At 44.9% G+C, this 72,089-nt stretch overlaps 1 protein-coding gene across 1 annotated transcript; it reads left to right on the top strand.

The window, feature by feature from the left end:
- The first annotated feature begins 29,853 nt into the window (after positions 1 to 29,853).
- On the top strand, positions 29,854 to 63,871 carry LOC141047474 (uncharacterized). The gene is made up of 3 exons (XM_073542585.1): positions 29,854 to 31,706; positions 31,817 to 32,329; positions 63,694 to 63,871. Exons 1-3 carry the CDS (start codon positions 30,022 to 30,024, stop codon positions 63,869 to 63,871), a joined length of 2,376 nt encoding a protein of 791 aa, XP_073398686.1. The 5' UTR covers positions 29,854 to 30,021.
- The last annotated feature ends 8,218 nt before the right edge of the window (positions 63,872 to 72,089 follow it).

The raw sequence follows: 72,089 nt of genomic DNA, 5'->3' as shown, positions 1-72,089 counted from the left end.
TTTTGTTGAAAACCAGACACCATTCAATTTACCGCTTAAGCTCTTAATAACTGGTCTCATTATCGCTTTAAACTCCCCAAGTTTTTTGCTGCCATTAATTCTCTGCAAGTTTCCTTATTTTCGTTGCTCTTCATTCAACTTATGCCATTGATTAAAGTGGCCATAGTTGTAACAACTGCCTGGTTGTTAATTGTGTTTTATACTATTCGGCTACTTCCAGAGCCAAAGACCCAGCACAGTTGAGCATCTCCTGCCTAAATAACATGATATAACCAGGATCAGACTGGCCCAATGGCCAGCAGCTGCCTAGGGCCCCCACTGCCCTCCTGGTGCCAGTGGAGCAGCAACTGGAGACAGAAGCCTGTCCCCTCTGCTAAAGAGAAATGAATATTTAGGCTTTCACACGCCCCCATGGGCGTGGAGAGGAGTGAAAACTTACATTATTTTACTTTAATAGTGGGCAGTGTTAGCCGCAGGCTGAGGCTAACACTGCCTGCATGTAAAGCTGGTGGGGCTGCATTGGGGTCCCGGAGGTGGGCTCCTGTAGGGCAGCTAACCCTGAGGGCAATCGGCAGGTAGGGAGCCATCCCTGTAGCTTGGCAATGGAACGGAGCTGCAGGGATACAATGCCGTCCTGCTTCTTGCCCAGCGCTTCCTTCCTAACACAGCGCAGCTGAATGATGTCATCATTCAGCGTGCGGCTGTTTCAGAGAGAAAGCTGCAGGCAGCGAAGATGCTGCTGAGATGTGCTGCAGCTTCGGGTAACGTGCGGAGAGGTGAGGGGTGCTGTTGTGAGTTCATTCTCTGGTTCACCATTTGTGAGTTCTCCTTCCAGACTCCCTCTGGTGGTAACAGGAGGTTGTGAGGCTGATTTGATCAGTGGAAATCTGCCACCTGAGAATGAGGATGACGATTGGACCTCAGGAATCTCCGATTGGATTTAAGACAGCTGACGCCATATTCAGTTGATGGTGATTCCTTCTGGCTTGTCAGCTCTTGGTTTTCAGCTCTGTTCCAGTCATCTAAAGCTAAGTTTTTCTGCTAATGTTCACACTTGATTTTGTTGGTCTATTCAGTTTTTTGTGTGGTCAGCCAGCCCCGGCTGGGGGCTGTGCTGAATTTCCACTCTTATTTGTCTGTATTTGCCAATTTGCTTTTTGTCCCTTACTAGTTTGGCCTCTTTTTGCTCTGTCTCAGAATATTTCAGAGTGCTGATATAGTGGGAGAAGTCTAGTGACTTCAGGGTTAATTTTGCTTTCAGAAGTGTTGGACATTATTTTTGTAGGGTTTTTTGCAGGTTGCAGACAGTGTCTTTCCCTTTCCTTTCTAGTTAGTTTGGGCCCCATCATTTGCTCAGCCTATTTTCCTGCCTGTGTTTGTGCTTTCATCTTGTTTCACCGTCAATACATGTGTGGGGGCTGTCTTTCCTTTGGGGTTTGCTCTGGGGCAGTTAGTTTTCCCCTTTTCTTGCTTTAGGCTTATTTAGTCCTCCGGCCTTGACGAGGCGTCTAGGATCATCGTAGATACGCTCCACGGCTGTTGCTAGTTGTGTGGTAGGATTAGGGATCTGCAATCTGCATAGATACCAACCTCTCTGGTTTTCTGTGACTTAGCTTGTTTTGCTTTTTTCTCCTCGGTGACCCATTCATAACAGGGTGCTGTGTGTGTCTGTCTGCCTGCGTGCGTGCATGTGTATGTGGTGCAATGTAGTGTTTTGTGTGTGTGAGTGAGAGAGTGGTGCGGTGCTGTGTGTGGTGCTGCATGTGTGAGAGTGGTGCCATGTGTGTATTGGAGATGGGCAATGATGTGAGTGATGGAGAGAGCAGTGATGAGGTGGTGGGGGAGAAGGAAATTGGGGTGGTGGGGGAGAAGGCAATGGTGGTGGTGGAAAGGGTGATGGGGAGGAGGCAATGATGGAGGTGGTGGAAAGTACGATGGGGGTGGTGGGGAGGAGGCAATGATGGAGGTGGTGGAAATAGGCAATGATGGGGTGGTTGGGGAGAAGGCAATGATGATTGTGGTGGAAAGGACAATTATGGTATTGGGGAGATGCAATGATGGAGGTGTTGGAATGGGCAATGATGGGGTGGTGGGGGAGAATGCAATGATATTGGTGGTGGAAAGGACAGTGATGGTAGTGGTGGAAAGACAATGGTGGGGGGAGGAGGCAATGATGGAGGTGTTGGAATGGGCAATGATGGGGTGGTGGGAGAGAAAGCAATGATGGAGGTGGTGATGAGGACAATGATGGGGGAGGGGAGAACAATGAATGAGGTGGAGTGGGGCTGCATTATACCCTATGAAGGGGCTGCATTATACCCTATGAGGGGGCAGCATTATACCCTATGAGGGGGCTGTCTTTTTTCCTTGCATAATTGATTCTCTTCCTCAAATAATGACCCAGCTCCTCCTCCCCTCTGCCAGGGACTTGTGCAGTGACTTATGACTCATACAGGGAAATTTGATCACCTGTTTCTACATAGAACTTAGGAGGGTTCAGCTAGACAGTTTTAAATCATGTGATGTCATAGATCTAATGGAAAAGAGAAGAATTTGCTTTGTAGAATAGCAAAATTAGCAATTGTAAGTACACAGTGCTATATAATATAATTATTGCAATGTATTAGGGTATGTGCACACGTTGCGGATTTTAATACGTTTCTGCAGCGCTTTTGGACGTGCGGAATTGCCTCAAATCCAGAAAAGTCCAGAAAACCAGAGAATTTGTCAGCTATCGGATTGCAGACACCTGAACCAAACAACAACAACTAGCAGTAGCCGTGGGGGGTTCCTACGGTGCCCTAGACCCCTCGATCACAGCCGGAGAACTAAATAGCCTAAAGACAGAAAGGGAAATCAAAACTGCCCCAGAGCAGACCCCAAAGCAATAGGCAGCCCCCAACATATAATGACGGTGAAGCAAGATGAAAAAACACTCACACAGATAGAAAGATAGGCTGAGCAAATGATGGGGCCCAAGCTAACTAAATAGGACAGGATAGAAAAGCTGCTGTCTGCAATCCGCCAAAACCCTCTCAAAACAAGAGCCAACAGACTGATAGGGAAAAAAGCCCTGAAGATGCTAGGCTTCAAAAAGACTATATCAGTACTCAGGTATTTTCTGAAGACAGAGCAAAAAGGAATTCAGCTCACCCCAGCAGGGAATGGCAGAAATCAGAAAAACAAGGCAAAACAAAACCAAAACACAAATGCAAAAAGCAGAGCAGAAAACTTAGCTTTTGAAGAGCAGGAATCAGACTGGTCTCCTAAAATCCCTCAGAGAAATCACCCGCAAGGCAGAAGGGCGTCGGCTGCCTTATATCCAGTCAGCAATTCCAGTCACCCAGTCATCATCATTCTGCTCAGGTGCTTGGTAATCAGCCTCACTACCTTCCTTCACCAGAAGAGGGAGTTCATCAGACCTCAATGGTGAAGGGGAAAATGATCTCACAACAGTACCTCCCCCTTGAGGAGGGGTCACCGAACCCTCATCCACGCCACCAGGGCAATCAGGGTGAGCCTGATGAAAGGAACGCACCAATCTTTTGGCATGAATATCAGAGGCAGAGACCCAGGAATTATCCTCCTGACCATAACCCTTCCACTTAACCAAATACTGGAGTCTCCGTCTAGCCAGACGGGAATCCAGTATCTTCTCTACCTCATATTCCATGTTACCTTCAACCAATACAGGGTCCGGAGGTGCCACCCCAGGAACAACTGGTTCAAAAAACCTCTTCAACAAGGACTTATGAAACACATTATGGATTTTAAATGTGACAGGAAGAGCCAAACGAAAAGAGACCGGATTAATAATCTCCAAAATCTTGTAAGGTCCAATAAATCTAGGCTTAAACTTAGGAGAAGCCACCTTCATAGCGATATTTTTTGATGATAACCAAACCATATCACCAACCTTAAACTGGGGACCAATGGTCCTATGTCGGTTGGAAAACCGCTGGGCCTTTTCCTGGGAGAGAGACAACTTATCCACCACTTGGTCCCAGATCTGGTGCATTCTCTCCACCCCAGTGTCAACACCTGGGCAGGCAGAAGGCTCCACCTGCCCTGAAGAAAATCGAGGATGAAACCCAAAGTTACAAAAAAAAGTGACATCAAAGTGGCAGAACTAGCTCTATTATTTAAAGCAAATTCGGCCAAGGGCAAAAATGAAACCGAATCATCCTGATGAGCGGAAATAAAACATCTCAAATACGACTCCAAGGTCTGGTTTGTTCTCTCTGTCTGCCCATTGGTCTGAGGGAGAAAAGCAGAGGAGAAGGACAACTGAATTCCCAGCTTGGAACAGAAAGTCCTCCAAAATCTAGACACAAACTGAACACCTCTGTCAGATACAATGTTCTCAGGAATCCCGTGCAAGCGAACCACCTGTTGCAAAAACAGGGGCACCAACTCAGAGGAAGATGGCAACTTAGGGAGTGGTACAAGATGAACCATCTTAGAGAACCTATCACAAATCACCCAAATAACAGTCATTCTCTGAGAGACAGGCATATCAGAGATGAAATCCATTGAAATATGGGTCCATGGCCTCCTGGGGACCGGCAAAGGCATCAACAACCCACTAGAGCGAGCACAAGGTTTAGACCGGGAGCAAGTCCCACAGGACTGCACAAAATTCCTGACATCACGAGACAAGGCAGGCCACCAAAAAGACCGACTCACCAGATCTCTAGTACCAAAAATACCTGGATGACCAGCCAATGCAGAGCAATGAACTTCAGACATCACTCTCTTCTTCCACTGGTCAGGAACATACAACTTTCCACTGGGACAATGCTCAGGTTTGTCCTCCTGGAACTCTTCCAGAGCGTGTCTCAAATCGGGCGAGATGGCAGAAAGAACTACCCCTTCGCCTAAGATGGTAGCAGGCTTGGTCACCACCGGAGAATCAGCAAAGAAGCTCCTAGAGAGGGCGTCTGCCTTGACATTCTTAGTGCCAGGAAGAAAAGAGACCACAAAATCAAAACGTGTAAAAAACAAGGGCCACCTAGCCTGTCTAGGGTTCAAGCGTTTGGCCGACTCCAGGTAAATCAAATTCTTGTGGTCAGTGAGGACCACGACTTGATGTTTAGCTCCCTCCAACCAATGTCTCCACTCCTCAAATGCCCATTTCATGGCCAACAGTTCCCGATTCCCCACATCATAGTTACGTTCAGATAGAGAGAACTTTCGGGAAAAGAAAGCACAGGGATTCATTTTAGATGTTACAGGATCCTTTTGGGACAAAACAGCTCCTGCACCAATCTCAGAAGCGTCCACCTCTACCTGGAACGGGAGTGAGACATCAGGTTGCTATAAATTTCCTATAAAAATTAGCAAAACCCAAAAACTTCTGGAGGGCCTTCAAAGAAGTGGGCTGAACCCAATCATAAATGGCCTGTACCTTGGCCGGGTCCATTTCAATAGTTGACGGAGACAAAATAAATCCCAAAAATGAAATCCTCTGTACCCCAAAAAGGCATTTCGATCCTTTGACATACAGGGAATTCTCCCTCAAGATCCGGAACACAGTCCGAACATGTTCCACATGAGAATCCCAATCCTTGGAGAAGATCAAAATATCATCCAGATAGATTATAAAAAATTTATCCACAAAGTCTCGGAAAATGTCGTTCATGAAGCACTGGAAGACAGAAGAGGCATTAGTGAGCCCAAAAGGCATCACCAGGTACTCAAAATGTCCCTCCGGAGTATTAAACGCCGTCTTCCATTCATCCCCATGCTTAATGCGGATAAGATTATACGCCCCTCTAAGGTCAAGCTTGGTAAACCAGCAAGCACCTTTAACTCTGGAGAATAGATCCGAAATCAGGGGTAAAGCATACTGATATTTAATAGTAATTTTGTTGAGGGCACGATAATCAATACAAGGCCTTAATGAACCATACTTTTTGGCCACGGAAAAAAAAACGGCACCTAAGGGTGAAGAGGATGGTCTAATATGACCCTTCTCCAATGCCTCCTTAATATAGGATCGCATAGCCTCGTGCTCGGGTACAGATAAATTGAAGAGCCGACCATTGGGAAATTTACACCCCGGGCTCAGTTCAATTGCACAGTCATAACTCCTATGAGGAGGCAAAGACGCAGACTCATTCTCACTAAATACATCATAAAAGTCCGCCAAATAGTCAGGAACATCATGCGACTGAGGAGAGGTGGAAAAAACCGGAGCCTCACTAAGGGCACAGTGACAACCCCAACTCACCACAGACACAGATTTCCAATCCAAAACTGGATTATGAATTTGCAACCAGGGAAACCCCAGAACAATGGTATCATGCAAATTATGCAACACCAAAAATCTGCAATTTTCTTGATGGTCTGGGGCGACCCGCATTACCACCTGGGTCCAAAACTGAGGTTTATTTTTCTCCAAAGGAGTAGCATCAATACCCCTCAAAGGTATAGGCATCCGCAGAGGTGTCATCAGAAATCCACAACGTTTTAGCAAAATCCAAGTCCATTAGGTTCAGGGCTGCTCCCGAATCCACAAAAGCCTTGGCGGAAAAAGTGGACAGGGAGCAGATCAGAGTAACTGCCAGAAGAAACTTAGGTTGAACACCACCCACAGAAAACGTGTGTGCAAAACGTTTCTCTCGTTTAGGACAGACAGAAATAATATGCGAGGCATCTCCACAAAAAAACACAGCTTATTACGCCTTCTGAGCTCCTGACGTTGCTCCCTGGACAAAACTCTATCACATTGCATAGGTTCAGACACTTGTTCAACAGGTGGCAACACCTCTCGTGCAGTCCTGCGTTCACGTAAACGCCGATCAGCCTGAATGGCTAATGACATAGAATCGTCAAGACCAGAGAGAACAGGAAATCCCACCATAGCATCTTTTACAGCTTCTGACAAACCCTTCCGAAAGAGAGCTGCCAAGGCATTATCATTCCAGGTAGTAAGGACCGCCCACTTTCGGAATTTTTGACAGTACAATTCTGCAGAATCTCGACCCTGGCTCAATGCCAACAGGGTCTTTTCAGCCTGATCAATAGCATTAGGTTCGTCATACAACAACCCCAAGGCTTGAAAAAATGCATTCACATTAGTCAGAATAGGATCATCTGGTTTCAAAGAAAACGCCCAATCCTGGGGATCGCCACGCAGCAAAGAGATGACAATTTTAACCTGCTGCGCGGAGCTCCCTGACGAGTTAGGCTTCAAGGCAAAAAATAATTTACAATTACTTTTGAAATTCAAAAATTTAGACCGATCCCCAAAAAACACATCAGGAGTAGGGATCTTTGGTTCAGCAGCATGTGAATGAGCAAGGTAGGCGGAAATTCCCAGCACTTCCGCAGCGAGCTGCTCCACACGATCAGACAATAGCTTTATCTCCATTGAGAGAAAAAAAAATTCCCCCTACGGCCTCAGAGATATAGAGGAAAAAATATACACACTTTTTTTTTTTACAATTCTTTCCTGCTATTGAGTACCCTAGGATCTGCGGTATGGCGGGTGATTCGGTTATGAATGAGTCACCGTAGGAGGCAAAAACAGAAATACTAGCTAAGTCCAGAAAACCAGAGAAGTTGGCAGCTATCGGATTGCAGACCCCTGAACCTAACAACAACAACTAGCAGTAGCCATGGGGGGTTCCTACGGTGCCCTAGACCCCTCGATCACAGCCGGGAGAACTAAATAGCCTAAAGACAGAAAGGGAAATCAAAACTGCCCCATAGCAGACCCCAAAGCAATAGGCAGCCCCCAACATATAATGACGGTGAAGCAAGATGAAAAAACACTCACGCAGATAGAAAGATAGGCTGAGCAAATGATGGGGCCAAAGCTAACTAAATAGGACAGGATAGAAAAGCTGCTGTCTGCAATCCGCCAAAACCCTCTCAAAACAAGAGCCAACAGACTGATAGGGAAAAAAGCCCTGAAGACGCTAGGCTTCAAAAAGACTATATCAATACTCAGGTATTTTCTGAAGACAGAGCAAAAAGGAATTCAGCTCACCCCAGCAGGGAATTGCAGAAATCAGAAAAACAAGGCAAAACAAAACCAAAACACAAATGCAAAAAGCAGAGCAGAAAACTTAGCTTTTGAAGAGCAGGAATCAGACTGGTCTCCTAGAATCCCTCAGAGAAATCACCCGCAAGGCAGAAGGGCGTCGGCTGCCTTATATCCAGTCAGCAATTCCAGTCACCCAGTCATCATCATTCTGCTCAGGTGCTTGGTAATCAGCCTCACTACCTTCCTTCACCAGAAGAGGGAGTTCATCAGACCTCAATGGTGAAGGGGAAAATGAACTCACAACAGTTATTCCTATTGAGACTTTTTTGAGAAGCGGTGCTTGGGGGTGCTCTTTAGTGCCATTGAGATCAGTTTTTGCAGAAATTAAGACAAGTGTAACCTGTATGGTTACAAAAGCATGTATACAGTATTTCATCTCGTTTGTACTTAGTTGGTCCATCATTTTTTTTCAACTGGACTATGACCCAAAATCTACCTAATGGCTGTATAAGACCATATTTATAAAAAAGGAGACTAATAGAGTGCTATGTCGGGTGACCTATTCTCTACAGTCTCATGACTAGTGTTGAGCATTCCGATACCGCAAGTATCGGGTATCGGCCGATATTCACTGTATCGGAATTCCAATACTGAGTTCCGATACTTTTAGCATATCGAATACCGGAATCGGAAGTTCCCATAATGCTATGAGCCAGTTTGATTTGATTCAGCCAATGACAATCCTCAGAAATGTGGGCACATCCTGTTAGGCATGTAGGCATGTTAACTAATGGCATGGCTGTGATTGGCTGCTGAAATGATGTCATGATGCACTATAAAAGCCGCCGCTGCCATTTCGGGTTCACTCTGCTGTGAATTCAGTTAGGGACAGGCTGCTGTTCAAGACTGTGAGGGACAGTTAGAGATAGCGATTTTCACAATCATAGTGTGCTTTACCCAGGCTACATAATCTACCACTGTAGCTTTCTTTTGCCTTGCAGCAGTGTTCACAGCTGTCTGCAAGGCCAGTGTGAGTGCAGCTCACGCTGAGTAGTGTGTCCTGCAGCCACGTCTGGTTGTAGGCCGCTCAGCGTGTCACTGCCACATACATATTTTTTTTTTTTGCTGCTCATTTTTCTCCTATTAGTGTGCATCCATCCATATCCATATACGTTGGTTGCAAACACTAAACACTACCAACATACGTTGGTTGCAAACACTAAAATAGTGCAAACACTATAGGAGTAGACAGCAGAGCCTCTCTGCAGCCTTTCAGTACTAGTGCCCAGTTTGCTGCACTGTTCACGGCTAAACAAAATAAAGTTCACCAAACACTCAATTTGATAGTTGTGTAGGCCACATTAGCTCATATTAAAGTGTAGTCCACACACACAACCACACTTCATAAAATTAGTGTTTCTTATACCTGTTACCAGCTGTTCAGAAATAAGCACACTAAGCCCCCCCTTTGTACTTTTCTGCCTATCTTTATCAGTCTACCAAGATGAAGAAGGCAGGGAATAAGGCACGTGGGCGTGGGCGGTGAGTTTCAGCAGGGAGAGGACATGGGGATTCTGCAGGGAGAGGAGGTCGGGATTCTGTGCCTGCTGTGGGCACCAGTGAGTCAGCATCCCCCAGTTTTAGCAGGCAACAGTCCTTTATGTGAAAATAAATACCACTGATACACACTCATTACTCATATAGATAGATAAATCTTCATTGAGGATATATAAGTAACTACGGAAACTCCACTATAATATAGATCCTAAAAAAACCATGGAGATACGAACCGCAAATATAGTAAAAAAGTCACTTTATTGTAACAAACGCTTTAGACAAAATGTGCAAAAATACAGACAACAAACAAGTTGCTCAAACAGGGCTCATATATGGTAACCGCTACTAACACCCTATATATAACAGAATGGGTAATATAAAGTGAAGCAAAGAGTCTCAAAGAGAGCCATTAATTTCATAGTATACAGGCCCTCACTAAGAGAAAACAAAGCTATCACACTCCAAATAGAAAAATTCAAAATGAATGGATAAATATCCATCCAAATTAGTAACAACACAGTCCAAGGAGTCAAAAAACATACCCATAAGTATCTGCAGGTGAACACGGCACTAAAAAGAGCAGCCCCGACGCGCGTTTCGCGTGGGCTTCCTCGGGCTACCCCCACTGCTGCGGGAGGAACAAATTGAAGCCGTTGTCGGATGGATGGCAGCTAACGCATCGACTTCAATGACTTCCACATCCTCTCAGGGCCAGAGCACTGAAGAGCAACCATCTGTCTCTTCACCACCTGCCAAAGTGCCCAGGCAGTCAGAGAGCCCTGGACAGGAGCCATCACAGTCTCTACTTCTGTTCTCTGAATCTGTTGGCTTGGAAAGAGGGGGCCAGCCAAGCAGCATTCAAGAGTGTGAAGAAGAGGGAGTATGCAGTGATGCGCAACTTCTTTGTCCCTCTGAATCTGAAGAGGTGGGTGGGCCAGTGCCTATGGTCAGCACACCTCAGTATGCATCAGATGATGACGAGTCTCAGGTGCCACTTTCTGGTGCGTACGGTGCTGGCGAGACAACCCAGGAGAAGCAGGTGTTTGAAGAGGGGAGTGTAGATCATGAGGTCCTTGACCCATCATGGCATGACGACCAGGAAGGTGGTGGGAGCAGCTCTGAGGAAGAGATTCCCCGAACGGCCAAAACAGGAGGGAGAGGGAGGGGGCAGACTTGGTTGCCTGTAGCCTCCACTTCGGCACCCGTTAGGAGCATTCCTCTTCCAAAAGCCTAAACGGGCGCTCCCAAGACTTGCAGTGCGTGGTCCTTTTTTGACACAGTTGCAGATGACATTTGCTTTGTCAAATGCAAGCTGTGTCATCAGAAAGTCAAAAGAGGGAAAAATGTCAGCAACCTCAATACCACAAATATGTGGAAACATGTGCGGACCAAGCACGAGCTGGAGTTACACAGACACACTGAAGACGTAGGCCAACGTACAGCACCACCTACCACCTCTTCAGCTTGTGTTGGGGCCTCTTCCTCCAGCTCACACACAGCTGGTTCGGCTTCCTCACAGGATCACAAAGGAAGAACCTCTGGCACTGTTGTCCGGAGACCCAGTGACATTCCACCCACAGCACCACGTTCCCAGTCATCCTCACACTCCCAGGCCACTCTACAGCCATCCATAGCACAAGCATTGGAGAAAAGGCGGCCATACTTGGTAAACCATCCCCGAGCACAGGCTCTGAATGCTGGCATTGCCAAATTACTAGCCCTTGAAATGCTCTCTTTCAGGCTGGTGGAGACTGACACCTTCCGGAACTTCATGGCATTGGCAGTCCCACAATACACCGTGCCCAGTCGCTTTTATTTCAGCAGGCAAGCCGTCTCTGCCCTGCAAAAGCATGTGGAGGGAAAAATAAAACATGCGCTACTAAACGCCGTCAGTAGCAAGGTCCACCTGACCACCGATGCGTGGACCAGTAACCATGGACAGGGACGATACCTTTCCCTCACTGCCCATTGGGTCAATGTTGTGGAACCGGGTACACATCTGGAGTGTGGCACTGTACGTGTTCTGCCAACTCCACGGATTGCAGGAATACAGTCTGTACATATTGACTCCTCCTCCTACTCAAGTTCCTCAGAAACAGCGCTGCAGGAGCCTGTTACGACCGATATGAGCACAGCCGTGGCCAAACGTCAACAGGCCGTACTGAAATTAATTTTTTTGGGGAATTCCAAACCACACAGCTCAGGAGCTCTGGAATGCCATCAAGCAGGAGAGCGACGTGTGGTTTTTGCCAGCGAATCTCCAGCCAGGCTTGGTAGTGTGTGACAATGGCCGAAATCTGGTGGCAGCTCTGGGCCTAGGTAACCTCACTCACATCCCATGTCTGGCACATGTGCTTAACTTAGTCGTGCAGAGCTTTCTGAGGGACTATCCGGATCTTCTGCTGCACAAGGTCCGCATAGAGTGCGCTCACTTGCGGCGTTCCAGCACGGCAAGATCGCGCCTTGCTGCTCTGCAGCGCCGATTATCCCTTCCGGAACATCGCATCATATGTGACCTACCCACCAGGTGGAATTCAACGTTACATATGTTGGAGCGGTTGTGTGAGCAGCAGGCAGCAGTAATGGAGTACCAGCTGCATCAGACGCAAACAAGTCGCACTGTGTGCTGGTCACACTTCAGCACCACTGAGTGGGCCTCTGTGAAGGACATCTGCCTCGTTTTGCATGCCTTCGATGATTCCATGTGGATGGCGAGTGCAGATGATGCACTAGTCAGCATGACTGTCCCCCTTATCTGCCTGCTTCAAAAAACACTGCAAGCACTAAGGGAGGAGGTTTTGGAAGAGGTGGAGGATGAGGAGTCACTAATGCCATCTGCTTCTGGACAGTCTGTGCTACGTGGTTCCTCACAAAGGCCTAGGCAGGGGACACTTTGTGAGGAGGATGAGGAGGACTCAATGGAAGAGGAAGACATCTCTCCAGAGGAGGGAGGTACACAATGCTCTAGTCAGTATGTACAGCGAGGGTGGGGTGATGCAGAGCAGGCAGAGATGACTCCTCAAGCAGGGGACAGCGTTTATTTGGCAGTTGGGAGTCTGCAGCACATGGTTGATTTCATGCTGCAGTGCCTGAGAAACGACCGCCGCATCGCCCACATTCTCAACACGGCTGATTATTGGGTGTACACCCTCTTAGATTCTCGCTACCGGGACAACTTACAAAGCCTCATACCACTGTTGACCCGGGAGCATAAAATGCGGGAGTACCAAGACACACTGGTGCAGTCCATCATGTTCTCCATTCCACCCGACAGCAGTGCTGCTAGTGCTTTACAAAGCAGCTCTGTGCGTCGAGGCAGTGGAGGAAGCTCTGCACAAAGAGTGAGCAGAGGCAGCGCCTCAGCACAAGGCAAGACCAGTATGGCCCAAATGTGGCAAAGATTTGTTTATCCGCCACAAATGTCTACACCATCACAGACGGCTCCAGTCAGTTGGAGGCAACGTTTCCGTCAGATGGTGACAGACTACATGTCTTGCCCTGTCAGTGTACTCCCAGACGGCTCTTCACCCTTCAAGTTTTGGGTCTCTAAGCTGGATACATGGCCAGAGCTTAGCCAGTATGCATTGGAGGTGCTGGCTTGCCCTGCTGCCAGTGTATTATCGGAACGTGTCTTTAGTGCCGCAGGTGGTGTACTAACAGACCGTCGTACGCGACTATCCTCCGATAACGTTGACCGGCTTACTTTTCTAAAAATGAACAAGGCTTGGATCTCGCCAGAATTTGCCAGTCCTCTTCCAGAATAAATAATTGGATGGCAACATTATCCAGGTGTCCTGTTGTGTTCATGTTTCTACCACCTGAACTGTAATCCCTGGGCTTCAACACAGCCAGTTGTCGCTCAGAAGTGACATCTGCACAGAGAAAAACACTAGCTCCTGTGTTAGTGAGGTTCAGTAACGCCATCTGCTCCCCTGCTGTGTGGACGGCAAAGTCTCCTGCTCCCTCCACAATCAAACTACTACTGATTTTTAACACTAGGACTACTGGACTCGTGACCCCGCCTAGAACTACTGAAAGGAGTCATTTTGACTCCTTGCTTGTTTTCGTTTATTTTTAGAGTTTCATTTGTGGTTATTTATTAATAATTATATTTTTTGTAATGTATTATTATTGTGAGATCCAACAGTAATGCTTTTGATTGTTTTTTTTCTGCTTTTCTTATTTTTCTACAGAAAATAACAATAATTATAATAGACGTTTTTCAAACATTTTTTTTTATTCAAGTGCACACATATAAACAACAACTGAAGAACAAAAAGCAGAGAAAATGTAGGTGGAGGAGCATAAAAATGAAAATATGGCGCAGAATTCACCTTCTAAACATTTGGTGCTTCGCATTTTAGGCATTGCCTTTGATTTATGGCAGTACATTGCCCACACAAAGACTTACCACAAGTCTTACAATTGCCGACAGATCTATTTTTCTTGCACTTTTCTTTGATCTGGCAAAATTTTGTCTGAACCATCACTTCTGAGCATGTAGAAACTTGGGACGTGGAACCCTTTTCCCTATCTGTGACATAAGGACCACTCAACTCTCTCACAAGCGTTTGCAAAAATGCCTTGCGTGACATTTTTTGGTGGGTAATCTCCTTGAATATTATCCATGCATTTATACCCGCAAAGTCTAAGGCATTTTCAAATGCATGAACAGGCCATCTCCTTGTGCATGTTCGTGTGGTATATTTTCGTGCCATCTGATCCACTACATCTACTCCATATTTTGTTTCATTGTAAAACTTTACCGTTTCTGGAGTTTTTTTTAGCGGAATCAGACGCAACAACAACATCTGGATGGACGGAACTCAAAATGACAACATTTTTGTTGGACTTTCCTTGATATACTGTAAGTGTAAAATTGTCTTCATTTCTAAACACTTTAGTGTTGTACAATTCCTCTTTCATGGATTTTATTTCTTTAGGCACTTCTCGCCTTATCTTGTTCAGTGTTCCCACGATGGTTGTTCCTTTGCTTTTTAGCTGTTTAGCTAATTTTACTGAAGTAAAATAATTATCGGTTGTAACATTGCGACCTTTTTACAAAAACGGGTCCAATAACTTCATTACCACATGGTCAGCTAAACGGTCCTCAGCACGGCGTGTGTCATCTTTTGCCTAGATAAGGGAAGCCATTTGCCAGATATTTGCTCTCCTTATCAACAGCTAGCCAATATTTGTGGCCATATTTATCTGGTTTGGAAGGCATGTACTGCGTGAATGGACACCTAGTTTTGCTTGGGAAAAGTTGCTCATCCACCGTTATGTATGGGCCAGGTTTGTAACACGCAATACAATTTTCAATAAACCTGTCCCACACAGTAGAAAATAGAGCAAACTTGTCCGTTTACAGTCTCTCCGATCGAGTAGATTTCTCATCAAATCTGATAAGATAAGAGCCAAGAGTAAACAAGCTATTTTGTTCAGTATTACACAGTAATACAAGCAGGTAAAACACAAGGAAAATGTGAAAAGTTGACATGTAAATTGAACTACATCTATATGAACATCAGGGTAAATAAGACAGAGTGAAAAAATTATGCACAAAACTTTATAGCAACATTTAGTGACAAAAGGACCTCAAAATATAGTAGGGAGTCAAAATGACTCCCTTCAGTAGTTCTTGGTAAATTTTGAAAAAAACGCGCACATTTTTCACCAAAATTATTTATTCTCACAAAATCTTTTTTCACATCATATTTGAGGAAAAGTCACCGAGTTTCAAGCCGGAATTCTGAAAAATGTAGTCACAGAAGAGAAATAAAAAACGAAAGGAGTCAAAATGACTCCATCAGTAGTTCTAGTGTTAACCGTGCTCCACTTAGGCCTCTGGCTCCACTGTCTCTAGTATTTCCCCTGGCCTCCAACTCCACCAGTTGCGGCTCTGAAGTGGCGTCTGCACAATCCACACTTGTTCCGGTGTTACTGGGGCTCAGTCACATCAGTTGATCCCCTGATGTGTGTCCGGCAATGTCTCCTGCTCTGTCCACATTCCCATTACTAGTAGTGGGAATGTGGACAGAGCAGGAGACATTGCCGGACACACATTAGGGGATCAACTGACATGACTGAGCCCCAGTAACACAGGAACAAGTGTGGATTGTGCAGATGCCACTTCTGAGCAGAAACTGGCGGGGTTGGAGGCCGGGGAAAATACTAGAGACAGTGGAGCAAGAGGCCTAAGTGGAGCACGGTTACAATCAGTAGTAGTCTACAACCTATATAAAACTTGCTGCAAGTAGGCCTCTGCCTGCTGCATGATTGATCCTGGGCTTCAACACAGCCAGTTGTCTCTCGGAAGTGCCGTCCGCACAGAGAAAAACACTAGCTCCTGTGTTTGTGGGGTTCAGTAACATCAGCTGCTGCCCTGCTGTGTGGACGGCAATATCTCCTGCTGCCTCCACATTCAAGCTAGATCATATTTTCAACTTGCTCCAAGTAGGCCTCAGCCTGCTGCATGATTGATCCTGGGCTTCAACACAGCCAGTTGTCACTCGGAAGTGCTGTCCGCACAAAGAAAAACACTAGCTCCTGTGTTAGTGGGGTTCAGTAACGCCAGCTGCTCCCATGCTGTGTGGACGGCAAAGTCTCCTGCTCCCTCCACATTGACACAACATCCGATTTTCTACTTTTTCCAAGTAGGCCTCAGCCTGCTGCATGATTGATCCTGGGCTTCAACACAGCCAGTTATCGCTCAGAAGTGCTGTCCGCACAGAGAAAAACACTAGCTCCTTTGTTAGCGAGGTTCAGTAACGCCAGCTGCTCCCCTGCTGTGTGGACGGCAAAGTCTCCTGCTCCCTCCACATTGACACAACATCCAATTTTCTACTTGTTTCAAGCAGGCCTCAACCTGCTGCATGATTGATCCTGGGCTTCAACACAGCCAGTTGTCGCTCGGAAGTGCTGTCCGCACAGAGAAAAACTCTAGCTCCTGTGTTAGTGGGGTTCAGTAACGCCAGCTGCTCCCCTGCTGTGTGGACGGCAATATCTCCTGCTGCCTCCACATTCAATCTAGATCATATTTTAAACTTGCTCCAAGTATTCCTCAGCCTGCTGCATGATTGATCCTGGGCTTCAACACAGCCAGTTGTCGCTCGGAAGTGCTGTCCGCACAGAGTAAAACACTAGCTCCTGTGTTAGCGGGGTTCAGTAACGCCAGCTGCTCCCCTGCTGTGTGGACGGCAAAGTCTCCTGCTCCCTCCACAATCAAACTACTACTGATTTTTAACCGTGCTCCACTTAGGCCTCTGGCTCCACTGTCTCTAGTATTTCCCCTGGCCTCCAATCCCACCAGTTGCTGCTCTGAAGTGGCGTCTGCACAATCCACACTTGTTCCTGTGTTACTGGGGCTCAGTCACGTCAGTTGATCCCCTGATGTGTGTCCGGCAATGTCTCCTGCTCTGTCCACATTCCCATTACTAGTATATTTTTTTTGGCATCGCTCAACACTACTCATGACCTAAATGCAGTAGTTTGAAATGAATTGAAATAGAAAGTCACAGTAAAGATAGTGACAAGTGCATGACATACAAGTGTATTGGGGACTATAGAAACTCTGAAACCTTAATATTGGTAGGCAGATCCTTTAAGAAACTTTGTGAAAACTAGAAACATCAAGAAAATTCCAGTCCACTTTTAACTTAACCTCTTAATGACAGCCAATACGTCTTTTTACTGACCTGAGATATAAGAAAATATCATCCCCATACAGGTGACAATCCAGCAGCTGTCAACTGTACACTATAGCTGACAACTTGCTGTATCACAAACGATCAGTGTTGTCACTGTCCATATCTGTTTAACCCCTTAGTTGCTGCTGTCAAAAGTGACTAAATCAAATAAATGGTTAATAGATTGTGGGGGCTTTAATCTAATTGATACACCGAGATCATGATTGTGTGGTCCTGATGTTTGCCATAGCAGTTCATTACCAAATAGCGGTCTTAAAGTCTCCCGGCTATAGCGGTCAGTTCAGAAGTTAGCGACATTTAGGTAGTAAACAAACACTTTTTGATTGTTGCTATACCACTTTGCATTAATGCCTGAAAATCACCTGAAGGGTTAATGAACTATCTGACAGCAGTTTTCAATATCTCAGGGGGTGCTGTTTTTAAAATGGTATCACGTTTGGGGTTTTCCAATATATAGGACCCTCAAAGTCACTTCAAACCTGGATAGGTCCCTCAAAAAAATAAATTTTGTAAATTTCCTTGAAAGAATTAAAAATTACTGCTACATTTTTAACCCTCCTAAAAGGCTAACAAAATAAACTAGCATTTTAAAAATGGTGCTGATGTAAGGCAGACCTGTGATACATGTTATTTATTAATGTTTTTGTGTGGTATGACTCTCTGGATTAAAGGGATAATCATTGAAAGTTTGAAAATTGTAATTTTTTTTACATTTTTGTCAAGTTTGTGATATTTTTTATAAATAAACATAAATCATATCAACCTAAATTTACCATTATCATAAAGTATAATGTGCAAGGAAAAAACACCCAAAATCATTGGGATTTGTTGAAGCATTCCAGAGTTATCACAACATAATGTGACATTGGTCACAATTTAAAAAAATTGGCCCTGTCACTAAGGGGTTAAAAATAACAAATTTTGACAAGTATTAACATTCTTTTGTAATGTTTCACTGTTATTTAGACATTATTTTATGAAACTCAATACATTTAAAGTATTGGATAAGATTAACTATAGTTTTACAAGTCAAATTCTGATCTGCTATATATGACACATCATCTCTGGGTAAAATGCAGGAAGAGGTTTTGCTATTTATTTCATGTGATACAAAAAACCTTCCTTGACAAAAGCGCATTTGATGCAGGTGTCAGGTAATTATGGGATTGAATGAATACTGTAATGCTATGTGCTATCACTGATATTTCATACCATACATTACTAGAAATGCTTGTCTTCTATATACACACACGGTCTATTCTACTTCTTGTGCCGGTATCTGAGCAAGATTGCAAAAGCCAACTGCTTCTTTTTCAAGTCTCTTAAAATTCATCAACCCTAGTTTACATTAACTTTGGATGCTTAAATTAATAGTGAAAATGCTTCTGACCTTTATCATAAAATCTGCAGTACTACAGCACTTCAAAGGGCTTTTATGTTCTATGTTCTATTATGATTTTGCTGCTATCATCTTTCATTGGTGTTTTTGAGGTTAATTGAAAAAGAATCCAAAGAATCCATGATTGGCAATCACAATCAAGAGTATTACAGATAGATGGAGTCGCATATAAAGAAATTGCAGAACAAAATAAAATCTAGCGCCATACCATGCTCTATGAAATAAATCTGGCTCTGGAGTAAATACATTTCAAATTGAATGCTAATTTTAATTTTATGTGCAGAATCAGTAACATTAATCTAAGAGAGTGTTTAATAATAATATTCTATTAGGCTTTAGAGTAATAATGGTGAAAGAACGTACCACTAATCAATTAATTTACAAGATATTGAAGACCCGTTCAACTGTTCATAAAACCATTCCACATATTTTAAATGAATGTTTATTTGTCCTGATTATTATATATAGTAGGTTTATGTATAAACTATGATATAAAATATGATATAAAGTATCTTAACACCCATATATACATGATGTGCACAATTTTAAGGCAAGTGAGTATTTTTCCAATATCATCCTTTTTATGCAGATTTCTCAACTCCAAGTTGTATAAACTTAAACGCTTATTGGATGAAGCAATTCATGTGATGCGTATTTGTCTAATGAGGCAGGGTGTGGCCAAAGGATATCAATACACTTTAGCAACGTGTACAAAATCATTAGGTAGCTCGTTTTCCTTGGCAAAATGGGCCAAAAAAGATATTTCACAGATAATGAAAAATCAGGATATTGGGGTGTGATGATCAAAGAACCTACAACAGTGTCAATGATAAATGTCAACAGGCTTGCAAAAAATGTGTTGAGAAAAAAGACACACATTATCTGCCAAAGGCTTGAGAAGAATCAAACGTGAAGCAACCAGGAATCCATTATCCTCCAATGGTGTCATAATCAAGAACTGAAATCTCTTTGGAGTGCCCAGAAGTACAAGGTGTTTAGTGCCCAGAGACATGGCCAAGTTAAAGAAGGCTGAAACTCAACCACTAATGAACAAAGTACATATGTTTGAACAACAAAACTCGGCCAAGAAATAGATTTTTCTTAGGTTTTATGGAGTTATGAGATGAGAGTGACTTTTGATGGACCAGATGGATGGGCACAGACATCTAATTCCACTCAGATGCAAGCAAGATGGAGGTGTGCACTGCTATGGGCAAGTATTATTAAACATGAGATAGTTGGACCTTTTCAGTTTGAAAATGGACTCAAAATCAAGTTTCACTCCTACGGCTAGGTTTTAGAAAACACTTTTTTCAATCATGTTTTTTTACAGGACATTACTCCAATGTATGTATTGTAGTACTCTACTATTTGACAAGCCAGTAAAGGCCTTAAAGATGAAAGAATAATAACAAGGCACCCATCCTCACCTGACCCAAACCCTATTGAGAACTTGTAGACCCTTCTTAAGCTGGAGATTTATGGTAATGGAAAGCAATACACCTCTCTGAGCAGAGTCTGGGGTGCTGTGTATGGTGCCGCCCATAAAGTTAACAGGCCACAGAAAAAGAAACTGACAGACTCCATGGATGGAAGGTTTATAACTAGGAATTAGTGGACTTGTGGAAGCTCTGGTTCTGGTACCTGGCCAGAACTTTATTCCAAAGTTCAGTTAGGGTACCAGAACTGTACCCAAACTTGAACCCGAACTCCATCAAAACAATTAACATGTAGAGATGTGGACTGTCTTACCCTGTTCCTGCCGACAAGAGATGCGCCATGTGAATACTGTCATGCAGTTATATATGTAAAAGTAGTGTGTGTCCAATGTAATGTATTATGGTGATGTACAGTATGTAAAGTGTTAATGCATAATGAAAGTATAGCATAGGATAAGCTTAGGATTGCATAAGATATAGAATACGGATAATAGGTTTAGCATGTAAGATAGAAAATGGTTAAGGCTACTTTCACACATCAGTTTTTTGCCGTCAGGCAGGATCCGGCTATTTTTAGAAAAAACGGATCCGGCATAAATTTTGGAGAACTGTAGAAACGGATCCGTTTTTTTGCTGGATCCGTCTAGCAGGTTATATCTGTTCCTGGGGGCTGGCCAATTGGATCTGAGCATGCGCAGACTTAAAAAAACCGGATCCGGTGGCTGGATCCGTCTTTTTCTGGATCCGGCGCATTCCGGCGCCCATAGACTTTCATTGTAGCAAAAAGCTGGAAGCGCCGGATCCGGCGCTTCCGGCTTTTTCGCCGGAGACAAAAAACGTTACAGTAGCCGTTTTTTCCAGATGCCGGAATGAGACAAGTTGCCGGATCCGGCAAAAAACAGATGAAACGCAATGCCATCCGGCACGATCCGGCGCTAATGCAAGTCAATGGGGAAAAACTGCCTGAAGGCAAAAAACTGATGTGTGAAAGAGGCCTAAGGATAGAACTAGCTCAGTGAGTGGGTACTAGTGTCAATAAAAGGGAGCACTTCCTGGTTAGTTAGAGTTCAGTGTCAGTTAGTGAAGTGCATAATGATGGTCAAGTTTAGGTGCAGTGGGGCAGCATGGGCCAACCTTTTGAGGCAGTGGGAGGCCAAATAGAGTTCCCTGATGGACATTCTAACATCTTCCGGAGCCTAGGGCTTGGGCAGGTACCAAGGAGTGGGCCTGGTCTTCTGACATCATGAGGGAGGAGGCCTTTCCTGGGTGCACTGTCAAAGTGAACAACAAATCCCTGAAGCGGATGGAGCCAGCAGGCTTGGGGTAGTCCAGGAATAACAGGTGGCAGGACTGAAGAGGAGTGTACTAAGGAGAAAGAAGTGCAAATTGCTGTGCCCTATCCTACCTGTACCCACCTGATGAACTTGAACTGTCTATTAAATGTTTGACTGTTAATTTCGGGTTTGCTCATCTCTACTTATGACTGTTATATGACTGTTATACTGTTATGACTGTTAACAATATAAATTGTCTAATAATTGTGCACATACTGTACATGTCTTATTTCTTTATTTGAGGACCATATATTTTTGACCCAAAAATTGAACTAGATTCTCTTTTTAAAAGCCGATAGTAAAATTATTAACAGAACTAAATCACATCAGTAGTGGAGCAAACTGGGCAACATTAACAGCACGTCGCCCATAAAATTAGTCTGGCAGTGTAATCTGGATTACTCCCTATAAAGTCATAAAGTCAGTCTGGCTTTGAAGGCTGATCTAGTCTCTGTAATATCAATCCATCAGCATAACATGTATTACCACCAAGAAAACCAGTCTGTGTAGTGTAATTCATTTCATATTAATTAATGAGTAGCCATCTTTATTTTTCATAAATCAAAAGCACGGATAAAAATAAGAAACTTTTAAATATCTTATCAGAGAAATTTGTTTCTTTCTCCTCCTGGACTTATCAGTCTTTTAGTAATCTTTATTCAGCGAAGACTCATTCCTTTTCCAATAATTTTTATTGGTTTTACAAATTTTTAAAGGGTAAGGATATATAATCGGGAAAGGAAAGTGAAAGGGTGGGAAGAAAAGGGAGAAATATAACTGGGAAAAGAAGGGAAAGGGGAAAGGTGAGCTAAAAATAAAAAAAAAACCCTATAAAGATAGGGGAGAGGAAGACTCATTCCTAAGATAGAAAGTGACAGTAGCTGCTCAAAAGATTCTATGAAGAAGAGAGGTTGGAGGTAGAGTTGAGCGACTTTGGTCGGATCGGGTTTCATGAAACAAAATTTGTTTCAGATGAAACTGGTCCGACTAGGGCAAAAAAAAGTCAGAGTTTCGTCCGAAACCTGACCCCAATGCAAGTCAATGGGGAATAAAAGTCGGCATTGAGTGGATGAATGTCATCCGCTCAATGTCGACTTTTATTTCCCATTGACTTGCTTTGGGTTCGGGTTTCGGTAAAAACTCCCAACTTTTTTTGCCCTAGTCGGACCAGTTTCATCTTAAACAAATTTTGTTTCATGAAACTCGATCCTACCAAAGTCGCTCAACTCTAGTTGGAGGTTCTACTGAACTGACCATTACATTTTACACTATTTTTTAAAGTGTAAGAATATGTGAAAACATTCAGTATTTGCAGAAAAAGATTGTAAAATACGCACATCTTTGCCATGTTTTATATGATTTTTTACATGCGTTTTTTACGCATTCGTCGCCCATTGATTAGAATGAGTGAAAAAACGCGCAAAATCTCTGAAGTTGAATTGTCATGCTGCAGAGTTTAACCCCTTCACCCCCAAGGGTGGTTTGCACGTTCATGACCGGGCCAATTTTTGCAATTCAGACCACTGTACCTTTATGAGGTCATAACTCTGGAACGCTTCCATGGATCCCGGTGATTCTGACATTGTTTTCTCATGACATATTTTACTTCATGTTAGTGGTAAAATTTCATTCAAATAACTTGCGTTTATTTGTGAGAAAAATGGAAATTTGGCGAAAATTTTCCAACTTTGAATTTTTATGCCCTTAAATCACAGAGATATGGCACCCAAAAAACTTGATAACTAACATTTCCCACATGTTTACTTTACATCAGCACAATTTTGGAACCAAAATTTTTTTTTGTTAGGAAGTTATAAGGGTTAAAAGTTGACCAGCGATTTCTCATTTTTACAACACCATTTTATTTTTAGGGACCACATCACATTTGAAGCCACTTTGAGGGGTCTATATGATAGAAAATACCCAAAAGTGACACCATTCTAAAAACTGCACCCCTTAAGGTGCTCAAAACCACATTCAAGAAGTTTATTAACCCTTTAGGTGCGTCACAGGAATTTTTTTTAATATTAAAAAAAAATGAACATCTAACTTTTTTTCACAAAAAAATAATTCAGGTTCAATTTTTTTTATTTTACCAAGGGTAACAGGAGAAATTGGACTGAAAAGTTATTGTGCAATTTGTCCTGAGTACGCTGATACCTGATATGTGGGGGGGAACAACTGTTTCGGCGCATGGCAGAGCTCAGAATGGAAGGAGCGCCGTTTGACTTTTTCAATGCAAAATTGTCTGGAATTCTGATCGGACGCCATGTCACGTTTGGAGAGTCCCTGATGTACCTAAACAGTGGAAACCCCCTACAAGTGACCCCATTTTGGAAACTAGACCCCCTAAGGAACTTATCTAGATATGTGGTGAGAACTTTGAACCCACAAGGGCTTTACAGAAGTTTATAACGTACAGCGGTACAATTAAAAAATCATATTTTTTCCACAAAAATGATCTTTTCACCCAAATATTTATTTTCCCAAGGGTAGCAGGACCATAAAAGTTATTGTGCAATTTGTCCTGAGTACGCTGATACCCCACATGTGGGGGTAAACCACTATTTGGGCGTATGGCAGAGCTCGGAAGGGAAGCAGCGCCATTTGACGTTTTTGGCTGGAATTGAGATCGGACATCATGTCGCGATTGGAAAACCCCTGATGTACCTAAACAGTGGAAACCCCCCACAAATGACCCCATTTTGAAAACTAGACCCCCTAAGGAACTTATCTAGATGTGAGGTGAGCACTTTGAACCCCCAAGAGCTTCACAGAAGTTTGTAATGCCCGGGAATGAAAATAAAAAAATCGTATTTTTTCCACAAACATGATCAATTAGTCCCCAATTTTTTTATTTTCCCAAGGGTAACAGGAGAAATTGAACCCCAAAAGTTGTTGTCCAATTTGTCCTGAGTACGCTGACGCCCCATATGTGGGCGAAAACTACTGTATGGACACACGTCAGGGCTCGGAAGGGAAGTAGTGACGTTTTTGGAATGCAGACTTTGATGGAATGGTCTGCGGGTGTCATGTTGCCTTTGGAGAGCCCCTGATGTACCTAAACAGTGGAAACCCCCCACAAATGACCCCATTTTGAAAACTAGACCCCCTAAGGAACTTATCTAGATGTGTGGTGAGCAATTTGAACCCCCAAGGGCTTCACAGAAGTTTATAATGCCCGGGCATGAAAATAAAAAAATCGTTTTTTTTCCACAAACATGATCAATTAGTCCCCAATTTTTTCATTTTCCCAAGGGTAACAGGAGAAATTGGACCCCAAAAGTTGTTGTCCAATTTGTCCTGAGTACGCTGACACCCCATATGTGGGAGAAAACTACTGTATGGACACACGTCAGAGCTCGGAAGGGAAGCAGTGACGTTTTGGAATGCAGACTTTGATGGAATGGTCTGCGGGTGTCATGTGCATTTGGAGAGCCCCTGATGTACCTAATCTATTGAAACTCCCCACAAGTGACCCCATTTTGGACACTAGACCCCCCACGGAACTTATCTAGATGTGTGGTGAGCACTTTGAACCCCTAAGTGCTTCACAGAAGTTTATAACGCTCGGACGTGAAAATAAAAAAAATCATTTTTTTCCACAAAAATGATATTTTTGCCCCCAATTTTTTATTTTCCTAAGGGTAACAGGAGAAATTGGACCCCAAAAATTGTTTTGCAATTTGTCCTGAGTAGGCTGATACCCTACATGTGGGGGTAAAACACTGTTTGGGCGCATGTCAGAGCTTGGAAGGGAAGGAGCACCATTTGACTTTTTCAACTCAGAATTGGCTGGAATTGAAATCAGACGCCATGTTGCATTTGGAGAGCCCCTGATGTGCCCAAACAGTGGAAACCCCCAATTATAACTCCAACCCGAACCCCAACACACCCCTAACCCTAATCTCAGCCCTATCCCTAACCCTGGACCTAACCCTAGCCCTAACCCTAGCCCTAACCCTAACCCTAACCCTACCCTAACCTAACCCTAACCCTAACCCTAGCCCTAACCCTAACCGTGATGGAAAAATGGAAATAAATACATTTTTTTTATTTTATTATTTTTCCCTAACTAAGGGGGTGATAACGGGGGGTTTGATTTACTATGTATGGCGGTTTTTATGTTTGGCGGCTGTCGCACGCTAAAAGACGCTTTTTATTGTAAAAATAGTTTTTGCATCACCACATATTGAGAGCTATAATTTTTCCGTATTTTGACCCACTGAGTCATGTGAGGTCTTATTTTTTGCGGGACAAGTTGACGTTTTTATTGGTACCATTTTCGGGCACGTGACATTTTTTGATCGCTTTTTATTCCGATTTTTGGGACGCAGAATGAACAAAAACCAGCGTTTCATGAATTTCTTTTGGGGGGGGTGTTTACACCGTTCCGCGTGCAGTAAAATTGATAAAGCGGTTTTATTCTTCGGGTCAGTACGGTTACAGCGATACCTCATTTAGGTCGTTTTTTATGTTTTGTCGGTTTTATGCAATGAAAACTATTTTATATAAAAAATAATTATTTTTGCATCGCTTTATTCTGCGAGCTATAACTTCTTTAATTTTTCGCTGATGATGCTGTGTTGTGGCTCGTTTTTTGCAGTACAAGATGACGTTTTCAGCGGTACCATGGATATTTATATGCGTCTTTTCGATCGCGCGTTATTGCACTTTTTGTTTGGCGGTATGATGATAAATCATTATTTTTTGCTTCGTTTTTTATTTTTATTTTTTAAGGGGTTCACTAAAGGGGTTAACTTATGGGACAGTTTTATAGGGCGGGTCGTTACGGACGCGGTGATACCTAATATGTGTACTTTTATTGTTTTTTTTTTTTTTTCAAAAAATGGATTTATTTGGGGGAATATTTTTCTTTTTTTTGTAATTTATTTGGTGATTTTTTTTAAATTATTTTAACACTTTTTTTAATTTTTTTTTTACTTTATTAAATAGTCCCAGGTGGGACATCACTATCCTATGACAGATCACTGTGACAGATCAGCGATCTGTCGCAGGCAGTGCACAAGGCTTCCTCATGCCTGCGCTTTGCAGGCACTGAGGAAGCCAGCTTCCTGCAGGCCCCCGAAGGCCCCCGTCGCCATCTTGGATTCGGGGGCCTGCAGGAAAGGAGCCCCCGGCAGCGGCGCTGCACATTGCGCTGCCGTGGGGGGCTCAGGGAAGCAAGGAGGGATCCTCCTCCCTGCCGATGCTTCCCTTTAACCCCCATACACCGCGATCATGTTTGATCGCGGTGTGCAAGGGGTTAACGTGTCGGGGTGGTCCGTGACCACCCCTGATACATTGTGCCGGGTGTCAGCTGTGATAATCAGCTGACACCCGGCCGCGATCAGCGGCGCTCACCATGTGGGCGCCGCTGATCACTGTAGACGTACTATCCCGTCCATGGGCATAGGGGCCCGGGTCCCATGGATGGGATAGTACGTCTGATGTCAGGAAGGGGTTAAACTGCTTTAAATCTGCAAGAAAAAATAAGCAACATGTGTATGCGATTTCAGCAATCTCTTTCAGTTTGCTGGTACAGTAAAATACTGCATCTTTTTCTGCAACAAAATTGTGCGGAAAAAAACACAGCAAAAGCGTAATGTGTGCACATACCCTAAGGAGAAGTTGCAGCAGATTACTTTTGTCTATCTCTCGCTGGCACATTTGATGAATTTTTGGGCAGGCGTAACCAGGTCCAGTCTCACCCCAGCTCCTCAGTTCCACCCATTTTGGTGGACCTGATTCACTCCTCATCATGAAAAAAAGCAACTTTTCAAAGCTTTTTACATCAGTTTTCTGACTTAAATTCTGTGATGAATCGGCCCCATAGCCTATAGTAGACATTTTCCTATAACAGGAGTGTATCAATATAATGTGGATGTTATGAACCTTTAATAGCTGTTAGGAGCAAACTATACAACCAGACTACAGTAAAACAACTGGTCATAATTATTGTATAAAGAATAATGATAAAGTTGTTGTCCTCAGCATCACTTCTTGCCAGTGATACATTGGTGCAGGATGGAGAACTCCAAAGCACTGGACTTCATTTGTATAGTAGTCTTTTATGAAGTTATTCTAGCCTACTGTACCATGTGGAAATATTTTCAGCATAAAACAAATTTCAGTGCCTTGGTTTTCTTCTTTAAGATAACACATGTCTTATTAACCACTTTATCCCCAAGGGTGGTTTGCATGTTAGTGACCAGGCCAATTTTTACAATTCTGATCAGTGTCCCTTTATGAGGTAATAACTCTGGAATGTTTCCATGGGTCCCAGTGATTATGACATTGTTTTCTCGTGACATATTGTACTTCATGATAGTGGTAGAATTTCTTTGGTAAGTATTGTATTTATTTGTGAAAAAATGGAAATTTGGCAAAAATTTTTAAATTTTCACAAATTTCCAATTTAGAATTGTCATGCCCTTAAATCACAGAGATATCGCACATAAAATACTTAATATTTAACATTTCCCACATGTTTACTTTAAATCAGCACAACTTTGGAACCAACATTTTTTTTTGTTAGGAAGTAATAAAGGTTAAAATTTAAACAGCAATTTCTCATTTTTACACCATATCACCATATTTTTTTTAGGGACCACATCACATTTGAAGTCACTTTGATGGGTCTATATGATAGAAAATACCCAAAAGTGACACCATTATAAAAACTGCACCCCTCAAGGTGATCAAAACCACATTCAAGAAGTTTATTAACCGTTCGGGTGCTTCACAGAAATTTTTGGAATGTTCAAAAAAAATGAACATTTAACTTTTTTCACAAAAATATTATTCAGATCCATTTTTTTATTTTTACCAAGGGTAACAGGAGAAATTGGACCCCAAAAGTTGTTTTGCAATTTGTCCTTAGTACGCTGATACCCCATATGTGGGGGGAAACTACTGTTTGGGCACATGGAAGAGCTTGGAAGGGAAGGAGCGCCGTTTTACTTTTTCAACACAAAAATGTGTTGTGTCTAAACAGTGGAAACCCTGCACAATTGACATCATTTTGTAAACTAGACCCCCTAAGCAACTTATCTAGATGTGTGGTGAGCACTTTGAATCCCAAAGTGCTTCACAGAAGAACCGTAAAAATAAAAAACATATTTTATTCACAAAAATTATCTTTTTGCCCCCAATTTTTTATTTTCACAAGGGTAACAGAAGAAATTGGACCCTAAAAGGGGTTTTCTAGTTTGTCCTGAGTAGGCCGATACCCCATATGTGGGAGTAAATCACTGTTTGGACGCACAGCAGAGCTTGGAAGGGAAGGAGCACCATTTGACTTTTTCACTGCAGAATTGGCTGGAATTGAGATCGGACGCCTTGCCGCATTTGGAGAGCCCCTGCCTAAACAGTGTAAACCCCCCAATTCTAACTCCAACTCTAACCCCAACACACCCCTAACTCTGATCCCAACCCTAAACATAACCCTAATCACAAACCTAACCCTAACACACCCCTAACCCTAATCCCAACCCTAACCGTAATCCAAACCCTAACCCCAACGCTAGCCCCAACCTTAACCCTAACTTTTGCCCCAACCCTAACCCTATCTTTAGCCCAACTCATTTTAGCCCAACCCTAACCCTAATGGGAAAATGGAAATAAACACTTTCTTTTATTTTATTATTTTTCCTTAACTAAGGCTGGTTTCACATTTTCGTTTTTTTGCGCTGGAAAAAAACGCATACGATTTTCATGCGCTGCGTTTTTTTGGGGTGTGCGTTTGTATTTTCCAGACGCAGCATGTTGCATTTTTTGGCCCTGCAAAAAAGCGCATGCGCACGTATGCGCACGTTTTGCGCTAAAAATGGCCATTATAGCCTATGGATGCGCATACGTGCGCACTGGCATGCTCATGTATGTGTTTTTTTAGCGCTGCGTTTTTTTGGTAGTGTCCACTTGTTGTACTAGTTATAATCTTCTAAAGTCAAAAAAAAAAGTCTATATAAAGGAGGTGCCTGCCAAAACTCTGCCACTACTACACTGACAGATTGGAGAGCAGACAGTCAACAAGGAAACCATCTTCTATCAGCGAAGAATGTGAGTATATTACATTATATGCCTGTCCTTTTAAATTATGTATGTACTAATGATTTTTATTATTTTTACATGCAGTATGTCTTCAGAATCCGAGTATTCCCCATCGCGGCAGGAATTGGCGCAAGCAGACCGTGAGGTGATTATTTTCGTGCATCTGGTAAGTATATCTGCTGCTTCTCCAAATCTCTTACGTTTTTTTCAACTTTTTTAAGACATCGTCATCATCATCTTCTTCTGCGGACGGGACTAGTGAGGGCGAAGAGCAGGAGCAGCGAAGCCAAGTCCCGGTGGTGATACGGAATGTATGTATCAAATGATTTGTAATGTTCTTTATTTTTTATCTTCTATTTTTACTCTTTTTTATGTTTCTTTTTTTGTAACTTTTTATTCAATTTAAATTTGATTATTATAATGAATGTGTTTTGTCTAGGTTCCACAACGGGATGAAGACGTCTACCTGGATAATGAGCAGCTCATCAGCCTGGTCCAGGAGCGTTCGCCGTTGTGGGACAGCCGTGACCGGCTGCACATGGACATTGTGGTGACCCGGCGGCTATGGAATGAGGTGGCCGCAGCGTTGATGGATGGCTGGGACAGCGCCACAGCATCCTCCAAAAAGGCGTTTAGTGAGTATTTCCCTGCTCTGTATTGTGCCGCAGTGGCTGTTGTCCTTGACGGCACTGTTGGGTTTCGTGCTAGGCATATTCTAGCAGGAAACCCAACAGTGTCATCGGGGTCTACAGTGACTGCTTTGAGTATTGTATTGCTACATTGTGCCGCAGTGACTGTTGTCCTTGACGGCACTGTTGGGTTTCGTGCTAGGTGTATTCTAGCAGGAAACCCAACAGTGTCATCGGGGTCTACAGTGACTGCTTTGAGTATTGTATTGCTACATTGTGCCGCAGTGACTGTTGTCCTTGACGGCACTGTTGGGTTTCGTGCTAGGTGTATTCTAGCAGGAAACCCAACAGTGTCATCGGGGTCTACAGTGACTGCTTTTAGTATTGTATTGCTACATTGTGCCGCAGTGACTGTTGTCCTTGACGGCACTGTTGGGTTTCGTGCTAGGTGTATTCTAGCAGGAAACCCAACAGTGTCATCGGGGTCTACAGTGACTGCTTTTAGTATTGTATTGCTACATTGTGCCGCAGTGACTGTTGTCCTTGACGGCACTGTTGGGTTTCGTGCTAGGTGTATTCTAGCAGGAAACCCAACAGTGTCATCGGGGTCTACAGTGACTGCTTTGAGTATTGTATTGCTACATTGTGCCGCAGTGACTGTTGTCCTTGACGGCACTGTTGGGTTTCGTGCTAGGTGTATTCTAGCAGGAAACCCAACAGTGTCATCGGGGTCTACAGTGACTGCTTTTAGTATTGTATTGCTACATTGTGCCGCAGTGACTGTTGTCCTTGACGGCACTGTTGGGTTTCGTGCTAGGTGTATTCTAGCAGGAAACCCAACAGTGTCATCGGGGTCTACAGTGACTGCTTTGAGTATTGTATTGCTACATTGTGCCGCAGTGACTGTTGTCCTTGACGGCACTGTTGGGTTTCGTGCTAGGTGTATTCTAGCAGGAAACCCAACAGTGTCATCGGGGTCTACAGTGACTGCTTTTAGTATTGTATTGCTATATTGTGCCACAGTGACTGTTGTCCTTGACGGCACTGTTGGGTTTCGTGCTAGGTGTATTCTAGCAGGAAACCCAACAGTGTCATCGGGGTCTACAGTGACTGCTTTTAGTATTGTATTGCTACATTGTGCCGCAGTGACTGTTGTCCTTGACGGCACTGTTGGGTTTCGTGCTAGGTGTATTCTAGCAGGAAACCCAACAGTGTCATCGGGGTCTACAGTGACTGCTTTGAGTATTGTATTGCTACATTGTGCCGCAGTGACTGTTGTCCTTGACGGCACTGTTAGGTTTCGTGCTAGGTGTATTCTAGCAGGAAACCCAACAGTGTCATCCGGGTCTACAGTGACTGCTTTTAGTATTGTATTGCTATATTGTGCCGCAGTGACTGTTGTCCTTGACGGCACTGTTTTTTTTTTAACAACAGTGGACAAAGTCCGAACACGTTGGCGTTCGATCAAGGACCGCTTCAACAGTGATGTTCGTGCTGAGGGCCAGGTTCGCAGTGGATCTGCGTCAAGGACCAGAACTCGATACCGTCACTATCACGCGTTGCAGTTCCTAAGACCGGTCCTTGCCACGAGATCGTAAGTATTATAAATTTTGGGTTTTTATTTTTATTAATCTGTGTTTTTCTAATCCACAGCTGATGCTTCTTGTAAAGGCATGGTAGTAATGATTTTCCTTTCTTCCACAGCACCTGGAGCAGCACCCTGCAACCTGGCCCTGGAGCGGTCCTTCCTCGGACGTCCTCTGACCCGTCCCAGCCATCCGACAGCCAGGAAGCACCTTGCAGGTCAACCACACACACAGCTGGTGACCAGGAAGCTGGGCCATCAGGTGTTCCCCTGTCCCAGGTCTCTGCCACTGGTTATGCGGGCACTACCCGCCAGCGGCAGAGGGCCTTGGACAGGAATGTCTTGCCCGAGTTTATGCATTTGAGCGAGGCCTTTAATTCCAGCCTCAAGTCACTGTCCGACAGAGTTGAAAGCGGTTTTGCACTCATGGAACGTGGTTTTAACCACTTTGAACACCGCTTCAATTCTGTAGAACAGCGCCTTGATCGTCTGGAGGCCGACCTCAACAGACCAGCACACCATTTTTTTAGTAAGATTGAAAAGGGCATGGCGGAACACCTTAGTCCTGAGCAACAGCTGAATGTGCTGCAGGCCTGCAACAATGCTTTCTTGCAGGCTATGCAGCATAATCGGTACGGTCAGCAGTCAGTGGTGTCATTTCCACCTGTGCCACCATTGACTCGCTTCACCTCACTACCGACTACCAGGCACACAAGCCTACGGCGACATGCCATTACAACTAATGTACCTGAACAGATTTCCTCTCCTCCAAGTGTTCCTAGTTTAATTCCCTTAACTGGACTACCTTCCCCCACAAGTTTTGTTGCCCCTTCCCCTCAAACACCGTCTTCAACTGCAAGTGTTGCATATTCCCTGCACACCCCCAAATTGAAACCATCTGCCCCCAAACGCCGGAAAAAATAATTTTTTGGTTTTTTTTTGTGATTAAAAATAAATTTACATTTGTGGTTCACCATTACAAAGTTTCATTAATGTTGTTTGCGCCGCTCACACACACTGATGGGTAAATACATGTTAAAAACCAACCCAAGGCCTAGTATAGTCATATGTGAAATAACACGGACTAGTATAGTCATACCAAGGCCTAGTGTAATAACTCGAGTTTTACCAACTTGGATCTGGTTTCATGAAAAACAAACTGTTGAAACTTGTCTTAAAAATAAGTTTCTTTCTAGTTTCACCAGTTTGTTTTTTGTGAAACAAGATGCTAGTTGTTAAAAATCGAGTTATTACAGTAGGCCTTGGTATGACTATACTAGGCCGTGGTATTTCACATATGACTATACTAGTAGGCCCAAGGCCTACTATACTCATATTTGAAATACCACGGCCTAGTGTAGTCATTCCAAGGCCTAGTGTAATAACTTTAGTTTTACCAACTAGAATCTGGTTTCATGAAAAACAAACTGTTGAAACTTGTCAAGTTTCACCAGTTTGTTTTTCGTGAAACAAGATCCTAGTTGGTAAAAATCGAGTAGGCCTTGGTATGACTATACTAGGCCGTGGTATTTCACATATGACTATACTAGTAGGCCCAAGGCCTACTGTACTCATATTTGAAATACCACGGCCTAGTATAGTCATTCCAAGGCCTAGTGTAATAACTTGTAAGTTGGAATGGAGCAGATTACATTCATCCACTCAATGCTGACTTGTATTCCCCATGGACTTTCATTGGGGTTGGGTTTTGAGGGTTGTGTTTTGAGAAAATCACATACTTTTTTTTCAACTAGTTGCACAATTTTCTCTTGAAAAAAATTGGTTTCCTGATTCATGGCCTGCAGCTTTGCTCGTTCCAATATATTTCACGCAGACTATCAATGCTGCATTTTAACTCATATGTGTATTTACCTGCCCAGGTGTGTGAACATCAAAAAATTCAGTTATACATGGGAAGTATTGGAGTTTAAAAAATATAGTGCACTCAGTAATGGTATCAAATAAGGTTTTTTATTACCATAAACAAACAAAAACATTACACCATTTCATCTTGCCAGTGCACCCGTCCTACATCAGAAATAAAGTAGGCCGCAAATTGGTCCCTCATTTGGCCAACTTCAACGGATGACCTGAGAGTGTGCTGAGTGAATTCAGGCAATGGGTTAGGAGCATCATCGTCCAGTTCAAAGGTCGGGTGCTCTTTAGCCATCACAAAGTTATGTAGAACCACACAGGCCTTCACCACCTCATCGACTGTTTCAAGTTTAAGATTAATGGCCGTGCCAAGAATTCGCCATCTGGAGACAAGAATCCCAAAAGCACACTCGACAGTTCTTCTGGCCCTGGTCAGCCTGTAATTAAATATTTTTTTGGAGTGGTCCAAGTCCCGGCTGGAGTAGGGTTTCAGTAAGTTTCCGCACATTTGAAAAGCCTCATCGCCAACCATTACAAAGGGCAGTGGCGGAGCTTCGGTGTGAGGAAGAGGCCGTGGCATAGGGAAATTAAATTGGTTGCCATACAACCTCCGGCCCATGTCTGAGTTTTTAAAAGCCTGTGAGTCATTACCACGGCCAAATGCTCCAATGTCCACTGCTACAAACATACATCCGGCATCCGCAATCGCAATGAGTACTATTGAAAAGTACTTTTTGTAATTATAGTACTCAGATCCCGTTCTTTGGGGTTTGATGATCCATATGTGTTTACCATCAACAGCTCCCAAACAGTTGGGAAAATTGCATACTGTCCAGAATTTGTCAGCAATTTCCATCCACTTTTCAGCGGTGGGCAGGGGCATAAATTCTGGACAAAGAACATTCCAGAGAGCCTGGCAGGTGTCAGCAACAATTCCAGACAAGGTAGAGATTCCAATACGGTACTGGAAGTGTAGTGAAGATAGGGTTTCTCCAGTCGCCAGGAATCTGTGAACAGACAAAGAAGTAAAATTAATATTTATGTATATTATTTTAAAAAACTATAAAATAAAATATTAGTACATTCACGAAAACTAATTACCCAAGGTTTTGAATACTAAATTTAAAAAAAAAACATCAGACCGCACCCCTTGGTTTTTAAAACATACCGTAATGTCACCAGTAGCCGTTCCTCAGGAGGAATCGCATGACGGAGCTGTGTGTCCTGTCTCCGGATGGATTGTTGGACACGAGCAAGCAAATCCATGAAACTTTCGTGGGACATCCGGATATAATCTGTAAATTTCTCCGGGTTTGACTGGAGCTCGCTGTAGAGGGTGTGGTATGCCCCACGGCTCTCCCGGAGTTCAACAATCGGATGTATCCACATACGCCGCCGTCTTCGCTGCCTCTCTCTCTTCCTTTGTTCATGGCAAGCAACTGTATACGCCTGAGCCATCGCGATGTCCAAATCCAAGTTGAAGTGAAAACTCTTCCAGCGCAGATCCATGGTCACGAGAAGAATCAAGCAAATGTGAAGAATACTGTAGACAGGGTCTATATATTAACATACCACACCCACAATGAAGTCCCATTGGTCTTGTGTGTTGTTGAATGGTTGTTTTTTCTTTTTTGTGGGGTTTTTCCAAAATCTGTAAAAAAACGCAAACGCACAAAAAACGCATACAAACGCGCAAAAACGCTGCGTTTTTTTCCTGCATGCGCATAAAAATGCTTGAAAAAAACGCAGCGTTTGTATGCATTTGTATGCGTTTTTTCAATGCGTTTTTTTGCGGGAAAAACGCGCTGCAAAAAAAAGCAAGTGTGAAACTAGCCTAAGGGGGTTATAAAGCAGGTTTGATTTACTATTTTTTATTTTGATCACTGTGATAGGGTCTATCACAGTGGTCAAAATGAACCAATAGGAAAAAATCTCTTATTGTTGCCGGGTGGCGCCTGACAGATCTCGGCAGGCGCACTGCACATGCGCCCTCCATTTTCTCCCAGAAGAAAAAGCCGGTGGCCCAAGGGACTTCAGGGGGCCTGCCTGGACAACAGAGGTACTGGGGGGGTGATTGGGGGACAGGGGACCCTATTTCTCTCTCCTCTGATATGCGATCACATCAGAGGAGAGAGAAATTAAATGGAAAATCAGACTTTTTTTTGCGGTCACCGTTAAACCATTAATAACAGTGATCGCAACACTGGGGACAGTAAAAAACAACCTGAATTATGTTCTCTGTGGTCTCGGCTACCCCCAGCAGCTGAGACCCCGTTGAAATTCTTAAGCTGGGGGGCGCGATAACCTTAAACCTCAGCGCCGTTAAAAAGCGGCCCTGTGGTTTAAGTACCCTTAAATGCTGCTGTTTAAAGGCATATCGGTGATCATTAAGGAGTTAAATGTAACTCTCATCATTCTCCCCTGTTCGCGCCAATCGCTGGCAGAGCAGGGGAGAATGATGAGAGCTGTGTTCAGCACCTGGCGCTGGGGAACAATGCTTATTGCAATGCTTCTTCCCTGGTGCCTGTCTATGTGGTACTGCTGCGGCACACACATGCCACACGTGTGCCACAAGTGTAACACAGGCGGACACTGACATCTCCAGTACCGGACATGTGAAAGAGGCCTTATAGCAGGTTTTTATGTTTAGCAGCTGTCACACTCTAAAAGATGCATTTTATTGTAAAAAATAGTTTTTGCATCACCACATTTTGAGAGCTATAATTTTTCCATATTTTGGCCCACAGAGTCATGTGAGGTCTTGTTTTTTGCAGGACGAGCTGATGTTTTTATTGGTATAGTTTTTGGGCACATGACATTTTTTGATCACTTTCTATTCTGATTTTTGAGAGACAGAATGAGCAAAAACCAACAATTCATGAATTTCTTTTTGTGGGGGCGTTTACATCGTTCCGCATGTGGTAAAATTGATAAGGCAGTTTATTCTTCAGGTCAGTACAATGACAGCAATACCTCATTTACATAATTTTTTTATGTTTTGGTGCTTTTATATAATAAAAGCTATTTTATGGAAAATAAATAATTGTTTTTGCATCACTTTATTCTGCAAGCTATAACTTTTTTGCTGATGATGCTGTATGGTGGCTCGTTTTTTGCGGGACAAGATGATGTTTTCAGCTATGCCATATTTATTTATATCCATCTTTTTGATCGTGTGCTATTCCACTTTTTGTTCGGCGTTATGATGATAAAGCATTGTTTTTTGCCTTTTTATAGTATTCACTAAAGAGGCTAACTAGTGGGACAGGTTTATAGACCGGGTCATTGCGGACGCGGCGATACCAAATATGTGTACTTTTATTGTTTTTTTCATTCAAATATTTATTTAGTGATAGAATAAATATTGCTTTTTTATTATTTTTTATTTTTTAAATATTTTTACAATTATTTAATTTATTTATTTTTTACTTAATTATAATTTTTACACTCTGTCCCACTATGGGACAATTATTTTTTTCAGGCCGATCGCTTCTATAGCATGCAGATAAAGCAGCATCTGCATGCTATAGAAGTTGTCAGTGCTGCACTTACTGCACACTAACCTGAGAGACTTCCTGACATGCACTGCGCATGATAGGAAGTTTCTCAGCTCTTGTAACCCAGATTTCATCATAATGACATCAGGTTACCATGGCAGTGATCGGGACCCCGGGTCACGCCACAGGGTCTCCGATCCAAAGGCAGAGGGGCTGTCAGCCCTCTGCCTGCCCTCAAAATGCTGCGATCATGTTTGATCGCAGCATTTCAGGGGTTAAAGTGCCGGGAGCAGTCCGTGATTGCTCCTGGCACTTAGTGCCGGGTGTCAGCTGTAAGAATCAGCTGACACCTGGCCACGATCGGCCGCACACCATTCGTGTGCGCGGCCGATCGCTTTGACGCACTATACAGTCCATGGTCAAATTGTGCCGGGGCACATGGACGGTATAGTGTGTCAGCTGTCAGAAAGGGGTTAAGATAATTATTACTTATTAAAGTATAGTTCAGCCCTTTGTTTAAAACGTGTCTGTATGAATAATAAACTACGGCATTCAGTCTTAAAATATTACAGTGTATTGTTTCTAATATTAGAATAATAGAGATGAGCGAATAATTTGAAATTCTAATTCACAGGCTTCGCTGAAGTTTCACCCAAAATTAGTGAATACATTTGATCGAATCTCCATACTGGTGTGAAGGAGGCTCTGCTGTCGAAACCCCCCCTTTAAGATCCTATGACAATATAATAGATTGTTATGTCTTGGATGTTGTTTTACTTATGTTGTTGCTTTCAGCACTTAGTTAGCCAGCTGTTAGGGTTAACTATTGGGACCAGCCCATGGTAGAAGGCGTTAAGTGGACATAGGAAATTCAGTTTACTATTTGTCATAGAGTTGGTGGAATGTGTAACAAAGGCAACAGGCGGAGTAGTTATGGCCAAGTTATTTAAAGGCACAGTACATAGACAGAGTTCACTGAGCAAATGGTAAGGGAGTACCCCTCGGGGCCTTGCACATAGATAGATTGCACCTACACAGCTTTTCCTACGAGTTACCTTACTCTTCCTCTGGTCACAGCAGTCCAGGCAAATAAGGGTCTGGAAGGCAGCTGTACTCCAACTAGGAAAAGGAACTTTTATTGAACAAGCAATGAAGGATGGACAATTTCAACACTGTCTTCCTGCTCTCTCACTGACACTTTCTGCAGCCGAACCCACAACAGCCGTAGCAGCCGAAGTTCACAGTAGTCCAATACCTGGCATCTGAGTGCCTAAGACCCCTTCAACAAAGGCCTTTCCCAAGTCCTGGGAGCCTGTGTTGTAGTCCTTCAGTCCATATAGCTAGTTGAACCGGAGCATTAAATTTCTCCCATTCGGGAGTCTGGCAATGCCCCAACTGTAACACACATCTGCCCTGGCCAAGTACCTGGACTTTCTGACCGGGAATTAACAGCTTCCTCTTCCCTTGAGGTTGTAAGTCCAGCCTGCAACATTAACTCTTTCCCTACTCCTAACTATACACATGCAGCAAATACACATAGATGGTTTTAAGGGGAACATCATGTCAGGCGGCAACATTTTCCTGCAGTTGCGTAAAGGTAAAAGCACACACACCTGGCCATGATCGCACTTTAACGTGGTGGGGCACAGATATGACCCTCTGCCGTTACACTAGAAATGAAAGAGTCCTGTGCTTGACTTGAAACTCTGATCTCTGACTGACCACCAATGTGCAAGGTTTGATAACCAATTAGATGTCACAGATGCAGGGCATTATGGGGAAACCATACAAAACAGCATTAGGCTGCCAACTCATGCTTCAGCAGTGTGGAAAATGATACCATTTTTTTTTTTGTTTTCACAATCAGTTACAATTTGCTTGGATGTTATTGACCTGCTCACTCCTGGTATATGAACCAAATGGTATGACCACCTCTGAATGTCATTGTCCAGATTATATAGGAATACATTTCTGTACAAAAAGTAAATTAACTTTGTAATACATTATTTTATATTTGTGGTGGTAATAAGATACGACGTATATTATACACAAAGTACTGCATTTTCCATGAACGTTTAAATGCATAAAATAATGTATTCTAAAGAATAAAGTTAATTGGTATAAAATAATAATAAATAATATCATACGTAAGTCACCATACATTATATAGAGCTGAAATGTGTATTTGAAACAAAGACTCCAATTGAATGTTTGGAAATATTTGTGTGATGAATTATGTACAATTTAGTTATTAAACCTGGCACAGATGAAGCCCGTTTTATCAATGGTACCACTTTACAAATGAAAAGGAAATTGCTTTTTGACAGGAAGTTATATGAACAATTAAATCAAGGCACTATATTTAGATAAAATATATATTTTAAGGCCACTAAAGGTAGATGTGATGGGGTTAGATTTATCACTGACCATTATTAGCTTGCATGTCAATTTGAAGACTGTATTTTTACTGTTGGGCATTAATACACTGAAAACCTAACTATTATTTCCCTAAAGGATGGATTTTTTTTTGGTTCAAGCATCATTCATAAAAGGATGAAAAAAATCAGTACAGCCAGAAAATATAGCTACAAGGAAATATTAATATTATAAAGTAAAAAAAAAATTAAATAGGTGTAGGAAATTTCCAAAGAATGTTCATTAATAAATAAAAAGGCAAATCAAACAAACAAACTTAACCTCTTGTAGGTTTAACTACTTAGTAATAAACTGTATTATTACCTTGACCACATAATGTAAGCCATATAGTGCAAAAATAGTAGCTATGCAAAGACGTATAATGTGTAGATCTGTAGTTGGAGAGGAAGGTGTTTCATCAATATCAATACAGCAATACAGTGGATGCAATAGCGAAATGTAGTCTGTGGTTCAGGAGGAGGTTAATAAATGGGATATTGGGTTTATAAGTTTAGTCTCATGACAGGTCCTTTTAGATTTTTAATGAATCAATCATATACACAATATCAAGGCCAAACCAAGGGTCCTCAAGTCTTTGTTTTTGTTCATAGAACAAAGCAATCATGAATTATCTTTCCACGTCAAATAGAGTACTAGCAATTAGTGTTGAGCATTCCGATACCGCAAGTATCGGGTATCGGCCGATATTAGCGGTATCGGAATTCCGATACTGACTTCCGATACTTTTGTCATATCGGATACCGGAATCGGAATCGGAAGTTCCCATCATGCTATGAGCCTGCTTGCTTTGATTAAGCCAATGGGAATCCTCCGAAGTGTGGGCACATCCTGTTAGGCATGTAGGCATGTTAACTATTGGCATGGCTGTGATTGGCTGCCAAAATGATGTCATGATGCACTATAAAAGCCACCGCAGCCGCCATTTCTGGTTCACTCTGCTGTGAATTCAGTTAGGGACAGGCTGCTGTAGAAGACTGTGAGGGACAGTTAGAAATAGCGATTCCACCAAACATCTAGTGCTTTACCCAGGCTACATAAACCACCACTGTAGCCTTCTTTGCCCTAGCAGCAGTGTTCACAGCTGTCTGCAAGGGCTGTGTGAGTGCAGCTCACGCTGTGGAGTGGGTCCTGCAGCCACGTCAGGTTGTAGGCTGCCCAGCGTGCCTCACTGCTGCCTCATACATCTTTTAATTTTTGAGCTGCATTTTTTACATAATTTCAATCTAGTGTGCTTCCATCCGTATCCATATACGTTGGTTGCAAACACTAGTAGTAGACAGCGGAGCCTTTCTGCAGCCTTTCAGTGCTAGTGTCCACTTTGCTGCACTGTTCACGGCTGTCTGAGAGGTCTCTGACTGTGTGTGAGTGCAGCTCACGCTGAGTAGTGTGTCCTGCAGCTACGTCTGGTTGTAGGACGCTCAGCGTGTCACTGCCTCACACATTTTTCTTTTATTGCAGCTCATTTTTTCTTCTATTAGTGTGCATCCATCCGTCTCCATCTACGGTGGTTGCAAACACTATATAGGAGTACACAGCGGAGCCTTTCTGCAGCCTGTCAGTGCCAGTGCCCACTTAGCTGCACTGTTCACGGCTGTCTGAGAGGTCTCTGACTGTGTGTGAGTGCAGCTCACGCAGAGTAGAGTGTCCTGCAGCTACGTCTGGTTGTAGGACGCTCAACGTGCGTCACTGCCTCACACATATTTGTCTTTGAGTGCAGCTCATTTTTTCTTCTCCTATTAGTGTGCATTCATCCGTATCCATCAACATTGGTTGGTTGCAAACACTATATAGGAGTAGATAGAGGAGCCTCATTAGTAATACCCAATTTTTTTGGAGCCTCATCTTTTACATTGTAGGTTACCTGCCTGCATTGTAATAGCTCCAAAAAGTTGGTGATACTATCAGTTTCAATTCTTTGTTCACATACTTTGAGTTTGTTTCCAACAAAGAAACCACAAAAAAAGTTCACCAAACACTACATTTGGAACTTGTGTAGGCCACATCAGCTCCTATTGAAGTGTAGTCCACACACACACACACTTCATAAAATTAGTGTTTCTTGTACCTGTAACCAGCTGTTCAGGAATAAGCACACTAAGGCCCCCCTTTGTACTTTTCTGCCTATCTTAAGCAGTCTGGCAAGATGAAGAAGGCAGGGAGTAAGGCGCGTGGGCGTGGGCGTGGAGTTTCAGCAGGGAGAGGACGTGGGGATTCTGCAGGGAGAGGACGTGGGGATTCTGCAGGTAGAGGACGTGGGGATTCTGGGCCTCCTGCGGGCACCAGTGGATCAGCATCCCCCAGTTTTAGCAGGCAACAGTCCTTTATGCGCAGCTTTGTAGGACCTCAACGTACCCCACTGCTGCGGGAGGAACAAATTGAAGCCGTTGTCGGATGGATGGCAGCTAACGCATCGACTTCAATTACTTCCACAGCCTCTCAGGACCAGAGCACCGAAGAGCAACCATCTGTCTCTTCACCACCTGCCAAAGTGCCCAGGCAGTCAGAGAGACATGGACAGGAGCCATCACAGTCTCTACTTCTGTTCTTGGAATCTGTTGGCTTGGAAAGAGGGGGCCAGCCAAGCAGCATTCCTGAATGTGAAGAAGAGGGAGTATGCAGTGATGCGCAACTTCTTTGTCCCTCTGAATCTGAAGAGGCGAGTGGGCCAGTGCCTATGGTCAGCACACCTCAGTACGCATCAGATGATGACGAGACTCAGTTGCCACTTTCTGGTGCATACGGTGCTGGCGAGACAACCCCGGAGAAGCAGCTGTTTGAAGAGGGGAGGGAAGATGATGAGGTCCTTGACCCATCATGGCGTGAGGAACAGGAAGGTGGTGGGAGCAGCTCGGAGGAAGAGATTCCCCTACCGGCCAAAACAGGAGGCAGAGGGAGGGGGAAGACTTGGTTGCCTGTACCCTCCACTTCGGCAACCGTTAGGAGCATTCCTCATTCCAAAGGCAAAACGGGCGCTCCCAAGAGTTGCAGTGCGTGGTCCTTTTTTGACACAGTTGCAGATGACATTTGCTTTGTCAAATGCAAGCTGTGTCATCAGATAGTCAAAAGAGGGAGAAATGTCAGCAACCTCAATACCACAAATATGTGGAAACATGTGCGCACCAAGCACGAGTTGGAGTTGTAGAGACACCCTGAAGACGTAGGCCAACGTACAGCACCACCTACCACCTCTTCAGTTCGTGTTGGGGCCTCTTCCTCCAGCTCACACACTGCTGGTTCGGCTTCCTCACAGGATCGCCAAGGAAGAACCTCTGCCACTGTTGTCCGGAGACCCTGTCAGATTCCACCCATAGCAGCACGTTCCCATCCATCACAGCCATCGGTAGCACAGGCATGGGATAAAAGGCGCCCTTACTCGGCAAACCATCCCAGAGCACAGTCTCTGAATGCTGGCATTGCCAAACTTCTGGCAGTTGAAATGCTGTCATTCAGGCTGGTGGACACTGACACCTTCCGGGACTTAATGGCATTGGCAGTCCCCCAATACAACGTGCCCAGCCGCTTTTATTTCAGCAGGCGAGCCGTCCCTGCCCTGCAGAAACATGTTGAGGGCAAAATAAAACATGCGCTACTAAACGCCGTTAGTAGCAAGGTCCACCTGACCACCGATGCGTGGACCAGTAACCATGGACAGGGACGATACCTTTCCCTCACTGCCCACTGGGTCAATGTTGTGGAGCCAGGTACAGATCTGGAGAGTGACGCTGTACGTGTTCTTCCAACGCCAAGGATTGCAGGACTCCAGTCTGTACACATAGACTCCTCCTCCTACTCAAGTTCCTCAGAAACAGCAGAGCAGGAGCCTGTTACGACCGATATGAGCACAGCCGTGGCCAAACGTCAACAGGCTGTACTCAAATTAATTTCTTTGGGGAATCGAAGCCACACAGCGCAGGAGCTCTGGAATGCTAGCAAGCAGGAGAGCGATGTGTGGTTTGGGCCAGCGAATCTCCAGCCGGGCTTGGTAGTGTGTGACAATGGCCGAAATCTGGTGGCAGCTCTTGGCCTAGGCAACCTCACACACATCCCATGTCTGGCACATGTGCTTAACTTGGTCGTGCAGAGCTTTCTGAGGGACTATCCGGATCTTGATGCACTGTTGCACAAGGTCCGCATAGAGTGCGCTCACTTGCGGCGTTCCAGTACGGCAAGATCGCGCCTCGCTACTCTGCAGCGACGATTTGGCCTTCCGGAACATCGCATCATATGTGACCTACCCACCCGGTGGAATTCAACGTTACATATGTTGGAGCGGTTGTGTGAGCAGCAGGCAGCAGTCATGGAGTACCAGCTGCATCAGGCGCAAACAAGTCGCACTGTGCGCCGTTCACACTTCAGCACCATTGAGTGGGCCTCTATGAAGGACATCTGCCTCGTTTTGCGTGCCTTCGATGAATCCACGCGGATGGCGAGTGCAGATGATGCACTAGTCAGCATGACTGTCCCCCTTATCTGCCTGCTTCAACAAACACTGCAAGCACTAAGGGATGAGGTTTCGGAAGAGGTGGAGGATGAGGAGTCCCAAATGCCATCTGCTTCTGGACAGTCTGCGCTACGTGTTTCCTCACAAAGGCCTAGGCAGGGGACACTTTGTGAGGAGGATGAGGAGGAGTCGATGGAGGAGGAAGACATCTCTCCAGAGGAGGGAGGTACACAAACCTCTACTCAGTATGTACAGCGAGGGTGGGGTGATGCAGAGCAGGCCGAGGTCACGCCTCAAACAGGGGACAGCGGTTCTTTGGCAGTTGGGAGTCTGCAGCACATGGTTGATTTCATGCTGCAGTGCCTGAGAAACGACCGCCGCATCACCCACATTCTCGTCTCGGCTGATTATTGGGTGTACACCCTCCTAGATCCTCGCTACCGGGACAGCGCACAAAGGCTCATACCAACGTTGAACCGGGAGCGTAAACTGCGGGAGTACGAAGAGTCACTGGTGCAGTCCATAATGTTTTCCATTCCACCCGACAGCATTGTTGCTAGTGCTGTACAAAGCAGCTCTGTGCGTCGAGGCAGTGGAGGAAACTCTGCACAAAGAGGGAGCAGAGGCAGCGCCGCAGCACAAGGCAAGACCACTATGGCCCAAATGTGGCAAAGTTTTGTGCGTCCACCACAATTGTCTACACCATCAGCGACGCCTCGAGTCAGCAGGAGGCAACGCTTCCATCAGATGGTGTCAGACTACATGTCTTGCCCTGTCACTGTACTCCCAGATGGCTCTTCCCCCTTCAAGTTTTGGGTCTCTAAGCTGGATACATGGCCAGAGCTTAGCCAGTATGCATTGGAGGTGCTGGCTTGCCCTGCTGCCAGTGTATTATCGGAACGTGTCTTTAGTGCCGCAGGTGGTGTACTAACAGACCGTCGCACGCGACTATCTTCCGATAATGTTGACCGGCTGACTTTTCTGAAAATGAACAAGGCCTGGATCTCCAAAGACTTTGCCATTCCTCTTACACACTAAATTAGTGGTTGGCAACTGTATCCAGGTCTGCTGGTGTGTTCATTTTTCTACCACCTGAACTATAATCCCTGTGCTTCAACACAGCCAGTTGTCGCTCAGATGTGTCGTCTGCACAGAGAAACACACTAGCTCCTGTGTTAGTGGGGTTCAGTAACGCCAGCTGATCCCCTGCTGTGTGGACGGCAAAGTCACCAGCTCCATCAACATTCAAACCACTACTGATTTTTAACCGTGCCCAACTAAGGTCTCTGGCTCCACTGTCTCTACTATTTCCCCTGACCTCCAACCCCGCCATCTACATCTCTGAAGTGGCGTCAGCACAATCTACACTTGTTCCTGTGTTCCTGTGGCTCAGTCCCATCAGTTTATCGCCTGATGTGTGTCCGGCAAGGTCTCCTGCTCTGTCCACATTCCCATAACCAGTAGTGGGAATGAGGACAGAGCTGGCGAACTTGCCGGACAAACATCAGGGGATCAACTGACGGGACTGAGCACCAGTAACACAGGAACAAGTGTAGATTGTGCTAACGCCACTTCAGAGATGTAGCTGGCGGGGTTGGAGGCCAGGGTAAATAGTAGAGACAGTGGAGCCAGAGGCCTAAGTGGAGCATGGTTAGAATCAGTAGTAGTCAACAACCTCAATAAAAACCGCTGCCCATTGGCCTCTGCATGCGGCATGCGTAATCCTGGGCTCCAACAGCGTCAGTTGGTGTTCAGAAGTGTCATCTCCACAGAGCCAAACACATTCGTTCAAGTGTTAGTGGGGTTCAGCACTGCCAGCTGTTCCCCTGCTGTGGAGATGGCAAGTCTCCTGCTGCCTACACCTGCCAAAATCCAGTAGGCCCCAGCCTGCTCCACGCCTGATCCTGGGCTCCAACAGCGTCAGTTGGTGTTCAGAAGTGTCGTCTCCACAGAGCCAAACACATTCGTTCAAGTGTTAGTGGGGTTCAGCACTGCCAGCTGTTCCCCTGCTGTGGAGATGGCAAGTCTCCTGGTGCCTACACCTGCCAAAATCCAGTAGGCCCCAGCCTGCTCCACGCCTGATCCTGGGCTCCAACAGCGTCAGTTGGTGTTCAGAAGTGTCATCTCCACAGAGCCAAACACATTCGTTCAAGTGTTAGTGGGGTTCAGCACTGCCAGCTGTTCCCCTGCTGTGGAGATGGCAAGTCTCCTGCTGCCTACACCTGCCAAAATCCAGTAGGCCCCAGCCTGCTCCTCGCCTAATCCTGGGCTCCAACAGCGTCAGTTGGTGTTCAGAAGTGTCGTCTCCACAGAGCCAAACACATTCGTTCAAGTGTTAGTGGGGTTCAGCACTGCCAGCTGTTCCCCTGCTGTGGAGATTGCAGTCTCTCCTGCTGCCTCCGCATTCCAAAGACAGTAGGCCTCTGCCTACACCCTCCTATTTCCTGGGCTTCAACTCAGCCAGTTGTAGCTCGGAAGTGCCGTCCACACGGAAAGAGACACTTGCTCCCGTGTCTCAGTGGGGTTCAGTAACGTCAGCTGATCCCCTGCTGTGTGGATGGCAGTCTCTCCTGCTGTCTCCACATTCCAAATACAGTAGGCCTCTGCCTACACCCTCCTATTTCCTGGGCTTCAACACAGCCAGTTGTAGCTCGGAAGTGCCGTCCACACGGAAAGAGACACTTGCTCCCGTGTCTCAGTGGGGTTCAGTAACGTCAGCTGATCCCCTGCTGTGTGGATGGCAGTCTCTCCTGCTGTCTCCACATTCCAAATACAGTAGGCCTCTGCCTACACCCTCCTATTTCCTGGGCTTCAACACAGCCAGTTGTAGCTCGGAAGTGCCGTCCACACGGAAAGAGACACTTGCTCCCGTGTCTCAGTGGGGTTCAGTAACGTCAGCTGATCCCCTGCTGTGTGGATGGCAGTCTCTCCTGCTGTCTCCACATTCCAAATACAGTAGGCCTCTGCCTACACCCTCCTATTTCCTGGGCTTCAACACAGCCAGTTGTAGCTCGGAAGTACCGTCCACACGGAAAGAGACACTTGCTCCCGTGTCTCAGTGGGGTTCAGTAACGTCAGCTGATCCCCTGCTGTGTGGATGGCAGTCTCTCCTGCTGTCTCCACATTCCAAATACAGTAGGCCTCTGCCTACACCCTCCTATTTCCTGGGCTTCAACACAGCCAGTTGTAGCTCGGAAGTGCCGTCCACACGGAAAGAGACACTTGCTCCCGTGTCTCAGTGGGGTTCAGTAACGTCAGCTGATCCCCTGCTGTGTGGATGGCAGTCTCTCCTGCTGTCTCCACATTCCAAATACAGTAGGCCTCTGCCTACACCCTCCTATTTCCTGGGCTTCAACACAGCCAGTTGTAGCTCGGAAGTGCCGTCCACACGGAAAGAGACACTTGCTCCCGTGTCTCAGTGGGGTTCAGTAACGTCAGCTGATCCCCTGCTGTGTGGATGGCAGTCTCTCCTGCTGTCTCCACATTCCAAATACAGTAGGCCTCTGCCTACACCCTCCTATTTCCTGGGCTTCAACACAGCCAGTTGTAGCTCGGAAGTGCCGTCCACACGGAAAGAGACACTTGCTCCCGTGTCTCAGTGGGGTTCAGTAACGTCAGCTGATCCCCTGCTGTGTGGATGGCAGTCTCTCCTGCTGTCTCCACATTCCAAATACAGTAGGCCTCTGCCTACACCCTCCTATTTCCTGGGCTTCAACACAGCCAGTTGTAGCTCGGAAGTGCCGTCCACACGGAAAGAGACACTTGCTCCCGTGTCTCAGTGGGGTTCAGTAACGTCAGCTGATCCCCTGCTGTGTGGATGGCAGTCTCTCCTGCTGTCTCCACATTCCAAATACAGTAGGCCTCTGCCTACACCCTCCTATTTCCTGGGCTTCAACACAGCCAGTTGTAGCTCGGAAGTGCCGTCCACACGGAAAGAGACACTTGCTCCCGTGTCTCAGTGGGGTTCAGTAACGTCAGCTGATCCCCTGCTGTGTGGATGGCAGTCTCTCCTGCTGTCTCCACATTCCAAATACAGTAGGCCTCTGCCTACACCCTCCTATTTCCTGGGCTTCAACACAGCCAGTTGTAGCTCGGAAGTGCCGTCCACACGGAAAGAGACACTTGCTCCCGTGTCTCAGTGGGGTTCAGTAACGTCAGCTGATCCCCTGCTGTGTGGATGGCAGTCTCTCCTGCTGTCTCCACATTCCAAATACAGTAGGCCTCTGCCTACACCCTCCTATTTCCTGGGCTTCAACACAGCCAGTTGTAGCTCGGAAGTGCCGTCCACACGGAAAGAGACACTTGCTCCCGTGTCTCAGTGGGGTTCAGTAACGTCAGCTGATCCCCTGCTGTGTGGATGGCAGTCTCTCCTGCTGTCTCCACATTCCAAATACAGTAGGCCTCTGCCTACACCCTCCTATTTCCTGGGCTTCAACACAGCCAGTTGTAGCTCGGAAGTGCCGTCCACACGGAAAGAGACACTTGCTCCCGTGTCTCAGTGGGGTTCAGTAACGTCAGCTGATCCCCTGCTGTGTGGATGGTAGTCTCTCCTGCTGTCTCCACATTCCAAATACAGTAGGCCTCTGCCTACACCCTCCTATTTCCTGGGCTTCAACACAGCCAGTTGTAGCTCGGAAGTGCCGTCCACACAGAAAGAGACACTTGCTCCCGTGTCTCAGTGGGGTTCAGTAACATCAGCTGATCCCCTGCTGTGTGGATGGCAGTCTCTCCTGCTGTCTCCACATTCCAAATACAGTAGGCCTCTGCCTACACCCTCCTATTTCCTGGGCTTCAACACAGCCAGTTGTAGCTCGGAAGTACCGTCCACACGGAAAGAGACACTTGCTCCCGTGTCTAAGTGGGGTTCAGTAACGTCAGATGATCCCCTGCTGTGTGGATGGCAGTCTCTCCTGCTGTCTCCACATTCCAAATACAGTAGGCCTCTGCTACACCCTCCTATTTCCTGGGCTTCAACACAGCCAGTTGTAGCTCGGAAGTGCCGTCCACACGGAAAGAGACACTTGCTCCCGTGTCTCAGTGGGGTTCAGTAACGTCAGCTGATCCCCTGCTGTGTGGATGGCAGTCTCTCCTGCTGTCTCCACATTCCAAATACAGTAGGCCTCTGCCTACACCCTCCTATTTCCTGGGCTTCAACACAGCCAGTTGTAGCTCGGAAGTGCCGTCCACACGGAAAGAGACACTTGCTCCCGTGTCTCAGTGGGGTTCAGTAACGTCAGCTGATCCTCTGCTGTGTGGATGGCAGTCTCTCCTGCTGTCTCCACATTCCAAATACAGTAGGCCTCTGCCTATACCCTCCTATTTCCTGGGCTTCAACACAGCCAGTTGTAGCTCGGAAGTGCCGTCCACACGGAAAGAGACACTTGCTCCCGTGTCTCAGTGGGGTTCAGTAACGTCAGCTGATCCCCTGCTGTGTGGATGGCAGTCTCTCCTGCTGTCTCCACATTCCAAATACAGTAGGCCTCTGCCTACACCCTCCTATTTCCTGGGCTTCAACACAGCCAGTTGTAGCTTGGAAGTGCCGTCCACACGGAAAGAGACACTTGCTCCCGTGTCTCAGTGGGGTTCAGTAACGTCAGCTGATCCCCTGCTGTGTGGATGGCAGTCTCTCCTGCTGTCTCCACATTCCAAATACAGTAGGCCTCTGCCTACACCCTCCTATTTCCTGGGCTTCAACACAGCCAGTTGTAGCTCGGAAGTGCCGTCCACACGGAAAGAGACACTTGCTCCCGTGTCTCAGTGGGGTTCAGTAACGTCAGCTGATCCCCTGCTGTGTGGATGGCAGTCTCTCCTGCTGTCTCCACATTCCAAATACAGTAGGCCTCTGCCTATACCCTCCTATTTCCTGGGCTTCAACACAGCCAGTTGTAGCTCGGAAGTGCCGTCCACACGGAAAGAGACACTTGCTCCCGTGTCTCAGTGGGGTTCAGTAACGTCAGCTGATCCCCTGCTGTGTGGATGGCAGTCTCTCCTGCTGTCTCCACATTCCAAATACAGTAGGCCTCTGCCTACACCCTCCTATTTCCTGGGCTTCAACACAGCCAGTTGTAGCTCGGAAGTGCCGTCCACACGGAAAGAGACACTTGCTCCCGTGTCTCAGTGGGGTTCAGTAACGTCAGCTGATCCCCTGCTGTGTGGATGGCAGTCTCTCCTGCTGTCTCCACATTCCAAATACAGTAGGCCTCTGCCTACACCCTCCTATTTCCTGGGCTTCAACACAGCCAGTTGTAGCTTGGAAGTGCCGTCCACACGGAAAGAGACACTTGCTCCCGTGTCTCAGTGGGGTTCAGTAACGTCAGCTGATCCCCTGCTGTGTGGATGGCAGTCTCTCCTGCTGTCTCCACATTCCAAATACAGTAGGCCTCTGCCTACACCCTCCTATTTCCTGGGCTTTAACACAGCCAGTTGTAGCTCGGAAGTGCCGTCCACACGGAAAGAGACACTTGCTCCCGTGTCTCAGTGGGGTTCAGTAACGTCAGCTGATCCCCTGCTGTGTGGATGGCAGTCTCTCCTGCTGTCTCCACATTCCAAATACAGTAGGCCTCTGCCTACACCCTCCTATTTCCTGGGCTTCAACACAGCCAGTTGTAGCTCGGAAGTGCCGTCCATACGGAAAGAGACACTTGCTCCCGTGTCTCAGTGGGGTTCAGTAACGTCAGCTGATCCCCTGCTGTGTGGATGGCAGTCTCTCCTGCTGTCTCCACATTCCAAATACAGTAGGCCTCTGCCTACACCCTCCTATTTCCTGGGCTTGAATACAGCCAGTTGTAGCTCGGAAGTGCCATCCACACGGAAAGAGACACTTGCTCCCGTGTCTCAGTGGGGTTCAGTAACGTCAGCTGATCCCCTGCTGTGTGGATGGCAGTCTCTCCTGCTGTCACCACATTCCAAATACAGTAGGCCTCTGCCTACACCCTCCTATTTCCTGGGCTTTAACACAGCCAGTTGTAGCTCGGAAGTGCCGTCCACATGGAAAGAGACACTTGCTCCCGTGTCTCAGTGGGGTTCAGTAACGTCAGCTGATCCCCTGCTGTGTGGATGGCAGTCTCTCCTGCTGTCACCACATTCCAAATACAGTAGGCCTCTGCCTATACCCTCCTATTTCCTGGGCTTCAACACAGCCAGTTGTAGCTCGGAAGTGCCGTCCACACGGAAAGAGACACTTGCTCCCGTGTCTCAGTGGGGTTCAGTAACGTCAGCTGATCACCTGCTGTGTGGATGGTAGTCTCTCCTGCTGTCACCACATTCCAAATACAGTAGGCCTCTGCCTACACCCTCCTATTTCCTGGGCTTCAACACAGCCAGTTGTAGCTCGGAAGTGCCGTCCACACGGAAAGAGACACTTGCTCCCGTGTCTCAGTGGGGTTCAGTAACGTCAGCTGATCCCCTGCTGTGTGGATGGCAAAGTCTCCTGCTGCCTACACAGTCGTACTACTACTGATTTTTAACCGTGCTCCAATTAGGCCTGTGGCTCCACTGTCTCTCGTATTTCCCCTGTCCTCCAACCCTGCCAGTTACAGCTCCGAAGTGGCGTCTGCACAATCCACACTTGTTCCTGTGTTACAGGTGTTCAGTCCGGTCAGTTAATCCCCTGATGTGTGTCCGGCAATGTCGCCTGCTCTGTCCACATTCCCATAACTTCGGAGCTGTAACTGGCGGGGTTGGAAGACAGGGGAAATACGAATATCAGTGAAGCCACAGGCCTAAGTGGAGCTTGGTTAAAATTAGTAGAAGTCTACAACCGATCTTAAAATTTCTTCAATGCAGCCTCAGCCTGCTCCGTGCTTGTCCCTGGGCTTCAACACAGCCAGTTGTTGCTCGGAAGTGCCGTCTTCACAGAGTAAAACACTAGCTCCTGTGTTTGTGGGGTTCAATAACGTCAGCTGTTCCCCTGCTGTTTTGATGGCAATCTGTCCTGCTGCCTCCCAATTGACAGCACATCAGGCCTCAGCCTGCTAAGTGCTTGTCCCTGGGCTCCAACATCGCCAGTTGCTGCTCATAACTGACTTTGGCACGGGTACTCCCTCCTGCCCAGCTTGGTTCCAGCCCTGCCTGCTGTTTCCGGGAAGTATCAATGTCAGTTTGCCACCCCAAGTTGCCATGTCGTGTTGCGGTTGGGTTAGCCGAGGCTAGGGTGCCAGCAGTTTAGGTGCTTCCTATGTGGACTGCGGGTTCTGGTAAGAAAGGCTTGTTCCGTAGTGCCAGTAGGACAAGCACCCCCTGTAGGACTGTGTGATTCGGTAACTGCGGCCAGCTTGCGGCATGCCAACTTTGCTTTTCAGGGGTAACTTCAGCTGCCCCTCCGGGTTCCAGCACCGTCAGCTGGTTCTTGTCAGAGCCTTTGGCCTAGGTGCCTCCATCTCGGTATCCGAGTTCCGGCAACGTCTGCTGGTCCTTGTTAGTGCTTTGTAGCACAGGTACCTCCTGCTTAGTAACCGGGTTCCAGCACCGTCAGCTGGTCCTCGGTTGTGCCATTGGCTCTTATTCCTTCTGCTGCCCCTCCGGGTGCCAGCACTGTCAGCTGGTCCTCGCTATTTCCATTTGCTCTTGCAGCTTATGCTACCCCTCCGGGTTCCAGCACCGTCAGCTGGTTCTCGTCAGAGCCTTTGTATTTGATGGTCCCCATGGATGACGCTCCAGTGTCTTATGGGCCCAAATAATGCTCCATATATAATGGGCTCAATTTCCAATGCTCCAGTGTATAATGGGCCCTGTAAATGCTGCTCCAGTGTCTGATGTCCCCCATCTGGAATGCTCCAGTATATGCTGGGTCTCATGGATGATGCTCCAGTGTATTATGGGCCCTAATAATGCTCAATATATAATGGGCACCATTTCTAATGTTCCAGTGTATAATGGGCCCCGTAAATGCTTCTCCAGTGTCTGATGTCCCCCATCAAGAAAGCTCCAGTATATGATGGGCCTCATGGATGATGCTCCAGTGTATGATGGGCCCAAATAACGCTCCATATATAATGGGCTCCATTTCTAATGCTCCAGTGTATAATGAGCCCCGTAAATGCTGCTCCAGTGTCTGATGTCCCCCATTTGGAATGCTCCAGTATATGATGGGCCTCATTTTTAATTAACCCAGGCATGGCATGTGAAAAGAGCTCCATGGAGTAATCTGAAGTGTGTACTGCCGCATTCTTCACTTGTGAGTGAAGGACACAAGGAAAGGGGTTGCTCCTGACCAGAAGCCTGCACTGACGACTCAGTGCTTGCATTTTTTTTAAACTTCAGAAGAGGAGGCGATAGAGCTGGAGGCTGTTTCAGCAATGTAAGCCCAAAACAGTTCCTGATGCTCCGGCTTTAAAAGTAGTCTACCTACTCCCAGAAAAGGGATCCTTACAGGCCTTCCAGAGCTACACCATGATGCAGGCTCAACACCTCCTGCCTTAGCTGCTATTGTGTTTTTGGCACTACCAGCAGATGCACCACCACCACCATCAGTACCAGGTGGCCCCCCACGCCCACGTCCGCATCATCTTCCACCATACTTCCTCATGTTTTGGAAAAGGGACCCAAAATACAAGCAGACATATGGTACTGTATCAGAAGTGTACAGCTCTATACAGTCTAGGGATAACAGTAAATCTCCGTATATATTTCATGAGTCATACACAGACGCTCACAGGCTCAGTATGGAGTACACAATAGAATAAAAAGTTGAAAAAGGGTACAGTATCCCCAAATGCAAGGTATATATAGTATAGTGTAAACATTAGGAATCTCCGTATATATTTCAGAAGGCAGACACAAATGCTCTCAGGCCCAGTATGGATTACACAAGAATATGAAAAGCTGTAAATGGGTAATTTAACACAAGCGTACAGCTGTATACAGTGTTGGGGTAATCATAAATCTCTAAATATATTTCTGGAGTAACAGACAGACGTTCACAGGCTCATTATGGATTACACCAGTATCTAAATAGCAAAAAAGGTTACTGTATCAGAAGCGTACAGCTGTATACAGTGTTGGCCAAATTTGAAATCTCGGTATATATTTCCAGAGTCACCCTCAGACGATCACTCAGTCTGAGTTTGACCATAATAAAAAATGTGGTAAAAAAGGTACTGGATAACAAGATAGCAAGTATATATATTATAGGGTGCAATTGAAATCTCCGTATGCATAGTACCACAGTCACTCTAAGACGCCTACTCAGTATGGATTTGACCGTAATACTAAATGTCGAACAAAGGTACTGTATAACAAGATACAAGCTGTATCGAGTATAGGGTAAAAATTGGTATCTCCAATTCACCATATATATAGAAGTCGTAAACCACACACGCTCACTCCCAATGGATGATATCGTAATAAAAAATTTTGAACAAAGGTACTGTATCAGCACATACCAGGTGTATCCAGTCAAGGCGTAACTGTACATTTCCGTCTATACTTCCGGAGTCAAACACAGACACTCACAGGCTCACTATGTATTACACCAGAATTTAAAAAGTAGAAAAAGGGAAAGGTATTCGAAGCGTACAACAGTATACAGTGTTGTGGTACTTTTAAATCTTCATTTATATTTCAATCTCAGTAAGCCAGTCCAGACTCTCGGTTACTGGAAACTACATGGATACAAGTACAGATGGAAAGTTGAGTGTTAGCAGAAATTTGGGAATAAGGCCGGTTTCACACTAGCGCATTTTCAACGCGCGCACGGCCGGGGGTAGCTCCGCCCCCGATCCGGCTCTCTGCCCGGCGTGCCCGCCCCTTCCTTGTAGCGCCGCCTCCTAGCGGACAGCGGCGCCTGCGATCGGCGCACCCTATCTTTAGCATAGGGTGCGCCGATCGTGCGCAGGCCGTGCGCTAGTTGCGCTTTGACCTGCGCTGCGCACTTTTGACGGTGCGCCGTGCGCGCCAAAATCGAACTTTTCGGATTTTGGCGTGCACGGCGCACCGTCATAAGTGCGCAGCGCAGGTCAAAGCGCAACTAGCGCACGACCTGCGCACGATCGGCGCACCCTATGCTAAAGATAGGGTGCGCCGATCGCAGGCGCCGCTGTCCGCTAGGAGGCGGCGCTACAAGGAAGGGGCGGGCACGCCGGGCAGAGAGCCGGATCGGGGGCGGAGCTACCCCCGGCCGTGCGCGCGCTGAAAATGCGCTAGTGTGAAACCGGCCTTACTCATCGTGGGAAAACCTCCCGGTAGATGTTGCAGAGGCGATGCAGACCCTCAATTACTGTGTCTGTGGAGACAGCGAAAACGGTTCTTTGTGAAGAAAGGATTGCTTTATCGCAGTAGCATGATCACATCACCGTTACTCGTCTCCATCAAATTGTGATCACAGGGAGAGATGTAGACATGGTCCACACTGCCTATCATAATGTGTCTGGTCATTTTGGAGTGCAAAAGAGAGAAGCCACAGGCCGTAGGTGATTTTATTGGATTGGCATGAGAGGAGACACTAAAAAATGCTGGCAGGAATGTCACACGTCTGTGACTATCACAACTGTGAAAGGTGATCATAAGGCACCACTGCGTCCGCTTGTAAGTTGACGTCCATTACAAATGGTAGCCATTGATCATCAGAAGGTAGAGGCCAGCAGGACAGGCCATAGCTACATCTTAACTATCATTGATCAATACACCAAATTTCTAGTGGCTGTCCCTGTGAAGGATTTAACTGCCCAGACTACACAGCGGTAGAGCAGGGAGAGGTAAGTATTGCAACTTGCAAGTGCTGTGGCCAGGACCAAGTGGGGGGGCACACTCGTGGTCGACGGTACTGGCACAGGGCCCCTCATAGTACGCTGGTGTGTCTGACGGCGAGTGGGTCCCCCCACCATCAGAGACACTGTATTGTACTAAGAGGGGCCCTATGCCAGTGCCGTCGGCCATCAGTGGGCCCATCCACCTGTTCAGAGCAACGGCACTTGCCCGGGTGCGCCAGGTGTTGACCCTAGCCCTTGGGGGGGCAGCCCAGTTAGGGAGGTTTAAAAAATGGCATATGTTGATGTGTAGGCTGGACATTCAGCTGCTGCAAATGGTGGAATTGGGCAAGTCCGAGGAAGAGGAGGACAAAAGCGAGGCAGTTTTCTGGCAAACTATGTGTCATCAGGGGGACAAAATCCTTTGAAACCCATGCATGGTTCATTTGAAGGTTAGATCATCAACATTTTGGGTCGACAGACGGGTCCTTTTTTCTGTCAGGATTGATCCAGCAGCACTGAAGACTCTTTCAGATAACACTCTAGCAGCAGGGCAAGCAATCTCCTATAAGGCATAGTGTGCCAATTCAGGCCAGGTGTCCAGTTTAGAGGCCCAATAGTCAAAGGGGAATGACCTGTGAGGGAGAACATCGATATGGGAGGAGAAGTAGTTTGTAACCATCGTTGACAACTGCTGTCTCCTGTCACTTTTAATTGATGCAGTATTAGTGTCAGGGACACCGCACTGAACTTGCTCACTGAGCCAGTGTGCGTGTCCTGAGTAAAGCAAAAGTGTGCTCAAAGCTACCTGTGGAGCGGGCAGCAACCGAATAGATGCGTACTTCAGAGCCGCAGGACCTGAAGCACGTGACTGCTAGAGCCGTGGCCTAAACTCCACAGAGCTAGGAGCTGCAAGACAATTCCTAGCAGAGTAACTGCGAGACAAAGTTACCAAGGGGCATAGACAGGGAGAATAGTCAGGACGTAGCCAATGAGTCACACACAGAGATAGCTGCAAGGTACAAGAGGGGTGAGCAGAGAGTAGTCAGGTCACAGGCAATGAGTCATACACAGATAATAACGCAGTACAAAATCAACAGGCAAACTCACAACGGGAAACAGAGCCGGGTCAGAACCATATAAACAAGCTATTGCAACAAACAGGCACACGGGGGTCAGCACACTAGGCCAAAGGCAAAAGTACAACCGGCAGGGACTGAAGCCACCCAGGGGTCCACGAAGCTCCCCCAGAACCAGAAAGAGGCCACAATCAACAACCCCAAGTGTGCAGGACAAAACCTGCACAGAGCCCCTGACATTAACCCCCCGGTGCGCAGCTCAAAAAGCTGCACTGGGATCATGACAATTAGCAGTCATATGAGCGGTACTTGAGAAATCATTCCACAACATGGTCATTAAACCCATATCTCCAACGCCACTTCGGCTGTGTGCACCATGAACACCTCTTCCATTGTGCCCACTACGGCTCGTGGGAGAACCAGCACCGCTGCTGTGTGCTGGGAAAGCCTCAAACAAGCGGTTTACCAGAGTTGCTTGTTTGTTAGTCAATATTATCTCTAGGTTCTCCTGTGGCATGATGTTGTATAATTTGCCTTTGTAGCGTGGATTGAGGATGCTGGCCAGCCAGTAGTCATCATCCTTCATCATTTTGGCAATGTGGGGGGTCCCTTTTTAGCATAATAGCACATGTGGGCCAATGTTCCAGGTGTCAATAATGCACTGCCACTGCTGGGTGGAGGAGCACTTTCTGGCAAATCCACATCCCTACAGTCACGCACAAACACTGTACCTGACCTTGGAATGCCAACATTTTCTCTTGCCCCCTAAGAAGCATCCTCCTGCCCAAAATAATGATCCCGCTCCTCCTCCTCCTCTCATCCCGCTCCTCCTTCTCCTCTTCCTCTTCTTCCTTCACCTCGTCCAGCACAGTTCCCTGACCAGACAATGGCTGACTGTCAGCAAGGCTTCCCTCCTCCTCCTCCTGTTCCTCCTCCTCTGGTGCAGACGCCAGATCCTTAATGTGCGTCAAACTTTGCATAAGCAGACGCATAAGTGGGATGCTCATGCTTATGATGGCGTTGTCTGCGCTTACCAGCCGTGTGCATTCCTCAAAATACTGAAAGACTTTGCAGAGGTCTTGCAGCTTTGACCACTGCACACCCGACAATTCCATGTCTTCCCTCAAACTGCCTGCCCGTTTATCCTCCCACAAATGCATTACAGCCTGCCTCTGTTCGCACAGCCTCTCAACCATGTGCAGGGTGGAGTTCCACCTTGTTGCAACATCTATGATTAGGCGGTGCTTGGGGAGGTGGAGCAATCGCTGCAGCTTCTGCATACGACTGGAGTGTACAGCCGAGCAACGGATGTGCGAGCACAATCTTCGCACCTTATGGAGCAGTGATGTTAACTCTGGATAATAATTAAGGAAGCACTGCACCACCAGGTTCAAAGTGTGAGCCAGGCAAGGTATGTGTGTGTTTTGCACAGGCTATGGCTGCCACAAAATTACGGCCATTATCACTGACTACCTTGCCTGGCTCAAGATGTAGACTGCCCAGCCATGACTCAGTTTGTCGCTGCAAGTAGTCGGCCTGTACCTCCGCAGTGTGTCTGTTGTCGCCCAAAGACATCATCTTTAACACAGCCTTACCACTAGCTGTTCGATAGTGTGACACCTCGTGTGCAACACTGCCAGCTGCGGATGGAGTGCTCGTGCGACTGCGCTCGGTGGATGAGCTTTCGCTTATGGTGGAGGAGGAGGAGGGTCAAAAGCCTAGAGCCAACTGTTTCCTATACCGTGGGCTAGGCAGCACTGTTCCACCACCATTGTCCCCTGTGGAGCCTGCATCCATCAATATTAACCTAGTGCGCATTGATGGACACATAACGGACCTGGCCATGCCTACTGGTCCATGCATCTGTTGTGAGGTGCACCTTTCCACTCACTGACTGTTTTAGTGCATGGACAATGCGGTCTTTCACATGCCGGTGGAGGGCAGGGATGGCTTTTCGAGAAAAGAAGTGCCGACTGGGTAGGTCATAGCGTAGGCCATGGGACAGCATAGGCCATGAGCTCGCGGAAAGCTTCGCTTGCAACCAAACGGTAGGGCATCATCTCTAACGAGATTAGTTTGGCAATGTAGACGTTCAAACACAGTGTACGCGGAGGAGAGGATGAGTACTTTCTTGTCCTACTCAGAGTGTCTGGTAGGGTGAGCTGGACTGGAGAGCTGCATATGGGGGAAGTAGCGGTGGACCGGACGGAGTGAGAGGGGGTTGGTGATGGTATTGGTGGTGGCCTAGATTCAGTGTTGTGTTGCAAAACCATTGTGATTCCCTGAGTGCTTTGGCCTTGCGACGACACCTCCACATTTAGTGCTGGTGGTGTGCTTAACGGTGGCGGTGGTCTTACAGTGGGGGAAGCGATGGAGCATTGTTGGCTACCTTCAGTCGGAGCAGGTGCACGTGTGCTAACTGAGGTTTTGTAGTCCGTCCACGCTTGCAAGTGCATGTTGATTAAATGTCTAAGCATGCAACTGGTATTCAAATTTCTGAGTTGTTTACCTCGACTAAAAGTCCTTCTGCACTTCTTACAGGTAACCTTTGCCTCATCAGTAGGATTTTGGACAAAGAAGTGCCACACTGCACTCTTCCTACTATGGTATACATTTTCTGGCCTTGCACGCTGTGCTAAGTTGACCGTCTGGTCAAACTGTCCTGCAACTCTTTTAGTTTTTGTTCACCGTTTCTACGCAGCTACGGGCCTGCCAGATAACCGCTGCTGCAATGTCAATGCCTGCTGCGGATCCTTCTCCTTATCTGAAATATTGCCAGCACCACCCTCCTCCCCCAATGGATGCCAATCCGGGTCAAGAACTGGGTCATCCATCACCTCCTCTTCAAAGTCATCTGCACCTTTCTCTTTACCTTCCTCTGTGTCACCGTGTAAGGTGGTACAGTATGCGGGAAGGGGCACCTGAGTTTCATCAGGGTCAGATTCTGGCTCAGTAGACTACGAGGGCAATGTAGTGCTCTGGGTCAATCTACCAGAAGAATCATCTAGCAGTGGCAGTGCATCAGTGCACTCCATGTCAGATTCATCTTGGAATGGGGAATTCAGGATTTGACTGGATAACCAAGGCATGGTATGTGAAAAGAGCTCCATAGAGTAATCTGAAGTGTGGGCTGCCGCATCCTTAAATTTTGGTGGGGGTGAAGGACACAAGGAAATGTGTTTTTCCTGACCAGAACCCTGCACTGACGACTCCGTGCTTGCAGGTTTTGAACATTCAGAAGAGGAGGCAATAGAGCTGGTGGCTGTTTCGGCAATGTACGCCAAAACCTGTTCCTGATCCTCTGGCTTTAAAAGCGGTTTTCCTACTCCAAGAAAAGTGAACCTCACAGGCCTTCTGGGGCCAGATGATGACGCAGGCTCAACACCTCCTGCCTTAGCTGCTATTGTACTTTTGCCAGAACCAGTACTGTACTGGTACTGTATGAGGAGCGTCCAGCTGTGTAAGGTGTATTAAAAAAATTAAAGCTATGTATATGTTTTGCTAGTGACAGACGTGCTCCCAGTATGTATTTGACCGTAATCTAACAAGTAGATATACGGAACTGTATCAGAAGTGTACAGCTGTATGCATTTTTTGTGTAACTAACAATCTCCGTATATGTATTTACGGAGTGTCACACACACGCTGACTCTGTATAGATGTGACTGTAATGTGTATGGCAGATATACAATACTGTTTGAGAATCGGACAGCTCTAAACGGTGTCTGTATGGAAAATTGTCAATCTCCGTCTATTTTTATACGGAGTGACATACGCTGTCTCTGTCTAGTTTTTACCGTTATCAAAAAGCAGATATACGAAACTGTTTGAAAAGCGGACAGCTCTCTAAGGTGTTGGTCTGGAAAAATGGAAAATCTCCTTGGCTTGTTTTTCCAGAGTCACACCCAGATAGCTTCTATTTGTGCGTGATACCAGCCGGTACACGGTAGTGTGTGAGGAGCGTACACCGCTATACAGTGTGTGAAAAAATGAATGCTCGGTAACTCACAGTCACCAGAACAAAATAATAAAAGTTGGAGTGCTTTGAAAAAAGCAGTTTGAACAGCTGTGTGCACACAGCAATGCAGCTATCAGGTAGCCTTAAAAGGCAGCCTAATCACCACCAGCGCTGCTGCACACAACAAAAATCCTCCGCTTTCACTGCACACTAGCTGTACAGTGAAAAGCGCTATCAGCAGAAGCAATTTTTTTTTCTTCTTCCCTGCCTAACGCTCTCCCTATTCAGAATCAGCAGCAGCAGCAGCTGCACCTCTCCCTATTCTAAGATTGGCAGAAGTAAGATGGAGGTCGGCAGTCACGGCCTTTTATACCCACTGTGACACCACACAAAGCCAGCCAATCACATCAATGCCCTTCTCTAAGATGGTGGTGGCTGCTGCCCATGTCATCGCATTGCCCACAGTGTGCGTCCTCCATCATTGGCTGAGAAAAGGCGCTGGAAGCATCATTTGAAACGCGACTTTGGCACTCTGATCGGCAACCTCATGGCCGACCTCACGCTATGGTTGGGTTTCGATCGGCGAAACCCGACTTTAGCTTAAGTCGGCCATTTTTTAATTTGACCGACCCGTTTCGCTTAACTCTAGTGTCTATTAATAGTCAGCTAGCAGTAATGGTGTCCATTAGCTTTCCCATGGCAATATCTTGGTGAAACCGTTCACCATGCGCGTCACTGACTGCATCTAGATTTTCAGGGAAGAATAACAAATGTGAATGCAGAAAATTAATTTTCAATGACATGTTGCACTTCACTTTTTAAGCTTCAACAAGGTTGTCAACCAATTCAATGTAATTTGGTGCTCAATAATTCCCAAGGAAATTCTCAGAAACATCCTTGAATGATTTACAAACAATTTTCTTAGGCCCCACCAGCAGTTCTTTGAAGTGCTTGTCATTCATGATGTGTTGGATTTGCGGGTGAACAAAAATGCCTTCCTTAATCTTGGCATCATTTATTCTTGGGTACATTTGTCTCAAATAATGAAAACCTTTTGCTTCCGTGTTCATTTCTTTCACAAAATGTTTCATCAGCCCGAGTTATATGTGTAAAGGAGGCAGAAAAATAATTGCTGGTTCCACAAGTGCTTATGTGTGACATTTTTCTGACTGGGAGTCAACTGGTTACAGATTGGCCACTTCCTTCTACTGTAGTGTGACTGCTTTGCATGGCTATCTCCATTTGCAAATGAACAGTAGTACTTGGTACATCCAAGCTGAAATCCATGCATCAATGCCACTACTTTTACATTTCCACAGATGTTCCAGTTGTACTTGCTGTACTTGATGTGTTTCAATAACAGTTCCATGTTTTCGAATGTTTCTTTCAAGTGTGCAGCATAGCAAACAGGTATTAAAGGATGAACATTTCCATTGTGTAACAAGTTAACACTGATGAGTCACTAAAGATATGCCAATGTTTTGGTCCATGCTCACAACCCAAAGCTATGAGCAACCCATCAATGTTGATGCAGAAAAACAGGTTTTTAATGTTGTCAACCTGTTTAAAGAACTTTGTTAAGTCATCTTGGCAGTTTCAAATAGCAGAAACTTTTGCAACAGGCGACAGCAAATGCCATCTTTGAAGTCTTAAAGCCAGTAACTCTGCATTTGCTATTGACAAATGCAAGCCCTGAACCAAGTCATACAGTTCTGGCTGTGTAATAAGATGAGGCACACCAGACATACATGGTTTAAAGTCTGAATCAGCGCTATTCCCCATCTATGACCCATGAACTGCAACATCTTCATGGGCTGCCTCTTCTAGGCTCCATATTTCTGTTGGCTTTGGTACTGGAAGAGTGTCATCATGCGGTACTAGTCTCTTAGCAGAGAAACCAGAGACATTGGCAAGGCAGAAGTAACAGTCGGTCACATGATGCTTCTGTTCTCGCCATATTTTTGGGACAGCAAAAGGCAATGATTTGTGAGAACCTCTCTGCCAACTTCTAAGATCAACAGCACATCTTGCACTACAGATGACAGGAGCCCAGGATTTGTCTTGATTACCAATCTTTAAATAAAGTACAGCTCATAGGCTTTCATGGTGAGAGCTATCAAGGTGAGTCTTTAAGGCTTAGTCTAGTTTCACACTAGCATTTTGAGGTGCAGCGCACTCTTGCCGTGAAGCTCTGCCCCCTAACGCGCCTCCTCCGGTCAGCTCCGCCTATGGGTGCATGACACTGCATGCGACCTACGTACACTATCTTTAGTACTGGGTATGCAGGCCGTGGGCAGTTATGCTTTTGCCGGCACATGCATCCTTTTTACGGTGCGCCGGCCGCACCAAAATGCAACATGTGGTGTTTGGCGCAGACTGGAGGAGGCACGGCAGGGGGCGGAGATTCACTGCAAGTGTGCACTGCATCTCAAAACGATAGTGTGAAACTAGCCTTTAGCATGTACTGTTCACAAATGTAACAGAAGATATTGTGACTGTTCCAACAATGACAAGACATTTTAGCCATATCAAATCATACTGTAGTTGTTTATAGCTGCTTGGACTTGTAATAACTTGCAGAATATTTGCATTCAGAATTTACAGCCTCTGTAGGCAGCATCCAGACATGTCTAGACATGTCTAGATGTTCCAAGTCTCTAACAATTACACTGAAGTTTTGCATCTTCAATAAAATGCAGGGAATTCATGTATTTGCCTGCCTATAAATTACATAATAGCACATATATTGTGAACAATACATGGACAGTGTGAATATATGAAAAATATCATTCAAACAGAAGATTTCAGAAACACAGTTTGTGACAGGAAATTTTCAAGGTGATTTTCGTGATCAGCAGTTCAAATTACATAACATTCACCCAAAAGTGCTCGGAAAGCAAAATTCTTGTTGTCCAATTTTTTCTCCTTTCTGGAAAACAGCAAGAGGCTAAGAGAACAGCAAACCAAAAGGTATAGCCTTTTAGAAAGCCATCCAAAAAATAACCCTATTTTTTGATTAACAACAGGCTTGTTGTTTGCAAACTGAAGAAAGAGTGGCTTTTTACCAAACTGACCAAAAAATATCTTATTTTTGGGGAGCTTGAACAGGTTTACTGTTTTGAAAGTGATGAAACAATTCTCATGAAGCCATCAAAAATGATCCCTTTTGTGGGTGAACATGAGCTGCTGTCAACTTCTCTCTGAGCTCCAAATTGCATTGCACCATAGACACCTAAAGTAGCAATTATTGACAAGGGACAGTATGTGTTTTTCACAGCCTTTAAACAGCAGCAATGCAACACCTCAACCAGAACAGGTGGTGAAGCCTCCTTGGCTTTGAGCTAAATCTGTCTCCTCCATACTCAACAGCAACAATATACAAGAAAATGTCCTCTCTTTGCTCCTTCACCTGATTCATACATCTAGATTTGTCCTGATACCAATGACACTACCAGTGCCTCTACCATCAGAACCAGCAAAACAGCTAGGCATTTGTATTGTGTCTTTCATCTCGTCCAACCCAATGCCACCATTGTACAAAGGCTGACTGCTCATCTCAGTAAATAAAACAACTGAAAGAAGTTGTTTTTGTGAACTATCTTCCTTATTTCCCAGGGTATTGTAAGTTAGGTAAGTTAGGAAAATAGGGGACTGAAAAATAGAGTTGTCATTGACAGTATTGAAAGTCTGCTATATAAAAAATGAAGTATTATTGTGTTGGAGAAGGTGGACTGTGCAGAAGACTGACAAAATTGATGGTGCTGCTATCTGACGTAGCATTATCCTGCTGCGATTGACAAAAGTAATGTATCATAAATTTTTTTATACTTTCTGCTTTCGCGCAACTAATACATTTTCCAGACGCAAAGAGACCATTTGTGACCTGTGTTTGGTATTATTACTGCCTGGATTGCTTGTATCATTGGTGACCGGTATGGTGCTGCTGCTAGTAGCTCCCACATTCTTATTTGTGGTAGTACCAGTGACAATTTTTCTTTCACCATATTTTATAGAGAATCATAACATTTCCAAAAATGTTTAACCACACTTATACAACCCTTGACAAAAATCAATGAGCAAGAAAAGCTATGTACAGTGACTCTTTAAGAGTATCAGCTGCTGGCACCGCCATCAGGGGCTTATCTACAGCCTTCTGTAATGCTGTAGATAAGCCTCCGATGTAACCTGAAAAATAAGAAAAAAAAATTAGATTATACTCACCCAGCGGCGGTCCGAGTCCGGTTTTGGTCCGAAGGTGTTGTGGTCTAGTCCAGCGCCTCCCATCTTCTAACGGTGACGTCCTCTTTTTTGCTCCCCGTCATGACACCTGCGCAGGCGCACTGCTCTGCCCTGTTGAGGGCAGAGCAGAGTACTGCAGTGCGCAGGTGCCGGGAGAGAGTACTGCAGTGCACCTGCGCAGGAGCCACAACAGGCAGCAAAGAAGAGGACTTCACTGTTAGAAGATGGGAGGCGCCGGACCGCAACACCTATTGGACCAAGACCGGACCGCCCCCGGTGAGTATAATATAACTCATTTTTCTTATCTTTCAGGTTACATTGTGGGCTTATCTACAGCATTACAGAATGCTGTAGATAAACCCCTGATGGCTGTGCCGGCAGCTGATACTCGAAAAATGGGGTGACAGATTCCATTTAATTCAAAAACAGCCTGGCCAAACCTACTCAGATAGTCAAATGTGTAGATTTTATTTAGTTTTTTTTAGAAAAAATTCAATTGCCATGCCCCCCAAAAAAACAGAAAATAAAAGATGCCAGGTAGTTAAATGCCCAGAAAGCAAACTGTAACAATGGTTGTCAAATTTGTATAGTAAAACATGTATGATTATGTAATAAATAATTTTTTTTTATATATATATATGGTATGTTTTTCTATTAAAAAAACGTTTTTTCCTCTTGACAAAAAGCGTAATGAAAATGCTATACTAGTAGATAAAAGTTGAGAAAAAAATGTATCAACAGCCTGTAGTGTTTTGTGGCATGTACAATTGTCTGAACTAGTAAATCAGATATGAAAACCATAGATTTTGTAAAATTTGAATTTCTAGCTTATAAATACTATTCTCCACCATTGACAAAAAGGACCTAGCCATAAAAATGCTACTTTGTTATGTAGGTACATGCCCAGAAAGTAAGATGTGACAACAGCCCACAGTATTGTTGTAATGCATATAGTTATTAAATTGGATTAGTAAATCAGGTGTGCAAAAAATTAAATGTGTAGTTTTTAAAGATTTTTTTTAGTTTTTTAACAAAATTTAACCTCCCCATTTCACAGAGAGAACGTAACTAGATATTCTGTCTAATTACATGTACCAAAAGACAACAACTGCAACAGGACAATGTATTGGTGACGGCTGCATGGATGAAATTTTGACTAGTTAAACAAATGTGCAAAATAAGAATTTGCTGTGACACACGTTCTTTCTTAGGTAGGAAGTCGCAGTTAATGCTCTGGATTTTCTATTATTTTATCTTTTTAAAAAACAATTATTCCGTCTGCTCTTCACAAAACAAATTACTCAAGAAATGCAAAAAGTCAGTAGAGTCTCTTGTGATGAGCTTCACAATTTGTCTGATTGACACTGATTTCTGATTATTTTTCTGTAAAAAATGCTGGCCTAGGTGGATTGCTGCTTTCTAGTGAATGAAGAATGATGAAAAAAATGTGGCTTTCAAGAACAACATGACAGCTATCTACACCATATCGCTTATCAATCATACTGTCAGCTCTTCTGTCTCCCCCTATCCACTGAATCTCCGAATTATTTACAGACTGACTACTATTTTCATCACCTTTAGTGCTGCTGTTGTTCAACACAGTCTGTGTGGAGTACTTGTACATTACTTTAGTGTTTTATATCTCTTTGATGCTGAGATGTATACTCTGAGGTACTCTCTCTAAGTGGTAAATTCCTAAAACGGCTGCTGCTTTCCCTGCCTTAGTTTTTATAGTGGCTTCAATTGTCCCTCCTGACTGGCTGTACTTTATCATGTTATGTAATAACTACAAGGCATTATGGAGAAGGTGCGGCCATGCCAAAGAACATGTGAGCCTTCTCTGGTTCTCTGACTGATGCAATCATCAACAATGTGCAAAATGGCACCATGCCTTTTATTTACAATTCAATAGAATTGAATAGTAAATTGTTCAAAATAACAAAAATTCAAAAATCATTTCACTAGTTCATATTATTGCTGAATGTTATGATATAAAATTAGACATTGAGTTTACAAATGTTTCTTCTAGCTTATCTTTTTTTTTTTTTTTACAAGGGGATCTCAAGCTTTTCGATGAAATCATTGAAGCAAACATAATGGTCTCTGCAGAAGACACAGACTGAGCATTTACTATTGGCTACAATAATATGTTATGGTTCAGTGGAAGGACCTTAAACTTCCAGGCAAGGACAAGGCAGTAAAAGATGAAGCACCTGGACCCCCTATTTTCAGATTACTAGACCCCAGGTGTGTGATAGGGAGCAGTTAAATTTCATCATTACCCTTTCTTATATAGTATTTTTTATAGTCATCTTTACTGCTGCTACTAAAGGTGCTGGGCTCATCTCAGCAGTAAGAGGACATCACTTGTCAAACGGACTGCTCAGTAATATAAAACATGACAAGTCCTAGCATAACCTTTCTGATGACTATTTCCAACGTCTGGTTTTTCTTCATTGTGGTGAAGGGTAAAAGTCTATGGACATAAATATTATCATTTACCATTAAGAATAAAATATCGAACACCCCTTTTAAAAAGGTCTTGACATCTTAAATCAGGTTTTCCATGGGAACTAAATTAAATTCATTTTAAACGTGCCTTCAAATTAGTATGAACACCATAATGCATGTTTGTCCTATATTAAAAAGCCTTTTTATTAAGTGCTTTTTGTAAATTTCATTCAAGTTCATCGTGTACGTTTAGATAATATTAAAACGATATATGCATTTAAAAGAAAGTGTAGACTGTATATGTAAATATCAGTTGGCTATTACAATATTTCTATATGCCTCTATGAAAAATAATATGAAAATGTTTTATGCTAGTTTGTAATATGCCCCTAATAATCAAGTATTCAGAGACAAAGTAACCAAATGTATATATTTGATAAAGGGCAATGCATCAGCTTGTGTCCTTGCTCCTGCGGTCATTCTTTGTGTGGCCTAGTAACCTGTAAACTAGGTTTGAAGCTAAACCTCATTGAAGTGACCCCCATGAGATTTATTTGTATTTCTAGAAAATGTCTTTATATAGTTCAATATCCCATGCAGCAATTTGTTAAAGGGGTTTTCCAATAAAAAAGTACCTTTTAATCAATAGATTAATATCTGACCATGCGCCAGACATTACAGCATGGGATCGCAGATGCTGCTTTCTGTGAGGTAAGCCTTTCCACTCTCTGTTTAAAAACATGTTTTACCTCACAGAAAGAATCAACTGTGATGCTGTGCTGTCCTGTCTGTATACTGTCTTTTGGTTCCTCCCCTGCTAGGAGCTGTGGGATGATCAGATCATGTTCCTGCATGGTCAGACACAGCCATTACACAGTACCTATGCAGGGGCATATTTATAAGCTTATCTCAGCACAGGAACATTTTTTTAATAAATACAATTGTTGAATTTATTTTTATTCCAAGATATATTGATTAAAATTTACTTTTTTAGTTCATTTCAAGTAGTCAAACATTTTTGAGTGCCAGGGGATCAAATACTTATTTCTCACTGAAAAATGCAAATAAAATTATATAATTTATACTATGTGATTTTCTGGATTTTATTTTTGATATTCTATCTCTCAATGTTAAAATTAACCTACGCTTAAAATTATAGACTGTTCATGTCTTTGTCAATGGGCAAACATACAAAATCAGCCAGAGATCAAATAATTATTTCCTAACTGCATAAAGGTGCTTCTCACAAAATTAGAATATTATCAAAAAGTTAATTTAATTCAGTTCTTCAATACAAAAAGTGAAACTCATATATTATACAGAGTCATTACAAACAGAGTGATCCATTTCAAGTGTTTATTTCTGTTAACGTTGATGATTATGGCTTACAGCCAATGAAAACCCAAAAATAATTATCTCAGTAAATTAGACTACTTTATAACACCAGTTTGAAAAATTATTTTAAAGTCCGAAATGGCCTACTGAAATGTATGTTCAGTAAATGCACTCAATACTTGGTCGGGGCTCCTTTTGCATCAATTACTGCATCAATGCACAAAAAAGGTTGCACTCTATCATGCTAAAGCATTTTAATGTGAAATATATGAAATATGAATAGCAATATGGCTTTTGAATATTATAAAAAAAATTTGAGACGCTTAGCCTAACATTTGGCCAAATTATATCTGCCCATCAACCATTGTCAAGGTGGCCTCAAAAACTGATGGGTCCCTACGTGTGTGAATACCTCTCTAAGGCTGATGTCTGAATTCCTGGGTGAATGTGGACACCTCTCTCAGCAATGCCTGCATTTATAGGTAAGCAGGAGCCTGCTGTAATTAAAAGCACCACATGTTGAAGGGCGGAGTGCTCGGTCAGTAAGCTAACATACAAATGACAAAACAAACTGACTGGCACATCCAGACTACTGTAGTGTGAATAGGTGCATACCAGGAGGAGCTACCTCTATATACAATACACAACTCAAATGACATTATCTCAGTAAATTAGAATACTTTATAACACCAGTTTCTTCTGAAATGTATGTTCAGTAAATGCACTCAATACTTGGTCAGGCTGCTTTGGCATCAAATACTGTATCAATGCAACATGGTATGGAGGCGATCAGCCTGTGGCACTGCTGAGGTGTTATGGAAGCCCAGGTTACTTTGATAACAGCCTTCAGCTTGTCTGCGTTGTTGGGTCTGGTGTCTCTCATCTTCCTCTTGACACTACCCCATAGATTCTCTATGAAGTTAAGGTCAGGCTAGTTTGCTGGCAATCAAGAACAGTGATACTGTTGATTTTGAACCAGGTATTGGTACTTTTGGCAGTGTGGCAGGTGCCAAGTCCTGCTGGAGAATGAAATTTCCATCTTCAAAAAGCTTCTCGGAAAAGGGAAGCATGAAGTGCTCTAAAATTTCATGGTAGACAGCTGTGCTGACTTTGGTCTTTATAAAACACAGTGTACCTACACCAGAAGATGACATGACTCACCAAACCATCACTGATTGTAGAAACTTCACACTAGGCCTCAAGCAGCTTGGATTGTGTTCCTCTCCACTCTTCCTCCAGACTCTGGAATCTTGATTTCCAAATGGAATGCAAAATTTCCTTTAATCTGAAAACACCTTGGACCACTGAGAGGCAGTACAGTTTTTTTTCTCCTTGGCCCAGGTAAGACGCTCCTGGTGTTGTCTATTGGTCATGAGTGGCTTGATACAAGGAATGCGATACTTGTAGCCCATGTACTGGATACGTCTGTGTGTGGTGGCTCTGGAAGCAATGACTCCAGTGGCAGTCCACTCCTTTTGAATCTTCCAAAAGTTTTTGAATGGCCTTTTCTTAACAATTCTTTCAAGGCTGCCATTATCTCGGTTGCTTGTGCACCTTTTTCTAACACACTTTTTCCTTCCACTCAACTTTCCATTAATGTGCTTGGATACAGCACTCTGTGAACAGCGAGCTTCTTTAGCAATGACCTTTTGGACATCTGTCAAGTCAGCAGTCTTCCCCATGATTGTGAAGCCTACTGAAACAGACTAAGGGACCTTTATAAACTCTTAGGAAGCCTTTGCAGGTGTTTCTTGTTAATTATTCTAATTTACTGAGACAATTATTTTTGGGTTTTCATTTGCTGTAAGCCATAATCATCAGCATTAATATAAAAAAAGCACTTGAAATAGATCACTTTGTTTATAATGACTCTATATAACATATGACTATTTTTTTTTGTATTGAAGAACTGAAATAAATTAACTCTTTGGTGATGTTCTAATTTTGTGAGAAGCACCTGTATATATATATATATATATATATATATACACACGCATACCGTATATACTCGTGTATAAGCCGACCCGCGTATACGCCGACCCCCCTAATTTTGCCACAAAAATCTCGGAAAACTTATTGACTCATGTATAACCTGAGGGTGGTGCTGCAAAAGAGTTAATGGTGGTCCAAAAAGATGCTCCATAGATAAATACCCCCATAAAATGCTGCAAAAGGGTTAATGGTGACCCAACAAGATGCTCCAAGGATAAATACCCCCATATATTTCTGTACAAGGGTTAATGGTGTCCCAAGTAGATTCTCCATACATAAATACCCCCATATGCTGTACAAGGTTTAATGGTGGCCCAAGTAGAAGCTCCATACATAAATACCCCCCATATATTGCTGCACAAGGGTTAATGGTGTCCCAAGTAGATTTTCCATACATAAATACCCCCCATATGCTGCACAAGGGTTAATGGTGGCCCAAGTAGATGCTCCATACATAAATACGCCCCCATATATTGCTGAACAAGTGTTAGTGGTGGCTCAAGTAGATGCTCTATACATAAATATCCCCCATATGATGCACAAGGGTTAATGGTGGCCCAAGTAGATGCTCCATACATAAATACCCCCCATATGCTGCACAAGGGTTGATCGTGGCCCAAGTAGATGCTCCATACATAAATACCCCCCATATATTGCTGAACAAAGGTTAATGGAGGCCCAAGTAGATGCTCCATACATAAATACCCCCCATATATTGCTGAACAAGTGTTAATGGTGGCTCAAGTAGATGCTCTATACATAAATATTCCCCATATGCTGCACAAGGGTTAATGGTGGCCCAAGTAGATGCTCCATACATAAATACCCCCATATGCTGCACAAGGGTTAATGGTGGCCCAAGTAGATGCTCCATACAAAAATACCCCCGATATACTCCTGCCGCTGCTGCTATATAAAAAAAAGACATACTCACCTCTCCGTCACTGGCTCAGGCCCCCGCCAGTGGCTATATTTACCATTCCCGGTTCCATCGCTGTTTCCCGGGTCCTTTGCAGTGACCTTAGCAGAGGGCACGCACTGACTGCATCATCGTGCCCTCTGCTAAATGTCACAGCCAGAGGACCCGGAGACAGCAATGGAACGGGGAGCAATAAGTATTGCTCTGCTCCCCCGTTATACCACCCCCCTCCTGGCGCCTGGTCTCTTCAGCCCCTGCTTCCAGCATGATGTCGGCATCCCAGGCTGTTCCTGCATTCAGCGGTCACGTGGTATCGCAACCGCTCATTAAATATGCGCATATTCATGAGTTTGATGAGCGGTACCACGTGACCGCTGAATGCAGGAACAGCTGGGACACTGAGATCATAGGGGAAGCAGGGGGGCTGCAGGGACCATGCCAGGAGGGGGGAGTATGGTCTCTGACACCCCCTACTCCCCCTCCCCG

Source organism: Dendrobates tinctorius, unplaced genomic scaffold (assembly GCF_039654945.1).
Source record: "Dendrobates tinctorius isolate UK_male_01 unplaced genomic scaffold, ASM3965494v1 ptg000127l, whole genome shotgun sequence".
NCBI classification, from domain to species: Eukaryota; Metazoa; Chordata; class Amphibia; order Anura; family Dendrobatidae; genus Dendrobates; species Dendrobates tinctorius.
This window is presented reverse-complemented; position numbering and strand designations above follow the sequence as displayed.

Bases quoted from the DNA above. Each gene is read 5' to 3' on its own strand.
- LOC141047474 (XM_073542585.1), top strand. From the start codon at position 30,022: ATGGACATTGTGGTGACCCGGCGGCTATGGAATGAGGTGGCCGCAGCG. The intron at 31,707-31,816 runs GTAAGTATTATA...TTTCTTCCACAG, and splicing joins CCGGTCCTTGCCACGAGATC to CACCTGGAGCAGCACCCTGC. The intron at 32,330-63,693 runs GTACGGTCAGCA...GATTAACAACAG, and splicing joins CAGGCTATGCAGCATAATCG to GCTTGTTGTTTGCAAACTGA.